The sequence below is a fragment of the Haliotis asinina genome, chromosome 6, assembly GCF_037392515.1.
Source record: "Haliotis asinina isolate JCU_RB_2024 chromosome 6, JCU_Hal_asi_v2, whole genome shotgun sequence".
Classification (NCBI taxonomy): Eukaryota; Metazoa; Mollusca; class Gastropoda; order Lepetellida; family Haliotidae; genus Haliotis; species Haliotis asinina.
In genome coordinates, this window is record NC_090285.1 from 43,773,708 (window position 1) to 43,834,112 (window position 60,405).

At 40.7% G+C, this 60,405-nt stretch overlaps 3 protein-coding genes across 3 annotated transcripts; 1 reads left to right on the forward strand and 2 right to left on the reverse strand.

The window, feature by feature from the left end:
- Window positions 1-12,791: 12,791 nt before the first annotated feature.
- On the reverse strand, window positions 12,792-14,136 carry LOC137287278 (uncharacterized). Its single transcript, XM_067819513.1, has one exon. It carries the CDS (start codon window positions 14,134-14,136, stop codon window positions 13,336-13,338), a length of 801 nt encoding a protein of 266 aa, XP_067675614.1. The 3' UTR covers window positions 12,792-13,335.
- A 12,045-nt stretch (window positions 14,137-26,181) lies between these two features.
- LOC137287439 (uncharacterized) lies at window positions 26,182-31,059 on the reverse strand. Its single transcript, XM_067819709.1, has one exon. It carries the CDS (start codon window positions 31,057-31,059, stop codon window positions 29,314-29,316), a length of 1,746 nt encoding a protein of 581 aa, XP_067675810.1. The 3' UTR covers window positions 26,182-29,313.
- A 15,239-nt stretch (window positions 31,060-46,298) lies between these two features.
- Window positions 46,299-51,468, forward strand: LOC137286723 (beta-1,3-galactosyltransferase 1-like). The gene is made up of 2 exons (XM_067818706.1): window positions 46,299-46,426; window positions 49,931-51,468. Coding segments are annotated over exons 1-2 (1,344 nt in total). The 5' UTR covers window positions 46,299-46,424; the 3' UTR covers window positions 51,273-51,468.
- The last annotated feature ends 8,937 nt before the right edge of the window (window positions 51,469-60,405 follow it).

The window sequence follows — 60,405 nt, forward strand, 5'->3', positions numbered from 1 at the left end:
TATGCTGTCGTGTACTCCATACTTGTCGGGGTGTTGAAAGGTGAATACAGTTAAACACCGGTGTGTGGATTTTGCTTTCGATCTAAAATCTCGGTCTCTTCGTATTACTTCTGTATTTCAAAATAGTGTCGAACCGAGATATCTCGAAGTATTTACTGGAGTCCGAAACAACAGTTTTCGACTGTATCTCATTTATAGCTGAGACCTGTGTAATTATGTAGGCTGCCAGGGACACAATGTCATTTGGCTTAACATAGAACCGGAATTCCCGTACAGAGTTATGCCCCTCAGACAAGTCAGAATCCTGATCATGGTAAACGACCTGATTATTACCATATTAGCATATAGGATCACTTTCAGTCATTGAGTGGGTGAGTCTACTTTTACGCCGTTTTCAGCAATAATCCAGCAATATCACTGCGGATGACAACTTAAATGGGCTTCACACTATGTACCCATGTGCAGAATCGAACTCGGGTCTTGGGCATTAACAACGCTTTAACTACCCAGTTAGTCCTATAGGAGCTGTGTCAGTTTCAGCATACGTGCTTAATAAGTGCTGTGATTTAACTGAATCAGAGTCAAGACCTGACACACATGCACCCTAACACACACACAAAACATGGAGGCCAGCACTTGGATGCAGTGGTAGCCGTAATCATTACTAAAGCTTATCATGATGGAAAGTGACTTGATAGTGGTGTCTCAAGCCAGGACCATTAATAAGGGTTCGAATACAATATAAACCCGAAGAAGACCTTGCGGCTGCTATCAAAGACCCCGGGAACCTGCAACTCCATGATCAAGATTATATTTCCCTTGCCATGAGCAATCATTAAAACTTCACGCTGATACAGCTTACAGTTTCCAGTAGTTTTGGACATCGCTGGGTGCCAGTCACTTCTCATTGGCACAATGTGAAAAGTAAATACCTGATATTTACTCCAGTTATTGACAAGAACATACAAGTAAAACCCGCTGGATCATAAACCAGTTCACTCCGCAAGAACCTGGTAAAGCCCCCTTTACTTGATACGTATAACCCTCATCATTATGAACACCATGAAAACAGGATGGCAACACAATCCACCTTTGTCATAAATGTCTCATGACATGCATGGTTCAGAAGGCTTTAACCCTCAAGTCTGACGGTGACGTTACAGGTATAACAGAACCCTTGCTGGAGTATTTCATTCCGCTGCTTCTCGGGGACGACAACGCTGCCATCGGTACCGGAATTCTGACCTTTGGTCAAGGCCTTGGAAGTGTGTCGATGCCAGCTATAGCGAGTAAGCACAATTTATATTACCTGCATTTAAACAGTTGCCTGATGGTAGTAAGGATTCTAAGATGTGTTTACAGCAGTCCAAGTAATTGCTCTGTCAATAAGTTACTATGTTGGATGGTTACTGACAGTTATTGATTTATTACAATGGTCACTTTGTATTTCACTGCATAATTCGACCTAACACGCACAGACTGTAGTAACCTCAGAACACCGGATCCTGTGTAGTCGGGATCTTGTTGTGGATGGCGACTGGGACTTGGAATTCTTTAAACGTATACTTGATCCAAACTCTAGAAAAGATACCTCTGTCATAACCTCAAGGTCGCTGAAAAATCAGTGTAAAAATATGGTGTTATAAGGTACTGAGCTACGAACTAACTTAAACTCAACCAGATGTGCAGGAAAGCTGTTCACCGCTAGTCCAAATGCCGTTAAGTAGAATGGCATTGCACACTAGCTAAACACAGACTCGTATGTAACAATAGTTGGAATGTAATATATAGCACCGTTAATATTACCACAGTGAAGTATCTTCCTGTTATTGTTGCAGATGAAATCGAAAAATCTACACACAAAGTAGATGGGTGTTTCTACTTGGCCGGAGCTATCTTTTTCCTGTCAGCTGTCTGCATAATCTTGACCTACCGCCTACAGTTACGGAAGAGCAAACGGGTGGTAGTCCCGGATGATCCAGTAGAAAAGCCTTCTCAGGCTCCAGAATGTACAGGGATGGACATGGAACGATTCTGATGACAGCGACTCATCCCACGCCATAACGCAGCCACGTATCCGCTTTTGCATACCGTTACGGTAGCTTCTTACATTTCTCTTGATTAACTGCTATGTCTAGTTTAAAAACATCTCAATTACTTACTGTTGTTACTTGCGATGGATGTCCGTGCGTTGTAGATTAGATGTTCTTTAAGTAAAAGAAATACTTCATACTGTTCCTATTAAATTAATGATATAAATGTTTGCATCATTCGATTTAGAAGGTAGAAAAACCTTTCGGCATTGTACGGGATGTACGTTGCTGTGTTTTGGACTCTGTATGACATCAATAACAGTGAAACACACATTAAACAAGAAACGTTTCTGTGCCCAGTTAAGTAAACGATCATCTGATTTTCTAAAATCGAATATTGCTGTTTTCCAAAAACGAATTTTGTAGAGAACTACAATATATATATTTTCATCATGATCCAAGTAAATACGAAATCTATCAGAATCTATCAGTCTTTCTCAGTCAACTAATTATCTATTAATCTGTTTGACTGATTAGGAATTAGAAAACGGCGAAACAATTAAATATCTTCTACACATGATATATCTATCACATCTCCATTACATAAAGGCAAATACTCATGATCCATTCACCACTAACGGTTTTAGTCCAGTGAACAGGTATATACCTGCCAGGCTGAGCATTGATGATGCTGATCTATCTCTAATACATACGGGCACACGCACGATTGAAAACTCGTCAGCTGAGTAATCAGATGGAAAAGGGAAATCAACGACCGTAATGATGTGTAGGTCGAAGGACGTCCCCAAATCAAATCAACACTAGGTGGTGAAACACCTTCACATTATCACTGAGTGACATGTAGTTTCCATGAGCAAAAACGCTGTCAGTTTCAGAACTTCAAATTCCATCTTGCAAATGAGTTACATACAAAGTCTGTGGAAACTGATGGACACAATCAATATCTTAATGATCACTTGTAACATATAGGTTGAAAATGTACCACGTGCACTTTTTGAGACCCTATTTTAGGACTATGTAAACATTTTCTTATAGGTGTCAGACAGTTTAATACCCTTGTGTCAGTGTTTATTTCAGATTTGGTTTCGTCTGCCTTTAAATTACTTCAAAGACGCCACCGCCTACAGAGGAACAACAGATTAAAACAAATACACCTGATTTTGATTGTTATGTTTATTGTAAACATTGACTGGATACAATGCGAAAAGTTGTAGGTATTACATATATCAATACCCCTCTGTTCCTGCAGATAAAACATACAGAAAGGCAATGTATACACGTTAGTTATTTTTCATCACCACTCTTTAGTTGCTACAGCTTTGTATCACATTTGCAGTCCACCGAGTAACAGGTCTGACTGGCCTCTACAGAATCAATGTGCCCTGGATGGATACATTGTAGTGCTAACATTAAATGGTACATTCATAAGACTTTGCACATGAATGTTTTCTGCCTACGTTATCACCGAGTTTTGTGTAGGATTCGCATCAGTTCTGTCAACCTAGGAAGCCCCAGTCCATCCATATACATTTATATGTCATACTTTAGGAAAATAATATTTTGGAGACAGAGCGTAACTCGATCTGTTGTGTAAAGATACAGTGTCATTACAGACATTTTCACACAACAAAAGGTACGTATTAAAGTTCCCTTACATCCCACAACCCACAGAGGATGTTTTAGACCGCTTTATTAACACTATATAGAAAGAACAATGGTATAATTATCTCAATTCTCTGGCCTATTTGTACTGACAAATTGATCGTTTGACTAGAAAATACCTGTATGTGTTAACCTTTTGTTGCTGCATTTAACATGTGTATTTGTTTAATGAATATATTGTTGAATTTGTGTGAAACATATGTTTTAAGTGTTCATTGTATGGTAGTTTTATGATTTCATATCGTGACTGTCTCTTGCAATAAAAAAATGGGGCAGCACCTTTGTTCGATAAATAAACATCATTGTTCGATATGGAAACACTCTTGTCCGCCATGTAAACACCCTTGGAGAACGAGAAATGGGTTGGCCGACCCCTAAAAGCAATGAACTGTATTCTACAACACGATATACATAAATTTCCATACATCCATCCAACACACACGCATACACACACACATACAAACATACCTACATACATATATTTACCTTGGCTTCACGTCTTGACCACATATACGCAACTAAAGGCCTATCCGAGGGCATCAATATCCAATCCACCTATAGGCAGACGACACACATCACTATGTATCCACACGTATGTTTCGCAAGCTTCCTATTCGATCTACACACTGGATAACTATAAGTATGTTTTTCTTACGTTTGAAGATCACCGCCTGCTCATGTAGATGTGTTAGTAAAATATGCATACATTGCAGACGTGAAATACGATCTACATGTATAAAAGATGAAATTATTGCATTTTCCCCTTGATGTCAAAATACTGATGCATTGAGTTTATTGTTCCACGAAAGAGTGCACAAACTCTTGTGTCGGTCCCAATAAATATAATTTCATGACTAATTTTACCTTTGTATCAAATGACTTACCGAACAGGAAGGAACAGCTTGGTCTGGCATAAAAATGTGTCTCACGAACGTAATGAAAGGTACATGTAAGCTGTGCATTACACCAATACTAACATAATACCTCAGACTAGAATCGGCTAGGTTATGTTCTAGGTTGTTCTACATGTTCTACATCAACTCAATCTTTGTTGGAGGTGAGGTCGTGAAGTCCAGATCCTTGGATACCGGGATGAAGGATTGGAACTTCCGGTTATATGTCGATACCCGGATGTTCTGAAGGTTCTAACGGTATGCTGTCGTCTGGGCAGCAATGGCGGATGAAGGGAGAAGGTATCGTGGTCGTACACAAGACCTTTGAGGTCACGTTTTCTAGACACAGGGAACGCATTCTTTCCATTTCCATCCTTTATACCTTTAATCTTTTTCTCATCCTTTTGTGGAGTGAAGTTGGTCATGTACACACGAACAGGACCGAGGAGTCTACCATAGACACAATAACAGCAGCCATGAGGACATGGCAGTGATAACCTACACATCACATCATCTCCCATAGAACCTTTCTTCACCATAGGACAACTGTTAGGGGTTCCTCTGCCACTTAACATGGCACTTTTCCTCCCTGTAGGTTTGGAGCCTTGAGTCTTCAGGGCTGTGAAACTGGACGACACAACAGAGTTTGTAATATGGTTTGGTCTTAGTGTAGGACTGGGTGTAGGGAGGTTGGATAAGCTGGCCCGAGGTAGTAAGGACCTACTGGACATTCTCCTAAACAGGCTTTGCTCCGCTTCTTTAGAACACAGAGTCCCTGGCTGAATTCCCATCAGCTCTATTTTCACCATTTTGAATTGGAGGAAGTATGTGTCTTCCCACAATGACACAAAAACTAGCACATTTTGTACATGCACATATCACTTACTAACGTAAAATGCAGTTTGAATCCTTCCAGTGAGAATAGTATTTATCCAGTTAGGTTGACTCCATTGTCATTAAACTATTCTGGGACTGTCACCGTTGTCCCATCGTCCACAATAACACTGACATCCTGTGGTTTCCATCAGTTAATGCATCAAAGGTTCTCGGATGAGAATGTGCAACATCATTGTCTTCCTTTACTGTCCGTTATAGTGTTACGAAAGGATTGAGAATTACACAACCTCTACGGTTCCTTGACTCACATTAATCCAACACAAGACAACAATTCCATAGCGCTATCCAGTTCCCACACAACCATATAATGTCCCAAAATCCACGCTCATGCTATACGTAAACACACACCGTTCGACAAATAAAACTCTTCAGCAGACAAACCACTTGTATTCTAATATGCCATAATTCTCCACTGCCTGACGTTTTGGTATTAGCCATTCGTTAAGTAAACTTTGTGAAAGGAGCCTGGCTCCGACTGAAGTAGCCAATAACGATTGGCTGAGACCACTCCTCTCCAAGTTAATAACATTCCTATAAATCTCCGCTGAGTCTTCATGTTATTATCACATCAAGGGCTTCAGTCACGGCCGCAGCTATGGCCTTAGGCTGACTACAACAAAAGTACAGCCAGGCCACCCAAACAAAGATGTATGGATCAGCTGCATTCATATTCATCATCTCAATATTCTGGAGTTTTTGCTAAACAAGATTAAGATTATGCCACCTCACGTCGGGTCAATCATATAATCCTATTTCAAACCAATATGCAGCAACTTCAATATCGGGGCCTGTATACGTTCGAAGGATTAGCATGATTTGAGCAGATAAATCAATGGGGTTTTCGTGTCAAAGGGAGTTAATGGTTGTAGGATCTGAAAATAATATGTGTCGTTTCATTAAAGCAATGGTGTAATCAATGACAGGTCCTTGAAGAACTGGAGTCATATGTTTTATGATTCTACTCACAGAACAGTATTTTTAAGCACCCGTGCAGGAAATTGGGCAATTTTCTCCTAACAGTTAAATGTTTCCATACCTGTATGTTCTTTAGATGGAAATCGATACTGGCTAACCTGTGAATGTCGCAGTGATTATGATTTAGCACTGAAATCTCACAAATGATATCACACTGTAGCTTTCAGTGATAAAAGATCAGCTTTGAGAATCATTCCGTTCTCCCAGTGAATGTCGTAAACTTCATTTTTACCGTTTTCCATGCCAATATGGTACTGTTTAATCATAATTGAGGATTATCGTTTACATTTTTAATGGTTTTTTTTCCATTTTTGTTGCATTTTCATATAGCTGTGGTCATAAAACAAATGGCAGAATTACGAAGCAAATAGGTTATGAGATAATGACCAAAATATATATAAATTATCAATTTTGCAGCTGAGTATTTAGGAAGAAGATGCTATTGGTTAAGTTAATGCTGTGTTAACTGGAAAGTTCCTATGACTATGGTTACTGAAAAAATTGAACAGTATATATTTGGATCTTGTGATCCCAGTAACTGGATCACTGTTTCTGTGACAAAATCCGAAGTGAATGTGTTCTGTAAGAAGGGTGATTCTTGTATCTAGTTTATCTTATTTTGTATCCTTAATCAAACTTTGGTATTGAAATTTCTATACTTGTGTCACATCATCACTGTGAACCACAAATGATCAGCACTGAAATGCTTTAACCCACTGAAACACATTCCATTCAACGCTATACATCTGAAAATATACAAGACTACATATTTTGAAGGACCGTCAAATAGGATCTGACCTTATGTCACAAATTATTATACAATTTCTGCAAACGTGAAGAGTGGCTAAATGTCTACCAAGTAACAATCATATTTCTGTTTTGTTTTGATCTCATTTTAGAGAAAATCATTTGGTGTGAAGCATCGTTAAAGACTGCTCCTCTTTTCACGCAAGACAAACAACCTTCTTTTCTTCTGCAGGAACTGACGTTAGAAAATCAAAACGCAACAAGACTTGAAACAATAGGCTGCATCTTTTGTATGTAAATATTTCTGAACATATTTCTGAAACGCCTTCAGCTCTTCTGGTGATTGGCAGTTGTTATCTGTAAAGTGTTCCTAATTTCATCGATCAACCATATACGTCGCTACAGAGAAGGTATATTATCTACTCGGGCTTATAAACGCACTTACAGAAATAGCATCGCATAAATCAAACAAATGTGGGACACATGTATTTAACCAATGTGTAAATCCACCCTTTGGTGATTGTACGGGTGCACTGAAACGCAGTTCGACATTTGTCATTTGCGCGGTGTCACAATTTGATTGAGGAAGACGTTCAGTTGGTGACCACGTGTGTTACATTTGTTCGGTTTTTGCAAATGTGATCTTTCTTTATCATGGATAATTCATGACGCAGTTATTTGCATTTTGATTAAATGAATACTTCTTTACTGGAGATTGTTCACATGGTCACTAACGAATCACCACGTGCCATTTAAGTCGTTGCTAATCTGAAAGGACATCCCTAATGCTGGTGCCACTAGTATATAGGATCCCTAAAGTGTGGTTCGTGCTTGGAATGTGTGCTCGTGATCTACAGCACGCCAGGCTGGTATGTAAGTCTTACATTTCTTTGTGTAGTGAGACGGGTGCAGCCACAAGGGTTGATAGTACGGAGAGGACACCGATGTCAATTTCCTGGACGAACAGCTTCCATCTCTGATTGAACAGCCCGAATGTCCTCTATGTAGTGCTATGGACTCAGCTATGACGGCAGTTTCAAGTAAGTACGAATATCTGCTGTAGGCGTCGTCTTTTGCCTAAAGGTTTCTTTAGTAGGAGGGCAGTGGTTGTCTGAGTCGCCAGTAGGGGTTTATGGTATGTCCACAAGAACATTTGTCTAGTCTCAAACTGTATAACAACCCCGGTGACGTTGACAGGGGCCTCATACAGCCGGGTACGGTCAGGCCAGCCAGTGCAGATACCTGCTAATCGGAATTAATCAACAAACGCACCATAACTCTGAAAGTCAGTATCACAATAGTTGTCAATATCTATTTTTTCAGTTTAACAGTGGTATTAGATTCACAGTTTCAGTACGTCAATATCTGTTTGTTTAAACCTACAACTAGGTTCACCTGGGAAGGTGCCTAGCAGCATCAGTGAAGTGAAAAGAGCCGTTCCATCCACAGACGAAGTAACCCTTGAGGTCCATGATGCACTTGTCCAGCTGTCTGTGGACCCTTGGTCCTGAGTAAGATGTAGTACCAAGATATATCGGCAAAGCCTTAGCCACTACCATTGTTAATTTGACTACAATATTACTGTAGACTATTCATATGACTAAATACATTTATAAATATAAATATTTCAATCACGAAATGTTGTAAGTATACATGTATGATCCATATATATCCAGTCTTTTACTGTATCTTAGTGTCTGTTTGGTATATACTTCTATGTCTTGCGCTTTGAGCATGCAAAGAGTGCATTAGAAGCATGCTATTAAATGGTATTTTTTCACAAACTAACTATTCCAGTCTAGAGAAGATAGCAGAGTGGCTGTTAGATCATGAGTGCACCTGCACTAAGCTCTGACATATTTTCCCCCTAGGAAAAGGGGATTAGGTCCATAGGGAGCACAGAATATCGCTTTCATTGATTTTTCAATTGCATAATGTTCGAACACACAGCGAGATTCACAATTGTTCACACGAACGATTCATCAGGCGATCTGACTTCATAGCTGCTATGGACATGTACACCAACCAGTTTTTTAAAACGTTCTACAGTGAAATACATCCATTAGTTATTGTTGAGTTACACGTATACTAGCGCGTTGTCCTGTAATGTTTTCTGATGATAGTCGTATTTGAGAGAACCCATTCCCAAAGTCCCCGACGGACTGGCTTGTGTTTCATCTGTGACATACTAATGGGGTATGAGAACCGTGTACACAGTGGTAAACTGATCTGCATCCATTCATTATTGTTGTCATTTGTCAGCAGGTGCTCGCGCCAGTGATAGTCATTCCGGAGATTAACAGTTCTGGGTGCCCCCACGCTATCGTAAAAATCTTAATAAAGTGGATTGGATGGCCAGGGTAGGTGACTTGACATCTCAACGGGCCACATCGTTCACCCGTGTTTCAATCTCAGTAGTTTCCAAGTATACAAGTGAAAAAGGTATGTGATATTGGATTTGCCAGAATGATAAGATGCAAATGATGAAGCGAAGGAGGAAACAGGTGATGAAGAATAGTTCAGGGAAAATGTGACAATGTATTCCATCCCTTTGAAAATGTTTCATCTGTATGGATACTTCTTACTTCTTCTCATATGCAGTAGCATTGGCTTGTGGTATGCTCTCCAAATGGAATATCCTCTACTCTTTTTGAATGGTATATGTGCAGGCTCGGCTCATATAAATAGACGAGCAAAAGAAATAACATAAAAATAACAAAACCTCTTGATGAAATGGAAACATGCATGTTGAAGCACACCGCAAAACACGTGTTTTATCAGCAAAATGATATTGTGACAAGAGACAGCGATGCAGTGGTCGCAGCTGCAGACGGTTCCTACCATTCTGGAAGGTCAAGGCCATACCACGCAGCAGTCGGTTGGCCAATATGCCAACAGCATGATGTGGCTGTTGATGACGTCACCGTCAACATCCGGTAAATAACTCGCAGATAGCGATCCTTTTGAGGTGTTGGGATGTCCACTTCTGGCTCAATCACATGTCCGGCCTGCCTTAAGCAGCCGATCGTGAATTACCGTTTGTCTTGTGCAACCCAAAGTCCTTGCAATCATCAAGACTAAATGAACTCGAACATATTTTGTACCTCAAAGTATTGCAGTTATAAATAGATGTTGATTGTCCAGTTATCATCTTATTCATATTATTTTCTTAATTTAGTAATAAAAAAATATGTTATTTTAAGCACATATTATCTCGTTTATGTTTTTAGTAGCTTCATATTTTATGCTGTTTTTCATTTGTGTTTTTGTTCTCAAGCTCTGTGATACAATACGAGTTCCTTTTAAGGTAATAAAGTATTGTCTATGTCTAATATGGCTTTTGGAAGCGAACATTTGTGACATTCCTGTAGTACGTCCTTGTTGTGCCGATGTGAATTTTGGCATTTTCTCGTGAGAATTTTATCAAGTGAATGTGCAGTCTTCACGACAAACAGGTTTCATACTCTCTGTACGAGAAGTGCTCGTGCATGTATTTGCGAAAATTCGTGCAAAACAAGTACAAATATTTTGGGTTACATTTTTTGCAAATGGAGCATGATGGTTGCGTGCTGTACAATCAGTGTTCTTCCATAATTTTACTAGTTAGAACCCACATTTGGGATTGCAGTAACAATTACACATGTGTCCTTTCTTTTGCTCGTCAGTTTAACTGGAAAGTAGCAGGTTGCGGCCTCACTCGATATTCATTCGCGTCCCCATACAGCTCTTCGTATTAAACTGTCAGTCATTATAGTACAATAAGCTCACATTCAGATATAGGAGAGGAACGGAGACGAGCAAGATGGATAAAAAAACGGTTCAGAGTCCTTAGGTTATATATACACCCTAAATCTCTGAGGTCTCTGAGCTTCTCAAGAATGCGATGTGTGCATTGGAACGATTTTCAAGCATTAATTAAAATGACCTCATTTAAAATTAAATCTATGTTTTTTTAGAAATGTATGTCATCGTATCGCAAATGTTCAATTCTGTGTTCATTATGTACACACTCGACTATTTACAGAACACATGGACTAATCATTAAATCAAAATGGGAAAACCCTCAATATGCTTTAGATTTTATCTTTATTGTTCGCGTTGTGAATGTTCTGTGCAAGGACAATTCTTGAAGTGAAGTAAATATTTTATATTGTTAATATTATGATGCACAGATTAATTATGACTTCTAGATGGCAAAACGGATTATTGTAAGAACGAGGTTTCACATGATAGTTTAGATGCTGTTGTGTTTTGGACGATATCATAACAAGCTAAAGTAAAGGGGGGCATCATTTATAATATAACCATATTAGTCCAGCTGAGAATATTTCAAGAACCAGATATACTTAAATAAAGTGGCATTATCTGGACATTGCTAATGTCAGCTGCTATACCAGTGAATGATTGAATATGGTTTTACGCCGCTTTTAGCAGTATTCCAGCAACATCACCGCGGGGACACCAGATATGGGCCTATCCTACCCATGTCGGGAGTTGAAACCGGATCTCCGGCATTTAAATTCTAGGCTTCCCCATCGCCCCACTGTTATGTCAAACAAATGTATCTCCTTGAGGACTATAATTACGACAACGCCCGTTGACGACGATAATATGAAATGAAACAGGTGGCATTGTGTAACAATCTGATGGTCATGTCACAAAATGTCAAGACACTAAATAATAGTAAATATTAAATAAACATTGTACAAGGTCTGTACTATTTGTGTCTGTTTTGTCATTATAAGTGGTTGGTACTTGGTTGTTCAATTATGCTATTTCACACATATACCTTAGCTGATTAAACTGTTGATCACTGGATCGTTTGGTCCAGACTGCCGTCGTTTAGCAGGAATATTGCTGAGTGCGGCGTAAAACTAAACTAACTCACTCACTCACTTTAGCCGGTTAAACTATATCGTGATTATTCTTGCATCGATGGTGTTCGCCCCAGTCTTAGTGATATCTCGTGTATCTACACAATCTTGCCTCCACATGGCTGAAGTAGGTTTCGTCTTTGTGAGATGGAATTACAAAATGAGTCATAACATGAATAGCGCTGTGTCGTTTTTAGCAACGGTCACAATAATAGGCCCTTGGTAACAATAATCTCGGAATAAGTGATTACCATTGATTATCGATTATCATATCGGTGCTCTCATGCCTGGGTGGGCACTCTGGGGTTAAATGGCAATTATGGTTGCCTTAATTGACTATAATCACAGTCAGGTTAAATATTTTCTGACTGCACAATAAGGCTTTTCCTCTGCGAAGAAGAGAATATTATTTCTGCATTCATCATCCTGTAGACAGGAATAATACGGCAATACCCTCAGGATGACGGGTTACAATATAATGGCACCTCAAAGGTGTGAGCATTTCTGCAGTGAGGGCATTTCTTGGATACATATGTTAGTATAACTTCGCTAAACAAACACATGTATTCAAAACCATTAATCTGACGGTTTCTCATGGATTGGAAACACCGTCATCAAATTTTTTTTGTTACATTCTTTTCTGTAATTACGATACGATGTACAGCCATGACAAAATTAGGACATGGACAAAAAACACAATCTTTAATATATAGCATATATTAGTATAGTATCACGTATATCAATACGCAGTGTTTCCAAGAAATTTGAGATTAAAAATTAATGTGTGTCAACTTATTGTGGGAGAAGACTCCAACGTGATGCAGGACCCAGGCGTTCATTGCCTGAGGCACATAGAAGCACAGGCCAACCTGAATTCCAGTCGACAATCTTAAGTCTCTGGTGTGATCAAGGTACGCAACTCTGGTCGAACTTTCTGACCCGTGTCACCAATATCTCCGCATATGCTGTTCCGTATATCAAACATAACAGTTATGATATAAATGAGCACAGTTTGGTCTTATATCTACATTCTCCCACCCTGTTAATTGCAAAACATACCTTATCCCGTATGACAGAAATTAATACCCAATATGACTCATAAGGTATCATAAGGTATCATAAGGTACAAATTGTAAGATGAAAATAACTCTGACATCAACATCCCAACGTGATGTCATGGATCCACTGCAAGGTTCATACATTCTAACAACATGGTGTCCCACCCCATTGTGACTAAACATTAAAGAATCGCCTTCCTTCTTCTGTTGGTGAGTTGAAGTGTACGGAGACTCTGATATTCTCCACGTTGTAGGTCTCTGGCTCCTCAGTATTCGACAATTCAAGTTTGCCGGGAATCGTTTTAGTTGAAGGTAACGCTTTTCTATGTACCAAACTACATCCGGCCTGGTGCGCATGTCTGACCCTGTTGTGAACGTCGTGCTGTGTGTAAACGACGGGAATGTGGAAGGCATTCTCGGTGTCGACGACACATCCGCAGGAAAGTACCCTTTTGTCCTTAAAAGACGATGTAACCTTTGCGGAATTAAACTGCTTCACTTTATTGGGGGCAACTAGGGCTCGCTGGTGAACAGCTATTTGAGGATACATCGCTCTGTGGGTTTCACAGTTTGTGTCTTGTCGCCGGGTTTTGGAACAATCAACGCAAAAGAAAGGGCCTAGTACTTCACACTGCAGATTAGCTAAAGAGGTTCTGTCTTTTTTGAATTTTCGGTTGCATATGGAAGTCGTCTGACGAAACAGTCCGTCGTTGTCTCTGAGATCAGGACTGATCACTCTGTCGGGAACGTTGTTGTAATATTTGGCAATGTTAGCGTTGTTCATTCTCGATGATGTCTTCATGGAGGATCGCACCTGTGTCTTCATGTCGTCCCCGTAGTGTATGATGTCGGAGATTGTTTGAAGGCCGTCCCTGAACTCGGTTTTCTCCCTCTCCAAGAAGAACGGGTTCTTCACTGGAACATAGCCCAGTGGGCGTGTCCGGGGACGTTTGGGTCGACTCCCCATGTTTGCCATTTTCGTCTGAAATATTTGACCATTGTATGAGTAAGACATCGCAATGATTTCACGCACAAGAATGTGTTTTGAAGTTGACCTAACAATTCTCCAGGAGCTGTGCTCAACACTCTCGGTATCATTTCTTGAACGCAATGTGCAGAACTTGATGGTTCATACTGTCATTATGTCATCATAGTCACGAGAGTGCGGACAGTACTGATAATCATATTAGTAGTGTCAACCAAGACATTATAATAAGTGACATGGATATTTTGAGAAATCAGATAATTAAAATACTGCACATTTTAATCAATCAATGGAATTTCATATTAGTACAAAGAAAACATGTTAATGTCTAACCACTGAAACAACTTTATAGAAATGTTGTCATATGAATATCCGATATTATCCCTATATATCCTCTCCAAAATTGACATGCTAACGCATTTGTAGAGAGTAAAGAAAGGGCAATGAATTTTACTGGCAGTAGGCAATATAAGCTTGATAACATGAACTCAGATGTGCACTGTCAATACGAACGTACCTTCTTTTATGGTTGTATTGTGTTGTGTAAGACAGCGTTCGAACCCGACGCTCTTATATACACTCGTGCTTCACTCGACGGTTGAACGCAGTGTGATTATTGAATGTTTGGCTTAAAGCTCAAAATAAACTACTTCAATAGAGACTTCACTCTCTCTTGTTGGTTTCCGTGATATCAACGCCTAGAGGAGTCCCTTATCGGACTTGATTAAACCTCGAGAGAAATGCACCCCGTAAATTTGGTCAACTCGATCTTGGGGGGTGTTGTTTGTCAATGCCAAGGATGTGTTGATGTCTTGGATTGTTCCACCATTTCTTATATTGGCCTTATCGTGGGCTTTAACTGTCAGGGTGGTGGCATTATTGCTGGGGTATTATGTAGAGGGATATCTGTGTCGCTGTGTTGACAAGGACTGGAGTGGCGCTGTTTGATAAGGTCTGGAACAATAGGTCTTGTTGATAGGATCGTGAGCGAGAACTGGAATGGGGCTTCGAGATAATGTTTACAGCAGTGGGTCTTGTTGATAGGTTTATTCGTTAGGCAATGTGCTGCCAGAAACGGGGGATATGTGTGTATGTGTGCGAACACGTGTGCTCTGCAAAAGAAGAAGGTGTTTTTAGGTATTTGTTATCTTTCAAAGTACTTATAATATCGAAGTTTTGGTAATATTAACGTAAAATCAGCACAATTTATTTTCACGTGTCACTTTTAAATGGGAGTCATATCTTGATTCAAATCAGTCGGCTGAATCTAAATCAATATGTACTAGATGAGTGACTCTACAAAGCAGTGAGGCATCCTCACTGAAACCTACTTCAATAATATCGACGGACACTATAAACGATTCAATAACGTTTAAAATGTTTTAAGGTTTAAAGTCTTTTTAAAGCACAAACTGAAATAATAAAATTTACAGCAATGAAAATATGTCATGAGGAGCATGCCGGAGTTAGTCATGGTCATAACGACTCTAGTCGTCCGCTTCCCTAGCAACCACATGGAGGCGGTATCTCAGTTAACAGAGTGGTCTTTACAAAACATCAATCACAGTCATTGACTTTCTGCTGACTTCGAGTACCTGCCTTTCGCTGATTTCTTCCTAAATATTGACATTAACCCTTACACTGTTCAGTCCACGGTGATCAAGGTTGTGTGCGGTGTTTTAGCACTGAAGTACGACGTACACAGCCGTGATGGGGTTCGGTCGCATGATGATGTGTCTGTCTGCTGTAGGATAAATGTGACATATTACTTGGTGGTCGATGTGACTAGTTTAGCGCCAAAATATCCGAGGCCTCCACGGGTTCTGAGACAGAGTCAGCTAAGTAATGCATACTAGACGTGTGTACGTAATAGAGAGACCTACCTTGAGACCTTTCTATTATAAATATACATAAATATGTATTCGTCTTCAAGTTTATTTTTTTAGAATTCTATCCTGGCGAGAGGGTGTACTGGAGTGTTGAAAGAAACATACCTGGTTATCACTGTGACTAACCATCTACATCTCGTCAGTGCAATGACTTCTACAGAGGGTAGCTCAGTGGTCCAGGGTTTACCGTCCCCCACCAATATTCTGGTTCAGAGGTTTGTGTTTCTAGACATCATGGTCTTAGATTGATTTCATAGTATATGTACATACACAGGTTTTGACGCATTGGTTTTACAGGGGAGGTTATTGCATATGAATAGTTTTTACTGTATGGTGCACTAGTTTTATTGCATGTACTCAGCATTTTAACTGTATATGCACATTGTTCCACCGTACATCTGACCAGGAGTGAAACCTCTCTACACATGGATTAAACCCTTACGCATGTGTGCTGAAATCAGTGTGTATACATGGTTTTTACAAGACATGTGCAGAGTTTTCAGTACCCAGGAATAAGGTATTTTACATCATACTGAGGTTTCACTGCATCTATGCTGGGGTTTCACTGTATATATACTGGGATTTCACTGAATATATACTGGAGTGTCACTACATATATACTAATGGAGTGAGTGAGTAAGTGAGTTTAGTTTTACGCCGCTATATACTAAGGTTTCACTGCACATACACTGGGGTTTCACTGAACATGTACTGCGGTTTCACAACAAATTGAGAGGGGTTTCACTACCTATATTCATGGTTTCAGAACAATTTTATATATATTGGGGTTTCACAACCTGTATACGGGACGTTCACTACATAATTACAAGTGTTTCACAACCTATATACAGGGGTTTCACTAGATATTTACAAGTGTTTCACAACCTATATACAGGGGTTTCACTAGATATTTACAAGTGTTTCACAACCTTTATACAGGGGTTTCACTAGATATTTACAGGGGTTTCACTGCATGGCCATGTGCAACCGACGAGTACAGACACCGACTCAATATGTACAGTACTCGGGGGTGTCACGTTGAGTATCGTACAGTTGGTGGATGGTGCAAATCGATAGCCTGAACGTCACTAGTGAAACCTGCGGGTAAGACCAGAGATAGACAAGGACCAGCATCGGGACATACATAATATACATACAAACAACAAACACGTCTTGGCATGCAACGCTGCAATGCGAATTGCCTTTCATGATAAACCTTGGATTTAAGGTAATTAAACCATACCCATCTGGGAAACGGAAAAACTAGGTTTTAGTATCAAAGAGGGAAATATAAATCCAGTATACTTGTTGACAAATATACTTACTACACGGCTGTCATGGCGGTCTGCAGAACGGGTGGTGCTGAAAGTTTTATCGCGTCCAACAATGAAGAAAGTTTATCCTGTTTCACAACACAGCGGTGTGTGTACTAAGCAGGTATTCTGCCCGCCAGTGGTGTGCCCTCTCTGGCTGGGCTGACGTGATGCCAACTAGAGTGTTACAATCGGTCATGTCACAGGGTCCGAGTTCGTCACTTGATAGCGAGGTGCGTCACCATAGCAGGTAATCAACGTTCTACCTTTTACTTTTTTTTACTTGTCAATATTTTCTGCGGTAATCGCCATGACATTATTATTATTAGTATACTATATCATTATTTCATTCGATTTGTCATGTATTCATCTGGTTAGTTTTGTTTTAGCAGAATGATGTTGGGCACAGGGATAGCTGAGCCTCGTCATGTCGATGATCCTGGTTCCATTCTCTACATGGCTGGAATGTGTTTCTCGCCGTGATATTGGTTTGCTAAAAACGGTGTGAAGTAGTAGTAGTAGTAGTAGTAGTAGTAGTAGTAGTAGTAGTAGTAGTAGTAGTAGTAGTAGTAGTAGTAGTAGCAGCAGCAGCAGCTATAGTTTATAGTTTGCATATATTTCATTTATAGGTCTTCTTATCAAGGGTATCTGAATGGCGTGATGGTACATACATAATGATTAATGTGCTGATAAAGGCTTCCCGATTCCGAATATCTGTTGAGTAAGAACCGTCGGTAAATGATATGGACATTGTTAGGAGAAATACATTTAAAAAGACGTCTTACCTACTGCCCAGTCAGCGCATGGCTGTACAGAGTGTCCGTCTAGCGTAAGGGAACGCTGTCAACTCCCGATTTCTTGGCAGTTGTTTCCGCCAGCCTTAATATTTACGCTACTTTTCATGGTCAATGAGCGCCTGATCTGACCTTTGTAAGTGAACGTTAAGCTCAATTAATCACGATTTTGAACACTCTTAGGCACGGAAGATATTCGACTATAAAGTACCGTGATCTTTGAAGCAAGAGCAAATATTGACTGCGTTATTGTTGAGCGGGGTGTTGATACAGACAACCAGTCGTAGATAGGCGAACATTATATCGCCGCTCTCGATTACTTTAATCTTTCCATGGGCGAACAAATACTGGGTAAGGGCGGAGAGTAAGATTTGAAGTTGAGAGGCACTGGCTGAATTTCGAGATTGCCTTTCTTGTGTTCGGCTATGAAAGCAGGAAGACATTTCGAGTTATCTGATGTTCGTAACAACCACTGTATGGCTGAACGGAAGGAATACACAGGAATCGAGCATTTATAATTACTTTGATACAACCATGCGTTCGACACATCAAAGTTCGACACAGCGGTGTTGGACTTCATCTGGAAGACCCGGAAGAGTGACTGCTTTTTGGTTCTGTCGTCACAATATGGTGCTTGATCCTCGTAAGTCCCTGTTAAGGAAGTGTTTGGTTCGTCACAATATGGTGCTTGATCCTCGTAAGTCCCTGTTAAGGAAGTGTTTGGTTCGTCACAATATGGTGCTTGATCCTCGTAAGTCCCTGTTAAGGAAGTGTTTGGTTCGTCACAATATGGTGCTTGATCCTCGTAAGTCCCTGTTAAGGTAACAATGGCCATGATGTTTCTATGACTGCAACGATTCCGTTCGGTTCATGGAAAATCGAATCTGACTCTTTAGTTTCTATTTTCGATAACCATTATCACTATTTCGATTTGATATTTGAATAACTATTTAAATTATTTCCTTACAGCCAGAACGTAAGTTTGGCTTCAACCTGACAGTTTCGAGCACTGCTTTAAGGCGAAAAGTGATTTATTGACGCCGGATTAATTACCCAATGAAAATCGTTGTTACCAGACATCGTCAACTTGACGATGGATTTCACGTTAAGAAAACCGAATTTGAGAGTTAAATGAAATCTGTTTTCAGTTTTATGAAGAATCGAATAGAAAGTTGTCGAATTGAGAGTCCAATATTGAAAACCGAATCGAGGTCTGACTCAATCGTTGCAACCCTAGATATCCATGGGTTTACTCCTCCACACCGCTGGGACAGTCATAGCGCCACCTTGTGCAGAGTTGCTTCTCTTGGGAACGGCAGAAACCTATGAGTGGATCATATTTTTAGATTTGGTTTGTGGATTTCACCAACGTGGTTACCCTCAGAGAGTTACATTACTTTGGGCTTTCCTCTAACAAAGCTGAAATGCCCTATTATTCATGGAATATTGCTTGAAGCGGCTTTAATTGCAGCTCACTCACTTATGCACTCTTTGAAAAAAATGAAAGCGTTTTAGATTTCAGAAGTGCAGTTTACCCTTTGTACTATCATGTATTTCACAACACATTTCTTATGCATGGCTCGCCGTGAATAGCTGCAATATTGCTGATGCGGCGATAAGCAACATTCACTCACTCACTCTTATGTTGTTGTTGTAATGATCCCGTTAGTCGCCTCTTACTACAAGCATGGCCGGATCTTCAAGGGTTCGACAGATGCAGTGACTGTGTCTTTCTGATCACAGGGAGATAGTGTTTTGGAATGTGTTCAGTGTCATATTTCAAAAGAAATAATTACCGAAAGACACCACAAAGCATTAACGAAGCCATTTTGATGGATTCGTAAGTATCGCATTTGCCTCGTGTTTGCATGTGTGTACATGTGTGATGTGTACACTATGAAGCAGTTCAACTTACCCCACTAAAACATATATACATGTACTTTGTACTGACCGACTAGCTTTCGTTTCATCAAGTTTATGCCACATGAGAGAGCAAAAGCAAGAACTAGTTATCTTTTTACGTGTTCTGTTATGAAAAGAAAAGAACCCTCAGCACTACGGTCAGACTCTCCATCATCTAGATTACGGAGCAGGTGGTACACAAAACATATATTGTTTATACACCACTTTAACACAATACAGTTACATACCTAGCAAATATAAGGGGCGATAGGGTAATCTTGTCGTTACGCCGAAGACACGGTCTGGTTCTCCATATGGGTATTGTTATAGTGTTTAATTATAATTCAGGACAGCCATCGTCCAAGTATTTCTCTAAGAAGAAACCCCCCCCCCCCCAACCCCCCAAAACAAAAATCAAAACAAAGCGACAACAACGACAACAACAAAGAAGCAACAACAAAACACGACAAACTTTGTAGCCAGGCCTCATGAAACTTATTTGTTATTATTAAATCTGCATTCTTAATCTTCATCACTACCGTAGTGTACATTTTTTGTCAGCTAGTCCCTTCCTCTTTGTCATTTCCACTAATTACTGTATACGACCATTGTTGTCAAAACCTGTTTACATATGCTTACATTTATATTGTGAAAGGGGAACCCGGTATTCCGACTGCCTGTGTAGGGACGACCGCGAGCAGGATTATGCTGTTCATAGGACACGCCCTGGGGTTGAGCTGGAACTCCGCTCACCTCATTCTTATATACTTGTTTGCCATGTGTTAAAGTGAAAATAGACATCACAAACAACTCTGGTTACACTGAAATTCAATTCCTTGTTTCATAAGACAATGGCATTTACAAGTGAATTTTTATTTTAAACTTTAATAACGTCGTATTTCTATATGTTATGGTGAGGTGTAGGCAGCATGCCCCTTGTTCTAAGAAATCACAGACTGCACCTGTTTGATGATGTCGTAAAATTCATCTGGCTGACTGGTTACACCTGTTATGTGTTTTTAAAAACTAATTCAGTGTAGCTCTGTAACGCACAATAATATTCATATGATATCATTTCCGTACCAGACCGCCAAACTTTTCCAGGGACAGAGCCTCGTTTTGTGATTTCCACGATTTCCAGGTTTCCGTTTGTTAGAGTTCGCTGTATGACAGCGCACGTTGCGCGACGTGTTTGCAACGATTATGAGCGTAGTGTGGCAGTATAAAAGTGCTTAGACGTGTCGAATCATACTGATTAATATTTATGCATCCAGGTAAATGAAGCAGTATAAGAATTCTGGGCCATTTATCGCACTAAATTGCGCAATAGGACGAAACCCTGTAAACAGGAAATCAAACTGTTGTGTTATCAATGTTTTAACTTGCGGCAGCTGATGTCATGACGTTCAGAAACGACATGGTGTATACTATATTGGACCACAGGCAAACTGTAGCGCAAATGGAGTTGCGCAGCGTAGAGAAAATGACCAGTCTTCATATAAGCTTCGCTCGCATATATGAATACTGGTCATATTCTCTACGCCACTTGCGCCACAGTTTGCCTGTGATTGGACGCTGCCTTCATTATGGTTCGTGTTTGTTCTTATTCCAGGCTAAGAAATGCAATACGTTCAGCATAGGTGAGTTAGAAGCGTCCGCGCTAATTCTCCCGTCGGAAAGGGAAATTACACCACGGTGGATGTGTCCTTTTGATCATGCTGTGAGGGGTACTGCCGAATGGAGAGATTGAGTGTTGATCCGAACCTTGCGAGTGGCTCTGGGGTGGATATGTACTTCCTTCTTCCCATGAAGACTAATATGCATTGGTGGTATTGGTTCTTGTGAACAACAGTCACAAACGTTGAGAGTATGTTGTAATATTAAGCTCTCAATGGCAATGTCAGAAAGTTTATGAAGGGAGGCAACTCGCCAGAGGATTTACCTGTATGCATATACAAAGATATTTTACTGCTGCTTCAAATAATAGAGGTCTCCGGTTCATGGTCTTTACTTCTGGGCAGTGTACGTCTACTGATTACAATGTTGTGGGCATTGTTAGAATAGGTTGTTTGTCAAGTTTGGGGTTCCGACTCAAACTTTGGCATTTTGCGAAATATGTAATGATAACAGGTCCAATGTCAGAGAATTATACTCCACTGAAAGCAATTGCAACATTCCTGGTATTAAGAACACGTGTCGCTGTAAGATCGTTGATTGTGTGGGGTTTACATTCCCACTAGCAGGTCAGTCTCACCAAAATTAAAGCATTCATCCACACTAACACTGTACTTCACCCAAATTCATACTTCCACTAACAGTAACATCCACATGCACATCCTTACCCATGCCTAGGACTCTCACACAGTCTGAGTCAGTCGCAGCAACACTGACAACCTGAGTGTTTACATGATAAACGTGTGTTACATCGAAGTGTAACGTTAGAGCGATCAAAGTAGAAGCACAAGACAGCAGTTATATTTGTTGGTGTCACTTGTTTTGTGCAAAATTAACACATTGTAACTGACTTTAGAGACAGACTTTCCCCAAACTCGTCTCCGAGGAAGCTTTGTTCTTATACTTTACAGTTTTATTGTCTCATTGGATTTCATACAGGTTTTATTCAAGATCTGGTTTTAACACTGGTTATGTGAACCTGGATCATGATAGATAAAATTTTATTTACATTTTTGTGAATACTAAGTGCAAAAACTGAAGTGTATCGTGTATGTACAAATACGGGTAAATCGGTGATCATGCTGTTGATCCCTGGATTGTCTGGTCCAGACTTGATTATTTACAGATCACCGCCATACAGCTGGAATATTGCTGAGTGTGGCGCTAAATAACCAAACAACCACCCAACCAACAAATACGTATACCATATATGGTTAAGGATTTATTGGCTTAAGAAATCACAAGGTTTGTATACCATGCGTGAATATAAGCAGAGCTAGTATCACCTTAATACCCTTGACAAACAGTGGTCGAATACAATGTGACGTCTTTCCACAATACCTCCAGCCGGCACGAATAAAAGGATTAAGTGGAGTTGCTGTCTTGATACCTTTGAAGACTCCAAACGGTACACTCTCATACCCCGACCTTTGTTGCAGATGGCAATGGTTTCAAACTAGGATCATTTGAAATGCACGCCGACAAGCTTAAGCTTTGACCATTTAATCCACATCCAATTAACTGACTGGAGTGTCGCAGGCAGTCATCACGGAGCCCATGCTACCACCTTACTTCAAAACGGAGTAATCGTTTCTGCTCGCGACCTAATCACCACTTGAATGTGTGTCCCTCCGCGTTGGCCACTGTAGGTGGTGGGTTCGATGGGGCATGCACTGGGGGTTTGTTCCAAGCTCGACCACGTCATAACCCACTGGTTAAGATTCAACACCCCTGTGATACAGTTCGGCGTGTGCTTGTGAACATGCGATCCTATCGTGTGGCTTATCTGCCAGACGTCAAATAACCCCTCGCGGATGAATATGTCTGAATAGAACGTGCAGTGCACATGACGGGACTCATTGACACGATAAAGTACTTCATCACTATCACGTGTGACATCTTGGCAATTAGGGTTATCAGCTCTGGTTATGCTGGTAGACTTGTCGCAGCTTCGACAAAGAAAGACACTACTACGACTGTGTCTAGACCTATCTAGATAATGTTATTTGACGTAGCGCAAGAATATACGACGTCGACCTTAAAGCATGGCTCCATGTCCAACAGCACTGAACCAGAAGGTACTGCAGGCCAAACATTAAACAACGTTATGCTGTGACCGAACTTACCCGAAGCACATACCATACCAAAAAATATTGTTACTAGTTTGTAATGGTTACATTCCGGTTGTTTCATCAGGCCAAGGATACGCCAGCATGATCAAACCCATAACAGCATGATCAAACCCATAACAGCATCATCAAACCCATACAGCACGATCAAACCAATACCAACATAATCAAACCCACGCCAGCATGATCAAACCAAAGAAAGCGAATTCCAGCCACTACTCAAATTTGTCCGCAATAGACTCGTACGTCATATAAGAACTATGCGTACCAAAGGAAGTCGACTTTGAAACCACTAAGCATTGACTTGTATTGGTCACACATAACTGTGCAATACCACCAAGGGTTTAATCAAGCGAGATCAGCGTACTGGTCCTAAGGACATTACGTCAGTACCACACTGTACGTGAGTGATCGACCTGTACCTGTGTTCCCGTTCACACGCTGGCTGTTTTCAGTGAGGAAATATGACCCTGAAAGTCAATGAAGCATGTCAGTCAGTGTTTTCATAGACATATATCATACCACTCATATACTGAATTGTTTGTCAATATTTGCTGTTTTGTTCAACGAGGATACAGCGGGTCTTTTAGTTGTATCTGAGGCTGACTTGTGGGACATATCCAGTATCCCCTGTTGTTGGTGTTGTTGTTAATCCCTTCCACCTGTACCAACACATTGCTCTTGTTAATCCCTATTTGATATATATCATCATCGTGTATATTGTCACTTGACAACGGTCTAAGAATCTATACCAAAACGTTGCATCAAAGCATAATACAATGTACACGCACTGTCATCCTCAAAGCATGCCTTACATGTGGATGATTTCACGATGCTTTCAACAAAAGCACTGCTTGCTGTCATGAGCACGAGATGTCTTCTGGTGTCCGGGGTGTCGTTGTGCAAACAGTCTTAGCGCTATGGTGATCGTAACACCCATACCTTAACACAGACTTACGAGAGTCTTGGCGCTAAGGTCGTTTTGTACGACGGCACCCCGCTGATCCTTTCACGAATCAACCATTACCAAGGCTAACCCCAGTCGGTTCGAATCTCGGATGGGACTCAACTAATAAACAGTACTTGAATTTGTACGTTACTTATATGCGAAAGTGTAATCCCAGATATAACATATGTTAAGCATGGGAGTTAAATTACCTGGGCTCTGAGACCGCTTTGTACAACAGCACCCTGTTCACTTTCACATATGTACAAGTTTCTGACTGTGGAAAGTAAAGAACGTATGGCGCATCGAGATTACTGAAGGACTTATATGGTCTAACACTGTTGCGAGGACATCGTGAACTGCCTAAATGCTAGACCCAAACAGTTTCTGACCCCCCGTGACTTGATCAATAACCAATCACGCAAATACCTGAGAATAGATGAGTGATATAGATTACCGACAAGCAGTCAGTCACAGCAGGATGATGAGTGGGTCAGCATTGAATGCGTACGTGTGAATGTGTACAATGGACAGGTGTGTTTGAGGTTTTGAGGTGCGTGTGGGTGTATTTTTGTGAAGGTGTATCTGGAGACGTGAGTACAGCTATGTATGTACGACATGTGTGTAGCGTGCTGTTTCCAGATTATGCTACCCAGTCGGGCTAGCTGTGCATGAAAGTTACTAAGCAACAAGATAATTTCACTAGGCCGAATTTAAATGTAAAGACTAAGCAAAATATTACAATAATAGATAAAAATCAGATTAAGCTGCTAATGTGATGAATATATTTATTAGGCCATAATCTTGCATGATTTTAAAGTGTATTTAACTTAAGAAATCGGAGAGGGTGATATATTTACAAAATGACCCAGTGAAACTTTGCTAAAGAAGTGGGGCTGGTGATTGTGGAGATACAACTGCCCGATTGGATTTTTACTAGCCAAGGGCTAGCGAACCAGTGGTTGTTTCGCACACTGTATGTGTGGTAGTGAATGTGTGTGTGCGTCTTTGACAACGTGTGCAAGGGTGCGTGTATAATCGTGTAGTTGCCAGTGTGAGTGCCAGTCATTCATTCTGTGAACATTGCAGGAACGTACACAGTTGTCTCCTCTATCTGTGTATTCGTGTACAAAATATTTGTAAAGTTGTGTGACGCCATGTGTGTAGCGTGCTGTTTCCAGATTATGCTACCCAGTCGAGCTAGCTGTGCATGAAAGTTACTAAGCAACCTGTGTACCTGTGAATACAAGTGCACGGTAAACCTATAAAAAGATGTTATGCCTTTTCTAATTATGTAGATTGTACTACGGGTGCATGACGCTTGTATATGCTGTTCGGGCGGGTTGTGTTCAGTATGTAGAGGTTAATCTTAAAATATAACAACGAAAGAATGCGAGATCATTTATTTGGCACTTTGCTGTAGTTGACATGAAGTGCTCTATCATACACGTGTTTACTCTATACAGTACATGTTAATATACAAACAACTGCAGTTTATATACATCGATTGATCATATACATCAGTGTTCTGGCAATAGACTAACATTAAGAAGAAGATAAAGAAGATGAGCAGGCCATGCTCAGTCGGTGAAGTTATCCAAGTAACAAGAGCCACATTAACGAGGTGTAATTGTAAGAAAATAAAAGTGCATATACTCTCATCATTTGGAGACATGATTGCTTTTACCGCACATACACAAATAAACTGCCAATAATGTATCTATTGTCATTCTCAACTCTAAATAGCCTGTGCTCATCTCGTTCTCTGCTCTAACAGCCTGTGCTCTTCCCATTCTCAACTCTGATAGCCAGTGCTCTTCTCAGCTCTAGCTGTCTGACTTCTGTCCGTTCTTTGTTCTAGCAGCTCTCACATGTTCTCTTTTCAGAAACGCTATGATACCTAAAACGTGGTTCCTTCACTGAATTACTTTTATTCAACCTTACACATATCTTTGTTTCAGGGACTATACTTCAACGTACCTCAAGCCTGTGAGATACTCGACCTTTAACGCAGCATTCCATAGAGACAGTTTCTCGTCTCCACTGAACCATACAGATTCCTTGGTGATATGTTGGTCTCCACGCACAATGACATGCACACATGAACGTAACCAGATATCAGCTACCTAAATCTGTGTGGCTGATCACTTCAGCGTGGTGCAAACCCCTCAATATATTTCTTGCTCAGTTGGTTTTATCCTCCGCCATGACACCTGAATTGGGCTGAAACTCCATGCACTATATCGGTTACATAATTCCCTATTATTATGGTATTAGCAATGTACTGGGACTTAAGGATAGGGTCAGCGGGTGTAATAAGCTGTGAAAAGGATTTGATATTTCATGTAGTTCAGTGGTTATTAGTCAGTTAGAACAGAGCATTTTTTATCCTTGCTGAAAATATATCACTGGGGTGCTGTAAATAATTGGCATGTTTCATGGAATTGAAATTGGTGCACGAATCTTATAAATCTCAAGTGTTTTAAAGAGAACATATAGACAAATGTGAATATTTTAGTACTGATTACTGATCAAATCAGTTAGAAGTGTCTATGGGTAAACAGGTGAAATCAAATAAGAGGACACAGGAAAATATAACAGATGAATGACTTCATTAGTGTAAATAAGAAACAAAATAAGGATAAGTTCACAGTCCAACATAACCGCTCAACCAGGGACACAACAAAGGCCCCTACTGATTAATGTTTCGTTATTTGTTTCCATCAGTATATGTTCATCTTTTCAGTTACAACCTAAGTTTCCCAACTGCAATAAACAAAGTAACGTGGTTCATATATGTAAAATCAACAACTGCCCTTTGAATTATGAAGCTGGATACAATTATTCGCAAAACCGCATTTACATTCACAAAGTGGATGGGTAATTAAGCTCAGAAAATATAATAATGCTCTTTAGGGTAGAGTAAGAAGCATATACTAAGCAATGAAGTTCATACAAAAGGACACACTATAAATATTGATATAACTGGTTGTTCTGGCATGAGCGATTATTGTATGAATAGTTGTATAGTTGTATGAAAGTAGAAGATGTTTGAAACGATCTTTCTGTAGCATATTTACGGTAGCATTAGGATATTCGTATTATATATTACATATTACTTGGCAAGACTACTGTGGATGTTACCTGTTCGAGATTTGTCTTTTTAAATTGTCTATTCATTTTTTTAAACAAATCATACATTAAAAGGCCTTGCAAAATGATAAACAGTTATACTTTCAAACGATTTCTATTGCAGTTTTCGGCTTAGAACCACAAATCAACAATTTAACTGAATTGCCTTCGATTTAAAGGTAAGGTGCTGTTTCTAATCAACACAAAAACATCAGAATAATTGACCTACAAGGACAGTCACCCTAAATCCCAGGTAAACAGAGGCGCTGGTATTCGTGGACGTCTTCTGTTATAACACTGACATATCGATTTACCTGACTCGTAAATATCCCCAGAGAGTATACGTACTTCAGCAACTATGGAGGTAGTTGTATTCACAACGACTGTGCACGTTCAGCGTTACCGTTGACAATGATATTGTAATAATGAATACCCTTGTTGACTCCAGGCTATGCTGCCTCTGCCCTGACCAGATGTCTACGTTGAGAGGAAGATACCTGTGTAATTGAAACTTCAGCCCTTATATTCGACTATCAATTACCCTAGTGGCCATATGAAAATATTTACCAAATCATTTCACAGATATGTTAATTACTAAATTCATATCATTACTAACTAGTACAAACATTTTAGTACTTCAGAATGTATCAGTCTATATACTCTATACAACATTACAGAGTTACTGGTCGGGAGAATACAATTGTATGCATGTTTTATGCACTGTAGGCCTAGGGTTCGGAATAAAGGTTTACTGATTCTTTCTTAAGGTACGTGCTCATTTGGAGAAGCTTTTTACCCTTTAATACCACTTATACTTTTGACTGTGCTGTCCAGTGTGGTCAGAAAGTCGCCATTTAAATTATCATCCCTGTTAATGTTTAGATGCAAGTATAGGGATCAACATTTTCAGATTGTTCAAACAGAAAAGTAGAAATATTATTAATCATTATTACATATATCACATCAAACTCTTATCTCGGTAAATACCCGTTCAAACATTTTATCCGTCTGTGAAAAAGACGTATGTCATTTTCTCACTGTTGCCTCTTTTAACATGATTTGACAAGAGGGTAAGTATTGCCACATTGAGTATTGCATGTCTGTGTGTAAAACGATTACTAATATTTGTCTCACTCAGGGATGTGAAACATTGGCTTACATGGCAACGTCTACAACTGGAATATTAGATAGGACAGTTTCTACACTCACTCGGGATCAGGTGTGCTAATGTGGTTTAGGTACTGGTGCACTCATTTCATCTGTACAGTAGCACATGTCACAGCAAAACGATTATTTATCCATTTTCTGTGGTATGGTAAACATATGTACATCATATCACACATTGCTTGATAAATAAAACACACGGAACTGCTCAAAACGGACTGTCGATCACGTGACAGCTCGGAGAGTGTCGATGTCAGATTCCCTGCCGCCATCTTTCAACTTGACGTTGGTGCATGGTTTGAAATGCGCTTTTGTAAAATGCGCCCCCTGTACTTCCACTGTTCTGTTTGAAAGTACTCGGGAATCTAACGACATCACGCGACTACCAATATTTGGGCTCGGCTCAGTTATGTACGTGTCAAAAGTAGGACTTATCCCGGATGTATAAGAAGAGTTCCTGGGACTAATCTGATCAGAATCCTTCACTTCCTCCAATCGCATGTCACTTTCCAAATTCCGTGTGATACTGTTTCCGGCATCCGTTGTAGGCGAGTTATCGCCCTTTGAAGAGATCGCTTTCAAAGGGCTTCCTCTTGAGAAAGGAAAGCTGTTGTTTGCATATGCCATGTATTTGTTTGAAGATTCATCCACCCTGTCTAATAATCCATTGTGGAAAGCAGAATCTAATACACCCGTCCGTGGGCTCTGTATTCCCGAATCAAGTTGAACAGTCTCGACTTGACGTAAGTTCCGGTCAAAGGCCACGGGAAGGACTTTCCTTCCACGTGCCGGTCTCCAACTTTGATTTTTCCGCTTGTTAAGGTCTCGTCCCTTCCTCAACATTTCCTCCCCTTTAGTCAGAGTTATGGGTCGGTTGAGATCATGAAACATATTGGGGATATTAGGTTGTGAAAAATAAGGTCCTTCGGAAGATATGAAATCAAGATGGCGGCGACACATCTCCGTATTGACCTCCATCTCAAATGTTAGTTGTTTTTCAAGTTTCGTTGGAGGGCCATTTTCACTTAGGATCTGCAGAGCGTTCTTAGTCCGGACGCCACCTATGTCAACACAGACGCTTTGCTTCATACTGAATGGTTGATTTAATCTTTGATTAATCGGCTTCATTGGGGAACGTACTACAGCACGACTACCAGTACTAGACACGGATGATACGTCACTGCTGACCACTGACGATTTGCTCTGACTGTTTCTTGACTCAAGTCCATCAACTACTGACCCTTTATCTGTATGAGATGCCCGGTAAATTTTCTCAGGGTGTCGTTTACCAGTTCGTTTCCACTGCCCTGACTGGCTATATTCGTCTATAGGGTTGAGGTATGTGAGCTGAGTCCTGTGGACACCAGGTGCCCGTTCTACTTTACCTCCATGTATTTTCATGTCCTGGTGTCTTGCTGCCATAACGTCTGTCACTGCTTGCTTTGCAAGGCTGTATTGTCTGTTGAGATTGTCATCATTTGTGGCGTCCTGGAGCGTGGTTTTTGTCCTTTCCACGCGAGGTATGAATTCCGGAATGAGAGCTTTCAGTCTTTGAGGACGACAGTTGTAGCTGAAATCGATACTCGGGTGCAGTTTGATTTTATATCTCGGGACATTTAAATCCGACAGTCTTGATTCACTTGAGAAACCTCTCTCTCCGCCGAATAAATACTTAGCAACAAGCGCAGCATTATTTTCACTTTTGGCTAGTTCCTCACCAAGCCCATTTTCAAACTGGATCCGTCGTTCGATATTATTTTCTCCTCCTGCACACAGGGGCTTGTCATAGAACTCGGGTAGGCTCTTTTCCCTTCTCCATACCTGTGGGGTAAACGGTTTTAGTTCTACCACCGGAAGTGGCTTCTCTATTTCAGATGCAGCCATATTTTTTCCTCTGACACCGTTGACGAGGTTTGAGGAATGGGACACCACCTCTGTGGTTCGTGATCCGCTAAGACTGGGCTCAGCCATGCTGAAACATACACTCATTACCTTTTGCGCATTTCCGTAAGCCGGACATCTCTGACCTCTGTATTGTCCGTGGTCCAACACGGTAACACAAGCTTATCATCCACCCGCGTTGTTAAACTGTCTCTCTTCTGCAGCAACACACATTATATATATGTCAGTCAACGAGGACAATGCATGTTTCGAAACATAACATATGCGTCCTATCTTCAATTGTCCTTCATAGTTACCCTCACTCACAAGATACATGCATACCTCGTCTCAGCGTAAAGTCCTTCACTGGAGATATCCTCACGTCCACGGCACGACAGTCCATGTCCCCCTCCATCATTACCTAGCGAGGGTAAGGACGCTCCCACAGCTCCCCTCACTACCGCCGCGGGACCACAAAAGACGATCAAGTATCTGACACAGGTTTACAGATCTCGGGGAAGCTACCCATTTAACGCTAATTCAAAGTTCACAAATCAAAACGTACCCTTTAGTAGCATTTGCTCGGCCCTTCCAGTCTGTGGGTATAGAGTGTCACCACAGACCACTCTCGGTGGGTGACTGAAGGCCGTAGCAACTAACTAAACAATGAGCATTTCAGTCGCCAACATACTCACTGGAGCAGAATAGCCTGTGAGACGCTCCTCCTACCGTGGTTTATAGTTAGTAATACTATGGCTTTGTGCAACACTAATTCCCATATAATCTCCAGCAGGTAATCCTGTTTTATTCCCGGTTTGAGTCGATAGGCTACTGGCGTTTATTGGAATCGAAATACTAGACGGACATTATTAAAGTCCCACAGATATTTAGACGGGAGCTCCCAACAGATTATCAACAAATAAGACGGTGATATAGACTGGTGGCGAAGGTTGTGATTGATTTTATTGTATTGACAAATTGTTTCATAGACGATGTGTTGTATTGAGCTAGGGATTTTCGTAAGAGTCACTTCTATGGAACATAATTTCCTTCACATTATGCTTGTGAATATATCATTTGCTGATCATCAAGGTTCTCCATGACGATACATTGAGGAAGGGGATTTGACATTCTTGATGCGAAGTGTCACATATTTGAAGTGATAGCGTGTTTATTATGCATATGGAAATTATGACAAGGGTCAATGGAGTGGATATGAGCACAACGCGTTATGTCGGCTGTGCTATTGCCAACATTACCAATTTTAAATATTGATGTTAAATTTAAATGTAATTTTACGGTATGTTATATTTGCTTCCAGCGATACATTACCTGATCTGTGTGTATGTGTGTGTTCGTGTCGTGTGTGTTTCGTTTAACGTTTCACTTATTATTTCCGCACAACGTAATGCTAATCAAGACTGAATCCAACAAGTGCAGTGGGTGATATAATGAGCAACCAACGGCGGATGCTTCAACCAAGTAATTGAGTTTGGTAAATCGTAAGTCACCTCTGAAGTCCACTACAGTCTGCCCTAGACGTATTCCAACCCTGTATGTACGCGGATTTCATATGTGAAAACATCACAATTATCTATTGATACAAGTAGTTGTTGTAATGTATTAACGTGTGATGAGTATCTGTTATTCCTTTTCTATCATGTATTTTCATTGTTATTCTTGGCGTTATTGTCATTATTATTGGCGCATTATGGGAGGCACTGATCGTGCACTTTTGTTGATGTAAGGGAACAGGGCCTGGATATTCGAAACTCTCTTAGCTCTAAGATAGTTGTATGTTAATGCTAATGTATGGCACTTACGACTATCTTAGCGCTAAGAGAGCTTCGAAAATATAGGCCCTGGGTCCGAATAAGTCTTTGGAAGCCCATGCGTGTCGTAGGAGGCGACTAACAGGATCGGTAGGCCAGGTTCGCTGACTTGGTTGACATATGTTATCGTATCCCAATTACGTAGCTCGATGTTCATACTGTTGATCACTGGATTGTCTGGACCAGATTCAATTATTCAATTATCCACAGACCGCCACCATATTGCTGGAATATTACGGAGTATGGTGTCAAACTAACTCACTCACTTACCCTGATTGATTTAATAATTTGTGTGTGTGTGTGTGTGTGTGTGTGTGTGTGTGTGTGTGTGTGTGTGTGTGTGTGTGTGTGTGTGTTTGTGTGTCTGTGTCTGTGTGTGATTTTCAACAGACAAATCATTATAAGCAATACAAACTTAGGGACGCATTTATGTTGCTTGTTACACTAGAATGTAAAATATGGTATAGTTATGCATAACCAATTTCAGTGAATCATCAACATGTAAAAACGACCAAAACAATAAATCTTAAGGTACGCTGCTTGTTTACAAATGTCGGCGACAATACAGTCACGTGATTGCCGTGGCTGGACCACCACACATTAAATTTATTGTTACCTGTTGTCGTTTACTGACTTGAAAGAGACACAAGCACTCGTATTGCACACAATAGGATTCGTTTTGACAAGATAGAAGTAATATCATTACGAAATGGTAGACAGTGATTTAGTGAAGTGGGGGAATAATGTTAAGAACAAATGAAACATAATACTATAATTAGTTTGGTGGTTATTTAGCTACTACTGGGGGTACAACATTCCTAAGTGACTAGTTTCATTTTCTTACGACCTGTTTCAATTTACACTATAATAATAACACATAGTGTACTCTCTTAAATCCAGGTTGCGATCAGTTGCATAATTAAATAAAATGTTTTGGAAAAAAAACGTAAGATTGTGGATCTTGACTTTGTTGAAACACTTTCCGATTCGCAGGTCAGGATAACGTAGGCTGGTCCTAAAGGCCACAAACTGTATCAGGTTGGCTTGACATTGTTGATATCAGTCACCGGATCGCTCGTATATTTCTGCGTTGCTGGTTAAATGCTGAGAGAGGCGTACAAACACAAAATATAGAGACTTCTTTGCTGGGGGGAATTTTAAGGTCAGACATGTCAGTGCGGTGGGTCAAACAGTAGCTTTGACATTACTAGACAGGCTGGTTCATCCAGGAGAATCTCAATACGGTTGAGACAACCCCTCCCCATGCATGTACTGGTGCAGTTCTTGACAGATCAGCTGCTGTGTTACTACTAAGTGGGGTGTTCAAAGAAGGGTCCTCGTTTATTCGAATTTTGTGTTCCTCGTCAGGTCTATGGGCTTCCAAACAACTGAAACATACGTCCAGATTACTGGTTAGATGACTGCCACAAGAGACGTGTAATGATCAGGTATATATTTTTCAATATATGTTTAATCACCACGAAACAGATAATAACACTGCTTGATACACGTGGTAATAAGCGATTGATTACGGTGTAATTACCTCCTCAGTTGACGGGTGAATTGAATGTGTGTCTTGTAGAAAAAAATTAAAAAGTAGTTGCAGTATACAAATCTCTTTATGGATTATGGAAATATACAATTTCTGAAACATATTCATTTTTGAATACTAGTATGTTTTCTTACATAAAACGCAGTCTGTCATTCCTATATGTCGTCATATTCCTTACCGACTTCAAAACATGCACGATTGAAGAGCACTAAATCGTTATCCATTACGAAATAGGACCAAACATCCTATAGCCCATCCTCTGATACACATAACATGAGGTAAAATTGTGATCAACCTTACGTTCAGATTATTGCATAGCGATGTTCATGCATATGCTTGAGTTACTCGTTGTATTAGTGGGGCGGCGGGGTAGTCTAGTGGTTAAAGCGTTCGCTCGTCACGCCGAAGACCCGGGTTCGATTCCCCACCGTGATGTTGCTGTAATACTGTTAAAAGAGGCGTAAAACCATACTCACTCACTCATCATATTAGTCTGGATTAATGTGGGTTTGATACTGTTAGTCTGCTGTGGCACCATGTTGCATGACTGCCCATCGTAAATAACCAAGTCTGAACCAGACAACCCAGTGGTCAACAGCATGAACATCGATCTACACAACTGGGATACGATGACATGCGTCAACCAAGTCAGCGAACCTGACGACCCGATCCCGTTAGTCGCCTCCTACGACAGGCGCGGGTTACTGAAAACCAAATCTTCATTGGTATCGCCATTATTGTCAGTAAGAGAAAGTTATTGCATGGCCACTTGAAAGGATTAGTTGATGTTCGTTACAATTCCATACTGAATTACCATAGTATTACGCTGTTGAGGGTTGTCTGTCCTAGCTGTGACAGGATCTGCGTATTCTAACTTGTTCCGGATCTGCTGAGCTGCTTGCCTAGCACAGAGCTGTGTGGTAAGCTATATGACGATCCTTACGCAACAGTCAACGAAAACCCGTTTAACGTAGGATGTGGGATCAAAAATTCAATCCGATTACGAACTTTGGTCTGTGAACACCGGCCACGCCATAGGTGTTAGAATAGGCCCACAGCAACCAATGCTGGAAGTAAGAGGCCTCTTATAAGGTCAGTTACTTAGCTCAAATGCGGGGATCGTTGGTCATGATCAGTCTGTGGATAGCCACATCCACCTGATCCACAACGCTTTCACTAGAATACTTTTCGAAGCATCGATAAAACCACCACACTTGGTGTTCAGCAATCACACCTAATGACCCTAAAGTACATTTATCACTTTTTGCTGACATTATCGATCTCGTTGGTTTATCTCAGTCACCTGATCAGATCGCTCCGATACGTGGAGCCCATTCAGCATTCAGTGCACATGCGTGTATATTTCAGTTGCAATGCATTACACCAACAATTGCCGAGTGTGTGAGGTTAATTCTGACCAGATCATATACCATTCAAAAAAAGGTAGGGGATGTTGGATTTACATGATTGATAAAGTGCAAATGACAAAGACAAGGGGAAAACAGGTGAAGAAAAGAAAAATAATGAAATGTGTGCAGGGAATTTATTCCATTCCTTGGGAAATATTTTATCTGTATGGATATATATTACTTTTTCTCGTGTACATTGGCGTTGGTTAGTGGTATGCTCGCAAAATGGAATATCCCGTACTTATTTTGAATGATATAGATGCCGGGTCCTAATGGTAGTATAACACAACATCCTACAGTCTTACATGTATAATCTTAATGATTTAAGTTAACGTAGTCTAACCCAGAATGCATAATTACAGACACAAAAAATATGGGTGTTTTGTTATATGATATTTCTGTAAATAACTCAAATGACGGTGAAAGGTAACCTTTTTCTATTTTGTTTCTCAGCTAATTAGGTCACTTTGAAAGTGTTTCTTGTGGATGTATGTTTTGCTTTTGAGGTGACTAAAATGCTTAGGTAACATTTGTGATAAGCCTGTAAAGAATAACACACCCTCTGCCGTTGGTTTAGTGCTCAAGATAACGGTGCTTGATGTCAGCGCAATGCAGGAATCATACCAACGTATATGAAATACAAAGCGTAACATTTTTGGGCGTGGGTTAAGTTCTTTCTTAAAGCGTTCGCTAGTCAAGGCTGAGGCCCAGGTTCGATCGACTCTCTCTGAACTTTAGTAGCTCTGAAGCGAAAGTCAAACGTGTGCTAACGATTACTACTTGAAAGTTTGAGCGTATAAACTGCAGTTGTTAAATTTTTCCTCTCATCGGTATTTGCATTTGACTAATTGTTGAGTTGACTTTATTAAAATTTCGTTTAAGCATTCTTTTGATGTCGGGAAGCAAATAGTGCACAAAAATAAGAAAGTCGATTACAAGCGTGCACGTTGTTTCAGTGGAAATTAGTGACAATTGTGCTTGCATCTTTGAATGATTACTACCTAGAATGTGGGGCCGTCTCCTGTTCTCGCGGTAAACGCGTTTTCTGCCGAAATCGCGGATGCGAGATACTTAGCAGTTACATCACAGACCGGTAACTAGGAGGTGGCTCAGGTCTGCACATGATCAAAATTTTCTAGTGTAACGAATATAGGTGAGTTTTTACCAACCTGGGCAAATCATAACTTTTTCCCGCCCTTTCCGACAGGATTCCTGTTCCGTACACTTCACAACGTTACTTCCTCAGTAGGAGAAGCCTCGATAAGTCAGTGGCGGACGGCCTTGTTTTTCATCGAGCTCAAGAGCGGCAATACATCTGATGGATCAAGTGGTTGATAGATGCAGACGTTAGAGGGGGAATCATTTCATTTAAAACAGCAAGCATTATTACGATAAGAACTGTTTGTATTATTTTTTTCAGATGATATCCGTAAGTACCGAGAGAATAGGAAACGCCGGTACTTGTTAGTTGCCATAGTTGCAGAATCACCGCTTTTTTGAGTGTCTGAATGATGAATAATTCTAACCATTGGTAGAAAACTATTCAATGCGACTGCTCAAAGAATTCATTTATAGTCGAGATATACTTTGTTATATGATGCGCACGGTCAGACAATCAATTCTCACTACTAACCACATCCATATTCCAGTTAATCCATATCTTTCATTAATCTTTCATTAATTCTTTCACTACTTCGGCTCCTACACACTTTTCCCATAAAAATAATGGATCATCGAATAGCGAATAATGGACCATAGTATATGGAAAAATGGCTAACAATGGACATAATATGCGACTAAATGGTGAACAATGGCCATAATATTCTACTAAATGGTGATTATAGCTTCGATACGGGTCTAAATGAGCAGTAACACAAGACGTTCCCTAGAACATCGATCCTTCACCACACGTCTTAGGACAAAGGCATTTTCTTATGAAGAGAGAAAGACAATTGACGTGAATGTCGCAAAAGATCAGCCAAGGCCGTAAATTGTGTTGAGTTCAGATCATAACCGGCTAATGAAAGGAAAGTGACATGTGGGAATGTGAGAAATAGAAGAAGCGGTGACTTCTTTTGGCTTAACTATTATCAACGCTGGACAGAGCGAATGAAATCGGATAGACCGAGAAGTGAGCTAATATGGACTGCGTCTTAATCTTGAATACTTACATAAACCACGGTGATAACATGTCATGTGAACATGTGCACCCTAGTAAATATAGTGGTAACTCGCCCGCCGAAAGACCGGGTTCGATGTCCAGCGTGGGAAAATAGATGTAACTGTTTGTTGGATATTGTAAAAACGAATTAACGCCAGTGAATGAAACATGGAAATATTTCAGATCGGTCAGAGATTCTGTGTCATAGTCAATAGATGTCGGGGAAGAAAATAGGTCCCCAACAAGCTCTGCCTTTCCTAAAAGACATCTAAATAAAGCTGTGTACATTGTTGCAAGGCTTGATGCCTTAATGACTTCTTATTGCATGGAATGCGATAAGAAGTTGCTCATGATGTCGACCATTAGGCTGTCCAGGTTATTTAAAAAGACCCGTCTTAAATACATATGTGTGTATTTAGAATGAGAGATCGCATTAAACACAAATATCTGTTTGCTATCCTTGTCCTACTTCTGTATTGGGAGCGTGGATGGGGCGCTTGCTAATAACGGTGTCAAGATCTGTAGTGACAATAGACACTCCACTTTGGTGTCTGCCTCTCTCTTACACATTGCTATGCATGAGTGGGATCTTTCATAGATGTTGATTCTTTTTATCTGAAACACCGTTTTAAGCCAGTGAGTGCATCATTCTAGTGCACCTTACCAGTAATGCCATAAGGAAACCAAGAAGAGGTTTCACACACTGTACTCAAACATGGAATCAAAACCGGGATCCGGCGTGGCGAGCGATTGATTTATCAACTGGGGTACCAAATCATGGCTTGCAGCTGAGGTTCCTGTGAAGGTTAGGTGTCTATTAGCAATACCCAGTTTCGTGATATCCAACTTAAACGAACGGGAACAACCCTAAGGCTGCAATAGGGGTTTAACACATCTGATGATGGATGATGGATGTCGACGCTCCATATGACCATCCCTACCTGTCCGACCTTGACCTTATTATGAGCTTACTGCAGGCATCACACTTTGAAGCATATGTGCCATGAAATGGGTATCAATACAAGACGTGATTACTTCTTACTCACCAGCTGTCACTCACAATATAACACCAACTATATAATAACACGAGTTTTGAAAATACGTTTAGAGATATCACCCTTAAGGTGGAGACTGATCATACCCGTGAGAGTTAACAATGTCTGCCTTATGTACCAGAGACTAAGTAAACTAATACCGAAAGAGCGGCACTATGTGCAGTCAGGTTCCATCTGAATACAAATAGTCTCTGGTGTATACAAACCCTTGACTATTCACGCCCATGAGCATCCTCAGTCAGTATTACTGAGGGGCTGTTGACATGAGTTGATTCGTTTTATTCTGTTTACATCGAACACAAACCCTATTTAACCATTTTAAAAGTGATTTGAAGTGATTCGTGGCATAAACGGGTCGGGTTTATTCTTAGTGTACGATACTGGGTAGGAAGTGATATTCATGTCAGCACACCCGTGTTTGACCTGTCAAACCCCACAGATGTGTTTACCTGGTAAACAACGCGGTATTGTATGTTTGACCTTATTATTGAATACGCAACGGATAAATATTGACTTGTTTTACAAGCAATATGCTTGTAGACATGCACTTGAAAAGGGTTGGAAAAACGACGGGCATAACTAGTCAATATTTCCGTAACTAGGACACTGTTTACCATCTATTTGGACAGCAAGCGTTATTGTTTAATTCCCTTCTCGTACCCATTCCGTAATAAGTAGAATCTAACATATACATGAGTGAGTATGGTTTTACGCCGTTTTAGCAATGTTCCAGCAATATCACGGTAGGGGACACCAGAATGCGCGTCTTAGGACAAAGGCATTTTCTTATGAAGAGAGAAAGACAATTGACGTGAATGTCGCAAAAGATCAGCCAAGGCCGTAAATTGTGTTGAGTTCAGATCATAACCGGCTAATGAAAGGAAAGTGACATGTGGGAATGTGAGAAATAGAAGAAGCGGTGACTTCTTTTGGCTTAACTATTATCAACGCTGGACAGAGCGAATGAAATCGGATAGACCGAGAAGTGAGCTAATATGGACTGCGTCATAATCTGGAATACTTACATAAACCACGGTGATAACATGTCATGTGAACATGTGCACCCTAGTAAATATAGAGGTAACTCGCCCGCCGAAAGACCGGGTTCGATGTCCAGCGTGGGAAAATAGATGTAACTGTTTGTTGGATATTGTAAAAACGAATTAACGCCAGTGAATGAAACATGGAAATATTTCAGATCGGTCAGAGATTCTGTGTCATAGTCAATAGATGTCGGGGAAGAAAATAGGTCCCCAGCAAGCTCTGCCTTTCCTAAAAGACATCTAAATAAAGCTGTGTACATTGTTGCAAGGCTTGATGCCTTAATGACTTCTTATTGCATGGAATGCGATAAGAAGTTGCTCATGACGTCGACCATTAGGCTGTCCAGGTTATTTAAAAAGACCCGTCTTAAATACATATGTGTGTATTTAGAATGAGAGATCGCATTAAACACAAATATCTGTTTGCTATCCTTGTCCTACTTCTGTATTGGGAGCGTGGATGGGGCGCTTGCTAATAACGGTGTCAAGATCTGTAGTGACAATAGACACTCCACTTTGGTGTCTGCCTCTCTCTTACACATTGCTATGCATGAGTGGGATCTTTCATAGATGTTGATTCTTTTTATCTGAAACACCGTTTTAAGCCAGTGAGTGCATCATTCTAGTGCACCTTACCAGTAATGCCATAAGGAAACCAAGAAGAGGTTTCACACACTGTATTCAAGCATGGAATCAAAACCGGGATCCGGCGTGGCGAGCGATTGATTTATCAACTGGGGTACCAAATCATGGCTTGCAGCTGAGGTTCCTGTGAAGGTTAGGTGTCTATTAGCAATACCCAGTTTCGTGATATCCAACTTAAACGAACGGGAACAACCCTAAGGCTGCAATAGGGGTTTAACACATCTGATGATGGATGATGGTTGATGGATGTCGACGCTCCATATGACCATCCCTACCTGTCGAACCTTGACCTTATTATGAGCTTACTGCAGGCATCACACTTTGAAGCATATGTGCCATGAAATGGGTATCAATACAAGACGTGATTACTTCTTACTCACCAGCTGTCACTTACAATATAACACCAACTATATAATAACACGAGTTTTGAAAATACGTTTAGAGATATCACCCTTAAGGTGAAGACTGATCATACCGGTGAGAGTTAACAAGGTTTGCCTTATGTACCAGAGACTAAGTAAACTAATACTGAAAGAGCGGCACTATGTGCAGTCAGGTTCCATCTGAATACAAATAGTCTCTGGTGTATACAAACCCTTGACTATTCACGCCCATGAGCATCCTCAGTCAGTATTACTGAGGGGCTGTTGACATGAGTTGATTCGTTTTATTCTGTTTACATCGAACACAAACCCTATTTAACCATTTTAAAAGTGATTTGAAGTGATTCGTGGCATAAACGGGTCGGGTTTATTCTTAGTGTACGATACTGGGTAGGAAGTGATATTCATGTCAGCACGCCCGTGTTTGACCTGTCAAACCCCACAGATGTGTTTACCTGGTAAACAACGCGGTATTGTATGTTTGACCTTATTACTGAATACGCAACGGATAAATATTGACTTGTTTTACAAGCAATATGCTTGTAGACATGCACTTGAAAAGGGTTGGAAAAACGACGGGCATAACTAGTCAATATTTCTGTAACTAGGACACTGTTTACCATCTATTTGGACAGCAAGCGTTATTGTTTAATTCCCTTCTCGTACCCATTCCGTAATAAGTAGAATCTAACATATACATGAGTGAGTATGGTTTTACGCCGTTTTAGCAATGTTCCAGCAATATCACGGTAGGGGACACCAGAATGCGCTTCACGTATTGTACCCATTTACCCATGATCTTCGGTGTGAAGAGCCAACGCTTTAACCACTAGGCTACCACTGATCGGGTTAATAATTTGCCGTGACAAAAGGTATAAAAAATCCCCTATGAACCAGCAAAATATAACACCGTAAAGTCTAAAATAATCAATAATACGTAGTGAGCAGTGTGTGAGTGAGTTTAGTTTTACGCCGCACTCAGCATTATTCCAGCCATATGGCGGCGGACTGTAAATAATCGAGTCTGGACCAGACAATCCATTGATCAACAACATGAGCATCGCTCTGCACTACTGGGAACCGATGTCATGTGTCAACCAAGTCAGCGAGCCTGACCACCCGATCCCGTTAGTCGCCTCTTACGACAAGCATATTCGCCTTTTATTGCAAGCCTGGGTTGCTGAAGGCCTACTCTACCCCAGGACCTTCACGGGTCCGTATTGAGCAGACAAATAGCAAGCTACAATGATTCACAATAGAGCTGTCTACTACAATGTAACTGAATCATATCTAAAGCAATGGATCACAAAATATAATATCAACTGACCAAAGTCTTGGTTTTCAGTGAGAAACAGTTATACTAAATGTTACTCAGCGAGCGGTCTTTAATGCAGGTCAAGCGTTGACGAAGAGGCAGACAGATGTATACACATGAGCATTAATTAAGCACCACCAAAAGTAATTGTCGATTGTAACAAAAATGTATCAAAAGTCAACCAGTTATATGCACATGCAGTTAGAATGACTCAGATGCATGCTTTTCATGCTAAAGTTCTGTCATGGTACAAGGGACTTGGGGGTAAAAAAAGGCGAAATGAAGTCTTCTCATTGCTTTCTTATCGACGCATCAATCAGTGCACAGTGCTGAAATTGAACTTTTTGAACATGCCGGGGCGTAGGCTTTCTGAAAATACCAGATGGCAGATTATTGGTATGCATGATAGTGGTTTGTCCTGTCGCAGCATTGGGTCCAGATCGAATATCAATCACACTGTCATTAGTCGCCTTGTAAGGACACACGCGGCCTCTGGTTACGTCAGGGGTCGTCCACGATCAGGAAGGCCGAGAGAGACCACTCCCTGTGATGATTGTGCCTTAGTTCGCCTAGTGAGACGCAGGCCTATGACCAATGCCAAAGATTTCAGAGAGTGGGTGTTGGTCTCTTAACCAGCACCATCCGATGCAGGCTCTGGTCCACTTGATTCCGTGCACGTCGTCCAATCAGACGTCCCTTACTCACTGGTGGACACAAGGCTCAACGTTTGGCGTGGTGTAATCAACGGCAAAGCCACAATCTGAGGACATGGCGCAGGATCCATTGGTCCGATGAAAGCCGTTTTCTTCTTCGTGTTACTGATGGCCATTGGCGAGTTTGGAGAAGGAGTAATGAGGCTTATCAACAGTGGATGATCCATGCAGCTGAACCCTTTGGCGGTGGATCTGTAATGGTGTGCGGGTGTATCTCCTATGATTGTAAGGGACACTCAATGGTCAGAGATACCAACAGGAAGTACTGGAAGATGCTGTTGTCCAGCATTTTCATAACCATCCCCTCGCCAGTCAGGCAATATTTATGGACGATAATGCTAGGCCCCATCGTTCCAGAGCTGTTATCGAATGCTTGCAGAACAACGCAGTTGACAGATTACCTTGGCCTGTGAGAACCAATTGAGCATTTATGTGACCATCTGGGGTGTCAAGTTCAAGTAAAGGATCCACTGTTCAAAATCTACAGGAATTAGCCCTGGCATATCATGAGGAATAGCAGAGGATTCTAATAATGCGCATTCGGTGTTTGATTTCCAGCATGAACAGGAGGGTTGCAGAAGTTATCCGAGCGAGGGGAGGATACACCAAATACTGATGTCACAATTACTGTTGGCTTAAGATTGAACAGTGAACGTTTTTTGAGAACTTAGTGTACGTTGGAGCACAGACATTGCCTGTGTGACCATGCATAGTTTTGGACATGATTATTGATAATGTTTTTAGTGCCCCCATATGGCCGTCAATAATTACAGCCGAAAGTAGCAGCAGTGTTGGTAGTTGATGGATTGACACCTTAGATGGTTCAGTTAACGAAATTATAACCATGTGTTTGGTTTCCATATCATGAATGACCAGTGTATTGTGTTAAACACAATCTGAAAATGGGTGGTGCTTAGTTAATGCGCATGTGTATATGTTTAGGCCGAATGATGACACGAGCGGTCTTGAATGTTGGTCAGGCGTTGACGAAGGGGCAGACAGATGTAAGTAGGCCGAATGACGACACAGCTCCAGTATAACTCCGAGTGGAAGTCCGTCGTGTGTGTGTGCCGTCAACACAACAATCAGCCTGATATATACAGTCTCAGATTCGTGAATGTTCGAGCGCTGTGCCACCACATTGCCATTAACTTAGAACTTTATCGTTCGGCCTCGTGTTTACCAACAGTCAAAATACATACTCATATCCAGAAGAGTGCCCAAGGGGAGGCAACTCTAAAGCGCTACTTTAAAAGGCGTGCCACTAAAATACTATTACCATGATACAAAATGTAACGCATAATAACTATAACCCAAAACTCTAAACATTATGACCAAACAATAGCTATCAATTAATCAAGAATAATACAAATTACAGAAAGCACACACTCGTAACCCCACTTATAGATCATCCAAACAAATCTGATGTACGCATTATGTATTAAAATAAAGTTGAAAATATTTGCCACACTATCGTCCGTGATTGTTCGAAGACAATTTGTTTGATGGTCAAGTTTTATTAATCGTGTCAGCTAATCGATTTCCAAATTATTAGCACGTACAATATTCATGATCAATACATCTAACAATATCGAGGACGAACGATGCAATAACCCGGTGTTGTGTTCTTTTCTACAGGTCACACATGTACACACTAAATGGCTCTGAGGCGACGTATTCGATTTCCAGTTCTTGTGAAAGGAGGACTGCAAATTAAAAGAAAGAAAAAATACCAGCTCAAATTCAATCATTTATAGTTTATAGTTAATGTCCCCCACTCCCCCTCCACACCCCTACACCTCCCCCTCCCCCTTTAAAATTTATATACAACGTAAGTGACCACTGATGAATGGCTTCAGGTGTGTCTGTCCAAAATTCATTAAAGCGTGTTCAGTATGAATGTACTGTGTACTTTTTTTCTAAACGTCCTGGCTACCAGTACACCTGCTTTGTCAGTATAAAATAATAACTTACACCTTCAAGACCCTGCATGGAACTGCTCCAGCATACCTGCAAGACAGCAAGACAGCGTGTACATCAATCACCAACTTCTAAAAGAACGTTATGACCTATCTGTTTAAGTGTGGACATGCTCAATGTGACTGTGAAGCGCCTTAGAGTGATGTAGATGCACATCAAATAGGGCGTTATTTGTACATTACATTACATGTACAATTAACAACTACTTCATGAAGTCGTTTGAAGGTTGCCAGGAGAACATCATAACAGTACTTACTGTACCTACGGATCACCTACATACGGGCATGTGCACAAGCGTTGTCACTCACGGCCTTATCGTTGTCACTGCTCACTACATGTCAAATTGGAATTTAAAGTCATGCATCCTTGCATCACGACGAGTACTGTAGAGGAGAGGCATACCGGTGACAATATTGCCGCAAATCTGACATCAGTTCAGGAGGAATTTGGTATATAAACATTGTCTCATAACGCTATAAATACATCAGATGCAGCACAAACGGTCCACACACTGCAACTTAATGTTGATGATGGGTTCAAGGTGCCTGGTATTGAAAACATGCCCATGCATGCACGCAAACTTGCGGTCTTCTTTGCAAAGTCAACAATGACAAACAATTTGACGCAGTTAGTCTTCACTTTTGTTGTTCAGCTTGTTTTGATATTCAGTCGTTCTTTTCCAACGTATTTACGTATTACATAGTCCTCAGTCAACACATACATACACATTCAAAATAACATAGACATTTGGAGGATTAAATGTAGAAATAGTTAAAGTTTGAATAACAATTAATACCACTGAATATCGTTCAGCAGAGCACCGGAAGAGTTTAGTTCGAAACCAAAACGTTTTCACTATAAGAAGCCTCAAACAAACGTCATTCCTGCTTTATATATTTTATTCTTTAAGTTCCATAATCGGTCCATCTGTACGAGATATCCAATGCAGCACCAGTCAATCAATGCTTTGTTTATATGTCTCCAGCTTGCGCAAGTGTTTTTGCCGCAATTCAACCATGATTGAGATGAACTGACTGTGTGCTTTAGTATCGTCATATACTTCCACTGACATTGAATATCAATTTCTTTATTCAAGAACGTTTAGATTCACATAAACATGCTTCATTATTCGTAGATTGGAAGTTGGAACAGCCACGTGCATGTTTCAATGTTGGTTTTAGACAGGCATCAAAACAGTCGGATACTCGGGGCCAAGTCGGGTGTGACCCCTCGAGTACCGAGTCCCAAATTTTGGACTCGTGAGAGCCACACTCGTGTTGCACGCTTTTCTCACGCGAAAACAACACGTGTGTAAAGGTGAGTTCAGGTCGTCTGACGGAGATCCCGGCTGAGAGTCAGCATCAGATATGTAAGTTGCCTACTTGTTTACATCCTAATTGTTAATGTTCAAGTTACTGTGAACAACATGGGACTATAAAAAAATCTCTAAGAAAAGCACAATCGATGATCGAATTTAACCATGAAACGTTTTCCTTCCTTTCCCCCATATTCTTTCTCCTGCAGACTAACAGAGGTAACACTAAGTGGGTCAACCCTATACATTGTACTTAATTTAAGGGCTTTAAATTATATTTGTGATTCCTTTAGTAATTGTTGTGTTAGACTTTTTAAATAATTCTAGTGTATATCAATTTCTAAATATTATTTGGGAAAGGGGAACGGGAGGAACTCTTACCCTAGCCATAATTTACAATGGCATATTGTACGATATATAATGGTAGTCTCTCTATATTGCACTGCTAATTCTTTCAAAAATGATAATGATAAATAAGATACTTATAAAGTGAGAATCATGAAATTTTATATTCAGGCACTTATCACTAGAAGATTACTGCATATAAGTAAACATTTATCAGGAACAGTAGTTTTCATTTAAACTGATCTAAACATATTCGACATAGTGGCAGATATGAAAGACCTTTTCTGCTTGTGTTTTGCGTCATGAAATGACATGCATTGTAAGTTACTAGATGGTGTTTTAACTATAGTTGTTCAGCAGGCATCCTGTTTGGTACAAGTGATTTAACCATGTAAATGCAAGCCAGTAACGGAGGGCATGGGTGATTTTATAGATACTTCAATCCGAAGCAAAAAAAACCCGGGGAACTTGTTGCGTGAAACTTCGATATCTCTAGAGTATGTGTTCCGATAATCCACTACACCCTGGATTGCACCTTCGGCATGGTTCAATAGTTTTTATTACCTCCCTTTGCTGACTCCGCATCCTCACAGTAGCCAATCAGCTAAGCCGAGCTTGTCAGTGTCAACAAAGATAGCAGTCGTAGCTATGAGGGTTTGTTCGAAGTTCGATTCAGATTTGTGGCAAATCACACAGACAAATTGTTAGGCCTGAGACTTTAAAAGAATATATGAAAAAAATCCTTCTACCTCTTTCAGAGAACCTCTGCTTGAATTGTGTTGCCATGTTCAATCAGTTAGATAATTTAAAAAGTAAAAGTGAATTGTGATGGTACTCGCAACTTATCAGAGTAGACATGGAGGTAAGGGAGGTAATGAAGTAATCGGACCTTGTAGTAGATGCACGCAGGGTACAGTGGAGATTTATCGGAGCGTATACCATGGAAATGGACCCGTGATTGCAACTGGTCTTCTGCAGCTAGGACTGGCTGTCGATATAGCGAGCGAGTTTAATTTCCCGCCGTTTTAGCAATATTCCAGCAATATCAAAGCTTGGAACACGACAAATGGGCTCCACACATTGCACCTATGTGGTGATTCGAACCCGGGTCTTTGGCGTGACGAGCGGACGCTTAACAATTAGACTACCTCACCGCCCCTGTCGATAGGATTTAGCTTAGAAAGCTCGAAAATCGTTAACTAAATGTCGATCGACTATCGTCATAAGTAACTCTTGGATAAATGTCGAAACGAAATCACGCTATTTCACATCACAGATGAATTGTGATGCTCGGATTACTACCGAAACAGTGTCAACATAAATTAGAATCAATCCAGTATACTAGTATAGACATTGCGGGAGTAGTAGATATACACATGTAGTTTTGCATTACAATAGTTATGTATGATATTATCCACGACACAATTTCTTTTATAGATAATCATCAGTAATTCTTTCCATGGACGATGTTTCCGATTATCAATATTTCTAGGCAGCCCTATCTGCAACCCATGCTTTGGAAGTGCGACTAACTGGTTTGGGCGGCTGTTGACTTGGTGCATGTCATGCTTAGATAGATGCTCATGACGTCAATCATCGGCTAAACAATCCAAGGTTTGATTACTTGCTACTACCATACAGCTGAGTGTGGGTAAAAACACAGTAAATCTAAAATGTATCTGTCATGATTATTGAAAAATTACACCGTGGACCATTTGCAAAATGAAAATGGATTTACATTATGATCCGTCTCTATTTAAGTATAAAAGGAATAATAATCACCGACTTTGATAATTCAGAGGTGGAATGTTTACTACCCATAATATGGTACTTCTGAGGTTCAGTGTCTTAAAAGGAAAACATTAGGGATTAAATATTCGAAACAAATACACAGGTCATTCACGATTAATGACTCTCATATGTTGCTAAGTAACCTTGAATACGAAATTTCAAGTCAGTTCATCACGTCTATAGCATCCAGATCTTCATTTTCCTTTTCGTCATGTGCATTGACTTAATTGGGTTATTGTTTGTTAAACGATGCATTCATATGGCTGCGGTCTGTAAATAATCGAGTCTTCATCAGGCATTTCGGTGACCAACATCATGAGCATCGATCATCGCGACGATGACATGCGTAAACCAAGTGAGTGAGTCTGACCACCCGTTGCAGTTAGTCGCCAGATCTTCACGGATCACCTGGTTATTCATTTTCGGGTTATCGGGTAGTGAAACGGGGCTGTGTTCGTCAGAGTGACTCTGATGATTTCATAGGGGTTTCGGTCTTACCAGTTCAGAAACATATGCAGCAAGTAGGGCTTCAACGATAGGGTTCCATTCTGCGAAAATCGTATCTGACACCTTAGTTTCGATTTTCGATAACCAGTATGACTATTCCGATTCGATTTTTCAATACCTATTGGCCTGGGGGACTGAGATATAGGTTAAGATGTGATAATTCCGTTGGGGAATTAAAGTAGGGAAGCACTCTGTACGTCCAAACCTACATATAACATTACCCAGTCCTGTCGATCAACACACATGAAAAGGCAAAAATATCTTTGAGAGTCAGCGCATGCATTTCGTGCCAGGTGAGTCGACGGTCCATTGTCATACCCGGCTAAGCGACTTCATTGCCATCTGTAGTCTGAGCTGATGTTTTCAGCAGCTATTGGTATTTTTTCGAAGTTTTGCCCGATTTTACGAGTAAACATGCATTTTTAGATTCCGCATCCCACTAATTTCCAGTTAGGTCGAAGTGAGTTATTTCGACATATCCTATTTGCAGTTGGGTACATTTGAGGGATACAGAGTAACAGCCTAAAACATTTTTTTTATTTCCGACATTACTTTTGCAAGATTCTCCCAGGTAATGGGTCGTGGCATCTTATAATACATCTAAGACATCTTACTATAACTCACATTGGTCTTCTTCACCACCTCACATAACCTGTCAAACTGTGATATATAACCTCATTGAGATAATGTACCAATGTCATTACTGGCAACCAATTTTGTCGGGTAGTTCAACTCGGTATTTTGGATATCATCGTAGCCTTGAAGCATGGCGAGTGAGGGGATTTAGTTTTACATCACACTCATCAATATTTCATGGATGTAGCGGCTGTCAGTAAAAAATGGAGTCTAGACCAGACAATTCTGAATATATTAAATATACGGCTTTAATCCTAGCTCGCTCACTCCATATTTCAGGACCTTGAACAGAACTTGTGGTCGCAGCCTGAAAGGGAAGTTCTCCGTCCTTCTGGTCGCTGGTGTGTTCAGCCTACTTGCCTTCTTTGGGGAGTTCCAGAATACGGCAATTGGTCATCTCTCGCAGTATCAATTCATAAGGACGCCTTATTCCCACATTCCTGATAAACCCGCAAGGAAAACAAGTGGCATTTTCGGTATCAGGAACACACTGGGTAGACTGAATGGAACCCTTAAAGATGCAAGCACAGGGAAATCCTCAAGGAAACGGGTGCTTGTTTCCAAGTCAGACAGGCATAAGACACAAGCGAATCGTATAAAGCCAGCATCTACTGCTGGCAAAACACATCAACACAAAGCGAAAGAGGCCTCAACAACATCCCCAAAGAGGTTTTTAAATAGACTTGCCTGGAGATCCAAACGTTTATCTAAAACATTCAAAATTAGAGGTAAACGACAAGGTGGTTTAAATAAACTAAACTCCAAACTGAAATCAAGAGCTAAGGAAGAATCTTTATCCGACAAACATTTTGGTTTGAAACTCTCCACCAGAACTAAACAATACCCCTTCCTCCTCAATGTGTTAGGAGCCTGTGATCGTCCTACGGAGCTGGTAGTTATCGTCTGCTCGTCACCCTCGAATTTTGTGGAAAGAACTGCCATACGGAAAACTTGGGGTTTGGTCGCCAAAGATCCGAAATACAATATACGACTGGTATTCCTTCTTGGCAGGAGTCGCTCGCCTAAACACCGCGCACTTCTCAAAAATGAAAGTAGGACATTTGAAGATATAATCCAGAAGGACTTTGTTGACAGTTACATGAACCTGACGCTCAAGTCTTTATCAATGTTGGAGTGGGTGATGCACTACTGTAATTCGTCCAAGTTCATCCTGAAGGCTGACGATGACATGTACATCAATCTGCCCAATCTGATCAAGGCCCTTCACAGACGTAAAGGTGACGCCTTTATTATGGGACACCTTCACGATAAGGGGAAACCAGTGCGTGACATAAAATCCAAATGGTTCATTCCACGAAATATGTACCGTAAAGACAACTATCCTCCATTTACCGTGGGCGTGGCTTATTCAATGACCACCAAGGCGGCAAAACGGCTGTATGCAAAAGCGCAGACGATGTCTTTCTTTCCTATGGAGGACGTATTCCTGACCGGGATTGTCGCTTCCGCTTCCGGTATACCTCGATACGACCATATCGGTTTCTATGACAAATGGAGAAAGCCAAGCTGCGAGTATAAGAAGAAAATTGCTGAGCATAAGCATTCACCGCATGAGCTTTATCAGATACATGCTTTGCTAACGGGAGGAGCATGCCAATAGAGAGTGGGGGATCTCTTCGGATACTGGTGGTGGGATCAGGACACGGAAATAGGTCGCACTGTGTATGTTCGGAGAAGGCGAGGACAGCTTAGCGAAGAGGTGGTTTGATTCAGCTGAAAATCAGTCAGGCTGTACTCCGTCCGGTCGTTTCAGTAGTCGCTGACGAAACAATGCACGTGATAAATCATTACCTGTTCATGTGCGTTGTCTTGTGAATTCGTGGGGAAAACTCTTAGGGGACCAGCTATCACCCTGTGCTTCATAAGATTCATTTTTAATGATCCCACACGCGAAAATCCAGGTTAGAATTGATCTTTAGTAACCAATGCTTGTTATAAGAAGCGACTAACGGGATAGGGTGGTCAGCCTTCGCTGACTTGGTTGACACGCCACCGTATTGGATTTGCATAGATGGATGCTCATGCTGTCGATCACTGTATTGTCTGGTCCCGACTCGATTATCTACAGACCGCCGCCATATAGCTGGAATATCGCTGAATACGGCGTAAAACTAAACTCACTCATATGGAACCTATCACAAATGGACGTCGGTGAACCATGCTTGTTATAAGGAGCGACTTGGTTGACACGTCATCGTAAGCAGATGCGTAGATTGATGCTCACGTGGTTGATCACTGGATTGTCATTTTAAACAGCCGTCACATGGCTGGACTACTGCCGAATGTGGCGTAACTAAACTCACTCAATCCACATGGCATCCCAGTCCAGTCATCCCCTGTAGGAATTCAAGGGTGTCCCAAGGGCGATCTTCTTGTTTTGAATCCAATGCTTTGCATTTCAGTCCACACTGTGATATCAAAATACCTTGAATGCATCACAAAACGATATTTGCTCTCCACGTGATGTCGGCCTTCATGTAGGAATGTGTTTTCAATGGACCGTCACTGGTGCTGAGATACCGCATGTGCAATGGCCACAGACACACGTGTGCGTTTACCTGCCTACCGTGCGTGAAACAAACTGACTACATGGATTGGTTGGGTTTAGGCGAGTGAGTTTAGTTTTACGCCGCACTGGGCAATATTCCAGCTATATGGTGTGTGTGTGTGTAAGTAGGGCACCAATAGTCCTTAGCAGGACGCCATTAGTACTAGGACTATCTTTCGGTGGGTTTAACAAATTGGTGAAACCACTGAAGCCTATGCACAATATGTACACAGACGTTTGGTCTAACGACAAACTGAAATAGAAACAAAACACTTCGAACAATTCAGGAATTTATTTTTCTTTACATTTTGAAAAATCTCGGTTCCCTTTCTCTCAACTGTGACTGATGTGAAAAATAGGCTAGCACCGCAAATACAACGCATGTTCTAGTTCCAAAATGCTAAGCTAGCGTGTATCAAACGAATCAAACCCACTGTCGACTGGCAACAAATAGACTTTTCGAGCGTTTTTGTGCTGTTAGGCTGATCAGAAGACCATATCGTGATGAGAGAAAATTTACAATATCGTAAATCACCAAGCAGTTAGTTAAAAATAATTAGTATAACTTAGTAAACTTTGAATCAGACATTAGATACATTACCACTTGAACAGTGAGTAAGCATGGTTTAACGTCGACTTGAGCAATAATCCAGTTATGTTACGGTGTGTCAGCTGAATGTGCAAGGAAAGTTCCAAATGTTGAAGGTCTCGGACATTTACAACTTTCTGGCATCCACAAGGGGCGCAACTCTACATAGCGAACTGTGGCATCAGAGACCACCGGGCCATCCGTTCTGTTGTAATCATGCAAGTGTTAGAAACTTAGGGTGCCTTTTCAGCAATAATATACACCTGGAAATTAATCAAGCAACACCCCAATTTTTTCTATTGGAGCAACTTTGAAGTGTTCTGACAATCAAAATATGCCGGGTTGATATAGTTTGACACTTTTTTATTCAACAGACGATCTCTGACAAACAACTTAAAGGGAAAAAGTATCAAGACTTTGCTTTATTGCAACGAAATCCAAATTCTTAAAACTGTCTTAAATTCATGAAAAAATGGACACAATTTACTATTCATCCACAGACGTTGTTGTCAGGTGTATTAACACAAATGTCACATGGAAAGAAAGAACAGTCATCTGAGAGTCTGCACACCGACTTTCATCAATATCTAGTGTGTCCTCCCTGCGCACGCACCACCGATTCCAGACGCCTCCTCATTCCTTGGATGAGTCTCCGGATCTGATTCTGGGGGATCCTGTTCCACTCCTCATGCAGGGCAGCCGTCAATTCGTTGAGATTATGGACTGGTGGGTCTCTCTGCCTCACACGACGGCCAATAAAGTCCCACAAATGTTCAATGGGGTTGAGGTCAGGGCTCATGGCAGGCCATGGAATTCTGTCAATTGCATTTTGCCGCAAAAAATCATTTACAGCATGCGCCCTGTGAGGTCTAGCATTGTCGTCCATAAATATGGGTCTCGTTGCCAGAGGATGGTTCTCAAAATGAGGTACCACAGCCCTGTCAAGAACCTCCTGTTGGTAACGAACACCGTTAAGGTTGCCACGGATGGTAATGATATCCAACTTGCAGTTCATGGAAATGCACCCCCATACCATAACGGAACCTCCCCCAAAGGCCACAGTCTCCTGGCATGTTCCGTGGAGCCATTGCTGTGTTCCTCTGCCTCCAGACCCGAGTACGACCGTCCACCATGTGCAGCAAGAACCGGCTCTCATCTGAGAAATGGACCTTCCTCCAAGAGGCAATGTTCCAGTGCAAACGGTCATTACACCAGGCCAGTCGGGCTGCCTTATGGGCTGGAGACAGTCTGGGTCGCTTGATTGGCCTCCTTGCCCGGTATCCTGCAGCTTTCAGACGATTCCGAACAGTCCTGTTCGAGATGGGTCTCCCTGGAAGCCACTCCTGTCTCAACCGAGAGCTCGAGTCGAAGGACCTGCGCCGTACAAGTCTCAGTAAAGCTCTGTCCTCCCGGACTGTGGTCTTCCTGGGTCTTCCTGGTCTAGGCAGGTCTTTAACTTCATTAGTGGCCCGGTATTTTTTCAAAAGTTTTGAAATTATGGAATGATGTCGTCCGATTTGAGTCCCGATTTGTCTTAGAGACATACCAGCATTCCTCATGCCGATTATTTGCCAACGAGTGGCCTCTGATAATTTCCTACGTGCCATGACATTGAAATGAATGAAAAACCGAATGCAATCGACAACCTGCGCTTGTAAACACCCCAGGGAAAAAGTGCATTTTTCGAAAGTTGAGGTTAAAGCAATGCACGTGCGCTGTGCAAGCTTCACGCGCGTCATATCAACCCATGAAAAGCTCATGCTGTATGTCAATACATCAAAATTGAATAATCAATCATCAAAATTACTTCGTTAAACTTTGTTAAGTTTTTATGTGTCTTTGAATTTGGTGTTGCTTAATTAATTTCCATATGTATAGTTGAAAGTTATACCAATAAACTGATTGGCGAGCGTGTTAAAATATCGTGTACGGTTTATAACTAGTATTGTGAACGCCGTTTTCATGGAGGTGTGGGGGTGTTGAGTTGAAGGGGTCAGCTCTGGGCCAATGATCTCATTTTTGCATCCGACATCAATTCAAATTCAAAATCAGCACTGAAGTATATATCCCAACCGTTTTCCCGGAGGAAATATTGAATTGACATGAGGATTTCATGAATGGTATTTCCATGGTATTCGCCCCCTTTCTGTTTTTTCACCTCTGTCACAAACAATACCAAGTGTTTACATAAATCTTCACCACTTAAATTCAGAAGTCTGTGCAAAACGTAAACCTATACCCTTTCTTTCCTTGTACCATGAATAAAATATACGAACGGCCCATTGATACTTTTACTCAGTATTTTCATTTTAGGACATATTTCGTAAATTCATACATTCCTCGTTTGTCAGAGGTTTTCCAAAACGGGAAGAATTTGTGCAGGTAGAAAATCCGTTTTCAACATGTTGTGAAGCACGCAAAAGCTCCTCATCAGAGGAATCATTGGGTATTTTGTTTCTGATTTGTCAGAGTCATATTCAATAGCAAAGTTGGGCTTTGCATTGTCTAAATCTGCATAGTCTGAACAGTTCTGGAAAGTCGGAGTACATGTCCGTTTCGTCACGTTACATCTCAGCACTTTGTGAGAATTGGGTCTGGGTAAGAAATATTTCACCATCGGTGTCGCTCGACATACTTATTGGACCTGTTTTCTCCGTGTGGTTGTTGCAACTACCATGCACATGTATACGCCGCCTTATAAAGGCCTGCAATAGTCACGATATGTGAACTGCACGTGCTTCACGCGCTTTTTCATGCAGCTCGAGGTGCTCTACTTTTAAGACGCCAATATCCAACAACCTGGATAACGGAGTCCTGTATTACGTTTAAGTAGAATCGACTCCTCAAACACGCCAAGTTGTGCACAACTATTGGCGTGTTTATCCTATGCTTACTCGAAGGGACCAGGCCGTCATACCACCACAACCACCAACCAGGCCCCAATTCCATTGAAACAGACAGGAAAGACAAAGCTGGAATGCTGCTTACTTATACACCCTTCACGAATTCGGGATGGTTACATTGAACCATTGTCTTGGATACTTTGTGGGGCCAAGGTATGGGGCGAGACACCAGCAATGGGTTTCACACACTGCGTTCATATGGGTCTTCAATGTGACAGGCAAACGCTTTAACCACTTGGCTACATCACAAAGGAATCCTAGTCAAGAAGCAAAATGTACTAGAGTGAGTGACTTCAGTTTAATGTCACACTCAGCAATAGTCAAGTTATATGGTGGCGGTCTGCAAATAATTGAGTCTTGACCAGACAATCCAGTGATCAACAGCATAGCCTAGCATAGATTCTGCGCAACTGGGAACCGATGATGACCTGTAAAGCAACACAACAAGCCTGACCACCCCATTCTCTTAGTTTCCTTTTACGACAAGCATGGGTTACTGAAGATCAGTTCTAACCCACACCTTCACAGAAAATACACAAAGACAACACAAGCCAGACATTACACCAAATGAATATTTTACTATTGAATATGTACAATGTGTTGTTGTAGCAGCAGCTCTTTTCAACACTATATGATTGATGGTCTCCTCTTGAACAACATTCTGAAACAAGAAAACCGTGATATTACTTCACTGCCCAGTTCATGAAATGACTGAAAAATCACTCCTGACTAACCATTCACCAATTTCTTCATTCAAAGGCTTTTACCATGCCATAGGTGAAACTAGCTCTGATGTCTGGTTCAAAACTATCCAGATACATTATCATGTGTAACTGTTAGTCCTGATTTTACAGCACTAAGATGCCATGTAACAGTTCAAGAAAGATGGCTTGCAGAGATACCTAAGTGTTTTAGTACGCATTTTTTTAATGTCTCATGATTGGACCACCTCTCTTTTAGTCTCTTGGTAAATGTTCTTTTTTTTTGGTACACTGTCTCCCAGTTGAAGTGATGTACAGAAACTGTTCAGATTGTTTTGTCTACAGAAGAACAAACATTAGCTTTGCATGTGGAGACTAATGTGAGAATAGGTTACCAAATTTTGCTTGCCAATCAGACTAGTTATGCCTGCAAATGACCCCATGAAAATTCACTAGCCAGTTGGGTCAGTGACTGTGGACATTTACTGGCCCCAGAGCTCCAGATAAGCTTTCTCCAGATGCTTTTGCAACAAGTGGTTATTTCCAGTTTCAAGTGGGTATTTATAGCTTTAGCATTCATTCTTTTAATATCTGAGCATTCAATTCTCATAAGTATAACAGGTGCAACATTGTCTTATTCAATAATAAAATAAGACAATATCCACCCAACAATGCCAAAATATAGCTTATTCAACTTTCTCCAAATGAGAGGTAAGAAATAATACGTGCCATACATCTGCACTGGTGTTACACAATATACCAAGATGGCTATTAGAACTAGAAGCCATGCCTTCACTCTTCAGTGCTTTTCAAAACCTTGTTTCCATCATGTTGTTTCACTTCCTTGCCACGAATAGTTCATTTAAAATATCATCAGCAATTGATTCTGATTGTGAAACACTGTACTTGCCTATTTATGCAACTACCAGTCCTCTAATGAACTAGACAGTTCATTTTAAGCATCTGGAAGCTTTCGATCACACTTACTTACCATAAGAGATTTATTTACAGAAATATAAAAGCTATTTCATTTACCATTATTTACAGATGGGCCTATCAGAGACGGGTTGATAAACCATAATTAGTATTCTATTTCTGTTGCACATTTTATGTGCACCTAGAATTATTTAAGCTTCTTTCAATCACAAATATTTAGAGATGGAAAAACTTCAGTTCGATTAGCTTGAATTGATAGATACACAACGTGATTCTGATGTACTGGGTAAATTATGCATTGTTATTTTGACATAGCGTAAACAAATTTTTATTTAAACAAATTCTACAGTGTATTTTATGCAAATATGCAGCTTATCTGGGGCTCTGGGAGCAACTGGAGTTTTTATTGGTGAATATGTTGCACATTAATGCAGACTTACTTACCAATGCTAGATGTATATGCCAACCCAGAGCAGCAGAAAGAGCACTCCGAAGCCCATAAACACTGAGGCAAATAAAGACACTAAAAGCTCCTTGTAGATATCTCGCGTAAACTTTGTTGATGTTACCTCATATCTGACCAAGCTAAGGAAATCAAAAAGCATCATCCAAACCTGATAAATTATTGAAAACATTTAGCCCTCATATTTGATGAGTGACATACCACCAAAGGTATGTTTAAAACATGCACTGCCATGGATTACTTCCCTTTGATTGAGAGGGCTTTGCAACATTACACCGTCAGCATTATCATCAAAATCAGCTATATATGCTCTAAACATATTTGTTACTAAGTCTTAATTGTAGCCGTCAATGTCATACTAATGGTCACCTACTGACCTCGAACACTCCCATAATCTACTAATTATTGAGGTCCCAGTAGTGACTATCCAGGGACAGAATATACACACATTAACACAGGTGGCAAAAAGCAATTGCCTAATGTCCCAGTACGGTGTTTTGATCTGTTGGGCAAGCAACTTTGTATATTATGGCTGCACTGGTGTCCAGACGCATTTCCAATGTTAATTATGATGTTTATTTAAAATATTACAAGAAAATTGGCTGGTATATTGGAAAGATTATCAGGGAAAGTACCTGAGTACACTTGCAATTTTAAAGTTATTTAAACTAAAACGAAAAAAGGGAGGGATTACTTGCAGAGATGTTTTTTCGTAGGAATTCATATAATTTCATTATTCTAATCGGAGCTTTTGGTTCTTAAGGTAAACAAAAGACCAATTTCACCACACTTTGATTGCTCCAATGACAAAAGGATACACAAAGAACCAGGCCATGAAGAAGATGCCTATGCCCAGCAGGACAATGGTAAGATGGGGAAACACAGCTGGGTTGATAGGGCTGACATAGCGGCTCATAGACTCCAGGGAGGCAGACTGAAACAAAGACTCACATGGTAATTATCACAACACAACACACATTCCTTTACAGACAAGTTATGATCCCCCCTAGTGAATTTAGCTGAGAATATAGCAAACTGCATCTGTGTTAAAACAAACAAAAACAGTAAATGTTTGTGGTTTACACTGCACTGAGCATGATGAGTGAAAGTAATAGCATCTGTGCAAGCAATATGCATGCATGACAATACCAATGCTCACTGCCAGGGATTAAGCTCAAACTCTTGTAGACTGAATGTCATCTCCTGATTCTGCTAATTACTACCCGTAAACGTTGCGGGGTAGAATAGACCTTCAGCACCCCATGCTTGCCATAAAAGGCGACTATGCTTGTCGTAAGAGGCGACTAACGGGATTGGATGGTCAGGCTCGCTGACTTGGTAAAAGTTGGTTGACACGTCATTGGTTCCCAACTGCGCAGATTGATGCTCATGTTGTTAATCACGGGATTGTCTGGTCCAGACTCAATTATTTACAGACCGTTGCCATATAGCTGTAACATTGCTGAGTGCGGTGCAAAACTCAACTAAGCTCGCTCACTCACTCACTCTGCTAATTACTGTTTTTCTAATTTAGCAGTAAGGGACAATGACATTAGAAGCTGACTAAAAATCAAGAGTATGCCTTAACACCATTTGTATGTCTTCTGTCTGTAGACAATTAGATCATCGCAAGGGGAAGGTTCAGACAGTTGTGACAAATTCTCAACCATAGATTAACACTGACACTGTCTTCAAAGTCTGATATATGTTCCATAAATGACACTTTACACACACAAAATGAAAAAGCAGTGATACCACTAAATTGTCAGTACTTTCACCTGGCTGTCTACCTTCTGGTATACAGCTTGGATTTCCTGGTAAGGGTGGATAAAAGTACTTCCTCCAGTCAATATAATCTTGACAAAAGTTGTGATTCTTCAAAGGCATTTAGAGGTTGGCGTAATACAGGACAAATTTTATGGATTGAAACTTCTTGAGTTCATTTTACAATGTTTCGGGGTTTATCCTAGCCTCCTCTTCAGTTTGATCAGTTCAGCTCAACCTGATGAGGTGGCTAGGATAAGCCCCCAAAAATCGCAAAATATAGTCAAGAAGATGCAGTCCATAAAATTCGTCCTGTATAGACAAAAATTCATTTCATTTTCAAAAGTCTTGTAAAAGGTTGCTCACATTTCAATGTGAAATATAATATGTGAGAGTTATTAGTTGGTCAGGGAGAGAAAGATAGGGCAGTGGTCTGCCATACAGTAGCAAGTCCACACTAAGTGAGTTGCCAAGGGACGCAACTCTGTAGTACTCATGAAAACCTGGTCCAATTTTGGGGGTCCTTGTTTTATGCGTTCTGGCTTTTTCCACGATGTATTTGAATGAAAAACAATGACTGGTCCCTTCAGAAGATATTCCCGCGTTGGCGCCATTGGCGAAAAAGGTTCGTCTGCACTGTTTTTTCATAGTTTTTCAACCCTTTAAAATATTGCTGAACATTGAAATTTGTTTTATCAATCGATGGCACACTTTAGATTATTTTTATCATAAGCACACATCAATCCTCTCCATTATAAAACAAATTTTAACTTAATGTAACCACGGATGCACATTTCAGATAGATTTGTGTAAGGGAGGGGTGTATTGC

What these genes read in the sequence shown, in the direction of transcription:
- LOC137287439 (XM_067819709.1), bottom strand. Translation starts at nt 31,059, where the DNA reads ATGGCTGAGCCCAGTCTTAGCGGATCACGAACCACAGAGGTGGTGTCC.
- LOC137287278 (XM_067819513.1), bottom strand. Translation starts at nt 14,136, where the DNA reads ATGGCAAACATGGGGAGTCGACCCAAACGTCCCCGGACACGCCCACTG.